At 37.7% G+C, this 72,089-nt stretch overlaps 1 protein-coding gene and 1 long non-coding RNA gene across 3 annotated transcripts in view; both read right to left on the reverse strand.

Moving 5' to 3' along the window:
- Positions 1-28,738: 28,738 nt before the first annotated feature.
- LOC132112011 (uncharacterized) lies at positions 28,739-51,549 on the reverse strand. The gene is made up of 3 exons (XR_009424866.1): positions 51,360-51,549; positions 47,772-47,831; positions 28,739-29,006 (listed from the first exon to the last, which is right to left on the reverse strand). It is a non-coding gene; the product is annotated as an uncharacterized LOC132112011 (long non-coding RNA).
- Positions 51,550-68,045: 16,496 nt separating this feature from the next.
- LOC132111389 (JNK1/MAPK8-associated membrane protein) overlaps positions 68,046-72,089 on the reverse strand; it is a 4,061-nt gene continuing 17 nt past the window's right edge. Inside the window, exons 1-7 of one of the 2 annotated variants that reach the window (XM_059518629.1) lie at positions 71,955-72,089; positions 71,664-71,743; positions 70,951-71,105; positions 70,011-70,217; positions 69,746-69,927; positions 69,173-69,249; positions 68,046-69,072 (exon numbers count right to left, since the gene is read on the reverse strand). The exon at positions 71,955-72,089 is cut by the window's right edge and continues 17 nt beyond it. In XM_059518629.1, the coding sequence (XP_059374612.1) occupies positions 68,854-69,072; positions 69,173-69,249; positions 69,746-69,927; positions 70,011-70,217; positions 70,951-71,105; positions 71,664-71,743; positions 71,955-71,958 (924 nt within the window). In that variant the 5' untranslated portion in view covers positions 71,959-72,089 and the 3' untranslated portion in view covers positions 68,046-68,853. The remainder of the gene's footprint in view (positions 69,073-69,172; positions 69,250-69,745; positions 69,928-70,010; positions 70,218-70,950; positions 71,106-71,663; positions 71,744-71,954) is intronic. The other variant, XM_059518630.1, reaches the window with a different exon arrangement.

A 72,089-nucleotide genomic window follows, 5' to 3' on the forward strand; every position in this document is an offset into this window, starting at 1 on the left:
CCCACACTGCCAAAAGCACCAAAAGTTACTTAAATGACCATGGTGTTGGTGTACTTGTCCGGCCAGCAAACTCACCAGACCTCAACCTCATAGAGAATCTATGGGATATTGTCAAGAGGAAGATGAGAAACAAGAGACCAAACAATGCAGATGAGCTGAAGGCCACTATCAATGAAACCTGGGCTTCCATACCACCTCAGCAGTGCCACAAACTGATCACCTCCATGCCACGCTGAATTGAGGTGGTACTTAAAGCAAAAAGAGCCCCTAGCAAGTATTGAGTACATGTACAGTAAATGAACATAGTTCCAGAAGGCCAACAATTCACCAAAAATGTTCTTTTCGTTGTTGTTTTTTATTTATTTTGGTATTCAAATTTGTTGAGATTTGGTGGGTTTTTGTTAAATGTGAGCCAAAATCATCACAATAAAAAGAACCAAAGACTTAAACTACTTCAGTCTGTGTGCATTGAATTTATTTATATATATGACCAGTTTCACAATTTGAGCTGAATTACTGAAATAAATGAACTTTTCCACAACATTCTAATTTATTGAGATGCACCTGAATATAACACACTACCATTCAAAATATTTAAAACAGTAATATTGTAAAATGCTACCATTTAAAATATTGTTTTCTATTTTAATATATTTTACATTTGATGGCAGTGTTGTCCAGTCCTATAGTGTCACATGATCCTTCAGAAATCACTCTAATTATAATTATTATTATTATTTTAATTTATTATCATTATTAACGCTATTAACAATGTTGAAAAGAGTTGTGATGCTTAATATTTATTTTCAAATAAATAGAAAGTTTAAAACAACAGCAATAATTAAAATAGAAAAAAATTTGGTTACATTATTAATGTCTTAATTGTCAATTCTGATAAATTTAATGTGTTCTTTCTTAATAAAAAGAATTTAATCTCAAGCATTAGAATAGTGTACACATAAAATGTCTTAATGAATTGAGAAAAATTATATTATGGAGTAATGAAATTCCTCTTCCTCTTAGTCTAATTCAGAATCTTGTGGAACAAGCACATATCAACTCAAATTCAAGCCTACGAACTTAAAGAGAGCCAATAGTTTTGAATTTGCCAGAATGCTCCAAATAATACAGTGTGAAAGCACACCCTCAGGACAAGTGAAGAGGGACTGATCTGAACTTTGGTTTCAACCAAGAAATCCAATCAATGTGAAAACAGCCTGAAAACAAATGGTTTTTGTCCTGGCACTAGCCCTAGAGCTTTCAAGAAGCAAACAGACCTGTTAGTGGGGTGTGTGGAGAGCTGCAGCCTGGATGAGCAGGAACTTTGGAACTTTTTAGCAGGAACACTTCCCTTTGAAGTGCATTTGAGCAACATTGACTGTAATATACACTGGTGTGGAGAGAGCAGCTAAAGCCTCTTTCTCTCATTCCCTCAGAACAGGGAACTACACTATCTACACAGTCATATGCGACCTTTTGAAATGCCATTGCCTAATTTTTATGGGGTCGCAAATGTATCACTGATTATTTTTGTACCTACTTATGTGTTATGCTATGATTTAATATGAGCATTTATTACAACAGAAATGTGTATTTAAAGAATACGTTTTATAACGTGCTCTGAGCATTCAACACATCAAGTTGGCTTTCCAATTTAAACATTCAAAAGAGTTAAAAGCATTCAAACACAAGATGCGGGAAAGCTGAACTGAGTAGCTGGTTACTCGCGCGCTGTGCTCGGTGCGCACGAGAGAGCAGCGTCTCACGGACAGCAACACTGAACCGACCTCTCCTTCAGGACGTTCGCGTCCTCCTGCTCCTGAACGAACAAATACAAATCGCAGTTTAAACAAACAGAAAAAAAAGAGCGAAAAGCGAAAGAGCTCAATTCAGCACCGCGGTGTTCTGCACACGCAGAGACGTGTCTCAAAGTCTTCTTGCTTTTGTACCGACAACAGATACATACAAAATGTGTCAAAATACCCGTCTTGGAAAGTGTTCGAAAAAGTCTGTGGTTATGTCTTAAGTGAAAGTAAAGAGCTGAGAAAGATATCGGATGTGTATCATAATGGATGCACTGTCTCTTAAAGTGACCTCGCCTAATTTACTAGCTCTGCTGTCAGTGTCTTTTATGTATGAAAATGAAAGTAAATCACTCACTGCTCTTGAATGAAATACTTTGTATTTTTAACAAGAATTTATCCACAGTCAATCCAAAAATCAGATAGAATTGATTATATTTTTTACTAGTGGGTGCAGGACACTAGTTCATTTATGCAGTAAGTGAGTATAGCAAAATACAGTGATCTGTGAAATATTATACCCCAAAAAAATTGTTTTATTAAATTAAGGACCTGACCATGTTTTGCTATCTTTAATTGCTAATGCAACCTTTTCATGCCACACACTGAACAAAATTAAGTATTGCTTGCTTGGTAATTGTTCAACAAAGTATTGATAGTTGTGTAAATAGTCATACTGACATTTGTCTGAAGTTTTGGTTGATTCCATTACATATCTTTCTATCAAAGTTATCTGACATTATCAAGAGGAATTTGTTCTGACACAGTTTAACACTGAGTTCTTGTCATATTTTATTACCAATTTTTAAACTATAGCAAATAAACTGTGATAATGTGGGAAATGTTGAAGGTGTTTGAATACATTTTGGTTTGACTGTGTATTTTATTTTACAGTGAAGACTATGCAGTGCTATTTTAAATTATTTTCTGGATACCTACAAACTTAAAAACTTAAACATTGTGTAAATAGCACAAGTAAATAAATAGAACAAACATACAGTAAATATTAAGCAATTTCAGACAGGGCCAGCTGCGACTCTGGGTTAAGGTACCAAGACAGAGCATTGCACTGTGTTTACTGTAAGAAATAAAACAAGAAGGCATGTGGTTTAAAAGATGGCAAGTAAAATAAAAAGCATATCTGTATGCAATACAGTTTCATTATTGTTCATTATTATCCAGAGCGGATTACTATAAATAATTTGTGCGACCAAATCATGTTTTGCGCCAGTAACTGAAAAAGTTAGTCGCGCAAGTACACCATTGGAAAAGGTTAGTGTAGTTCCCTGCCTCAGAAGAAGAAAGAAAATAGAGGGATGGAGGGGTTTCTGTAGCAATTGAGGGCAAAAGAAAACACTGCCCTTGGGTTTACCTGCACTCTGGTTTCAGCCTGTGTGTGTTGTGTGTGGGGGGTGGGGGGTGGACTCATGAGGCCCAGGGAGAAGGAAGGGAGGGGCAACACTCAAATCGCCCAATGGGACGTGAGCAGCCTCTGATGAAATACCTCAGCAGTGCCTTTTATCTGTCTACTGCAGATTCTGCTTCCTACCTAGCATAGTTTTATCTCGTTGACATATCGAGTGGACCTTGACAGAGCCTGCACTAGAAAATATATTATACCATTACTCCAGGCCACATACTGGGATCATCTCCTTTCCCTCCACACCCACAAAGAATGTTCGGGAAGCACAACCCGTGGTGAGAAAAACAGGTTTTACAACAAATGCAGAACCAAGAGTAATGAGGTAAAACAATGGCCCCAAAACCAATTTGGGCATTTAAGATTTAATATTTTTATGTGCATATTAAATATAAAACATATCATACCAAGTGGGAATTATTTTAAAGAAAAAAAGAACAAGCCCACCCAAAAAGTTGTATATAGTAGTTTTTTTTTATATTCGGGGTATTTTTTTTTTATATATAATTATATTTAAAATTATTTTCAGAAACTCTTATTATTGCAATTTGAAATAACTGTTGTCTATCTTAATATTTAAAATGTAATTTATTCCTGTGATTTTGTCACACGTGCTGGTTTGTAAATCAAAGTGTACGACGAAGGAGATATCAAAACAGTTCTTTTAATTATCAACAGGAGAGAAAGCACACAACCAAACACAAATCCAAATCTTCAAACATTAATAGCGGACAAAGCAAAAATGGAGAACACAGATTTTTAAATACTGAAAACGTAATCAATGGGAAACAGAAACAGGTGTGGGGCTAATTAATTAACTAAACAAGAAAAGGAACCTGGCCAAATAAGGAAACTCAGTAAGAACAGCAGTCCATAAATGTTACAGATTTATTACTGAGCATCATTATTCCAGTCACATGATCCTTCAGAAATCATTCTAATATGATAGTGTTAAAAATAGTATTCCACTATTTGAACGGCACTGTATATTATATTCATAATAGGGGCGGCAGTGGCTCAGTGGTTCATGTAGGTTGTCTACAAACCGGAAGGTTGGTGGTTCAATCCCCGGCTCCACTTGACCAAGTGTCGAGGTGTCACTCAGTGTGGGGGAAGTCGTGGCCTAATGGTTAGAGAGTCGGACTCCCAATCGAAAGGTTGTGAGTTCGAGTCCCGGGCCGGCAGGAATTGTGGGTGGGGGGAGTGCATGTACAGTTCTCTCTCCACCTTCAATACCACGACTTAGGTGCCCTTGAGCAAGGCATCGAACCCCCAACTGCTCCCCGGGCGCCGCAGCATAAATGGCTGCCCACTGCTCCGAGTGTGTGCTCACAGTGTGTGTGTGTGTGTGTTCACTACTCTGTGTGTGTGCATTTCGGATGGGTTAAATGCAGAGCACAAATTCTGAGTATGGCTGAATGTCACTTCACTTCACATAATAAAAAAAATAGTACCGTATTTTCTAATTGTCAGATTTGTAAAGAACTTAACTGTAGCTTCAGTGTAATTTTTGAGATCTGTAAAGGCCTTAATTACTGTATAGCTTTTCCATTAATGTAACTGATAAGAACACACAATGTTAAAATGCAGGAAGGCAAAGCTCCAGACAGAATCATAAAATAAAATAACCCATAGGGTTAGGGCATTATTGTTATATATTGTTAATATATGGCATTATTACATAGCCAGAGTTATTTTCATTATACTTCAATGTATGGCAGGGCTACAACAACATAAATTGCCAAAACAACAAAACACACAAGTTTAAACGAGTTATTTTTAGAAGAGCATACTAATAACACAAACATTTAAATATTACATATTTTATGTGGAACCTGATTAATATTCAGGAGCTAAGCCACAACATGACACAACCATACAACCTCTGTATGACTGTTCTTTACTCTCTGTAATGAGTGGCCAAAACCACTCACACATCAACTGCCAGAGTCCCTCTTTGAGCTCCATTCGATGCCCCTCCAGATAGCAGATAACCTTCTCAACCCTCTGAAATAAAGATACAGGTCAAAGCAACCTTTAAAGGCCATTTGCCATATAGCAAACTGCAGTGCAACACCACAGCTTCTCTAGCATCCCAATGAGACTGCCTGGTCCCCAACTTCTACTGAATGTCATGAAGAAAAAAAGAACAATAGCTATTGCTGGCAAGCGTATTGCTAGCTTCTGTGGTGCTCTTGCTTAATATGTCAACAGTTTATTTTAATACACAGGATATAATTCATGAGAATATTACGAGTCATTATTCAGATTATAGCTAATAATAATTTTGTGATGATATCTAATATAGTACGTACAGGAAATGATGTTACTGATAGGTTAGAACCATGTAGGGTGTCATCTTCGTTAGTTGATTAATTGAATGAAACAGTTGCAATAAAAACAGAAGTAGTGATAGACATTTTCTTTAATTGTACATGTACATCCATCGAAATGGGAAAAATAAGGATGGTGTGGACTTGGTTCAGTGTATCATTGTTGGTTGTATGAAAGCAGATCTAAATGATAGATTGCAACTGATTGTAATAATGGGTCGTAGTTTAAGCTGACTAAATGAGTGGAGAAAATGACCCAAAAGTTTGACCCAAACTTTAAAAGAGCAGTGTTTAATATTGCTGTAGCGTATATGGTTATTACCCAAAATAATACAAGCAAACTCACTGTTTCAAAGAAAAGCAACAAAATAGGACAAAAAGTGTCATGAGAAACTTTCCAGAGAGCAACAGTAACATTATAGCACTGGACCAGCACATCCAGGTCTGTGTGGGCAAACTGGGTGTTTTTTTCTCCGTGATCATGACTTCATTTAAACGCATCCAAACTGTCTCTCTGCTTCTTTCATTTCCTGACGCCACCCAGACATTTTTTCTCTGTCTCCTAGTTTCATGAGCTTCCAGCTTCCAGAGTGGGTTGGCACTAGTTAAAAAGCATCGGTTTTGTACCAGTTTGGATTGAGGTCCAGGTGGGACTGTTTGCCTGCAGAGTCTGGCACCGATTCTAGGCGTCTCTTTTCACTTCTCTAATCTAGCTTACCACCTCTCCCTTAACCAATCAGTTTTGAACAGCTGAATCAGATGTACCATTGATCACTTTCTCTTTCATTGAATGTTACACTTTGATCTGTAGCTTTGAGAATAAATAGAAATTTCAGTATACTGTCATACATTCAACCTCATTATGAATTATTTATTGTGAATTACCAAACACTCCAAAATTGTCATGGTTGAGCCACATTTGATGCATTTATAAGTATACACCATTTAAATACACACAGACCATACATTTATAACAATATACTCCACATATTCCATAAATGTTATATTAAGGCAAGCTGTAAAATTGTTTTGTAACCATAAACAGCTAAACTCTGCTTTGTCTTGCACCTTACAGTCAAATGCCAGCAAACGGGCTAGCACTAATAAAATCAAAGCAGAAAAATGCAACTGTTTAACAGACAACTCAAAGTTTCCACTGCTTGAGCAAGCCTTGACTGTTGTCATCCCTCACCAGCATGTGTTTGTCTCACAGGTGACCTCCCTTCACCTCAGAGGTCAGAGAGCCAGAGAAGTAAGGATGTCTCAGCTAGAATGCCATTTACCTCATGAGCCTGGACAAATGGAGGCACTGTGATCTCACTGGTCTGCTGGACCCAGCGCCTGATTGCTGCAGCAGTACTCTCTGGGATACTGGGTGTTTGTTGAGCTGACCATTAATCCACACATGGCCTTTCCCTTCCCGGACCTCAACTTATACAAGTTTACCTCCATTCCTGCATTGCTGTGGTACAACTCTATAGGGCTCTCATATACTATATAGAAACATATATAGACACAGTGAGGTGATTTCAATAGAATCAAGTCTCGGGTTGCATGACTGACTTTCTTCTATGGTAGCATAGTGACACCATTAAGATTTTTTCATGTTCACTAAGGCTGCAGTTAATTTATAAACAATACAGTAAACTAGTAATATTTAAAATCTTTTAAATATTAATATTATAAATATTTAAAATAAATGTAATCTATTTGAATTTTTTATGTAATTTATTTCTTCAGAGTCACATTATCCCAGGAAGTCTTTCGAAAAGAGTAGAGGTGTGACCTCGGCATCCTGGCTAAATTCGCCCATTGGCCTCTGACCATCATGGCCTCCTAACAATCCCCATATCTGCTGATTGGCTTCATCACTCTGTCTCCTCTCCACCAGTAAGCTGGTGTGTGGTGGGCGTTCTGGCGCACTATGGCTGCCGTCGCATCATCCAGGTGGATGCTGCACACTGGTGGTGGATGAGGAGAGACCCCCTGACAATGTAAGCGCTTTGAGTGCCTAGAAAAGCGCTATATAAATGTAATGAATTATTATTATTATTATTATTTTCTCACCACTTTAAGTGTCTGTTAAACAGGTGCACAAAGAAAAAATACATTACCTGAATTATTCTATGACAAATTTGTTATTTTCAAGTGGACTTGACACCTAAAATATTCTATGCAACAGTACCTAATATGTTTAAACTCCAGTGATGCATGAAAATAATAGCTTTTTATATACAAAAAAAAATGTGAAGTCAGGTTCAGGCATCTGGTAATAGGCCTTGGAGCCAGTCATAATGCATTGCTGTATTTTCTGTGCAGAATCAATGCGCTCAACCCTAAACCCAGATTAAAGTCAACTCTGATCAGATCCCAGCCTGCGCCAAGAAGGAAATCCAATCTGGTCAAAGAGATTCCTTTCAGCAAATGCTTTGTGTTAATGTGTAACAGTGGGGGCCAAAGATTCAGGGAAATGGTCGAAGAGAGCCAGGAAATGGGATTTTCTCCACTGCCATGTGCTGCATGTGAGCTCTTCCCCTCACTGCCCTGATCTCTACACAGGAAATTGAAATTTTAATTTTATTAAGGCAAAGCTGTGAGGCCAGGTGCATCTGTGCTTGTGACTTATATTGCACTTTAAATGGCATGCCAGCCAGATCTAAACTCAAAATTAAAGCAGATTAGCTAAAAAAAGGTCCCAAACCTACCCCTATCTGTCCCTTCAGTCAATTTCCTTCCTCTTCCTTCTTACACTCTTGATAAAAAAAGCAAAAAAAATCTTTGTAGTAGAAAAACGAGGACTACCTTTCTTTAAACATCAACATTTGATTAAGAGTTGAAAATTATATATTTGCATAAAGGATATACAATATATAAATCATACAAGCATATATGTTTTCATGCATCTATATATCTTTTCAATTATCTAATCATACATCCATCCAATCATTCATCCATCCATCCATCCATTACTTTCCACTAGTATTCACTTTTCTTTTTTCAGTAGATTATTTATGACTCTGTGGTGTGTGAAATGAATTGAAGGACAAATATTCCATATACAGTAGTTAATAAATAGTTTCTCTATTAATATGTATTAATGAATATATGAACTAATAAACAAACACCACTTATTTTACGCTAATTAAATGTGCATATTTTGCCTTAAAAAAAAAACTTTACATTTCCATTTCCTAACTTAAAAGCAAAATCTAAATAATGACTTCCTGTTGAGGTCCTGATTACCACAATTTAAAAGATATTTCACAACAAGATGTAAAAACATGATTTGAAACATGAAGAAACAGAGATTATTTAAATAACTGTCAAGCAGAGACGAGCCAAGTATGTAAACAAGCTGCTCAGACAAACTCTGCATAATTTTCATTTTGTGATCCACTCATTACCTGCTCTTGTAAATGACTTGTCACAGGAACAACAAGGACCATCAGAAGCAATATTCACCCAGCAAACTATCTTACATTAACCAAAAAAAAAGGAAAACAATAACGAAATGAGAAACCGCAGGATCACCAAAATCTTACATTTTAATGACAGCGACAACCAAATTCAGTCAATCACGCCCTCAGCGCTCAGCAGACATAACAATTAATTAGGTAATTTACGCAGCCATTACAACAAGACACTGGGTCGACAACCACAGACACACCTTAGGGAGAAAATGAGAGCTGTTATCTTTTTTCCTCCAAAAGTGTCAAACTTTACATTAGGTGATTGTGTGTTTGTCAAAGCAAACTAAAAATCTATGACAGTCTGAATATCTAAGACAATATTCCAATTTAATAAGGGCTCTGACTTTTGATGAGGAAAAAATAATATGAAGGTGTTCTATGCCCTAGTCAAATATTACACAGAGCAAAATACTTTAAATGTCTCATTAGTTTGAATGTACATGCTCTAACAGTCCCAAATTGATAACCAGTCAACAATGGCACCATGCTGACAGTTCAACTCCATATCAAAACTAAACACTTCTCCCAACAACAACAGTGTAATGAGCTGTCTTTGTTGTAAATCTGATTTTAATGCAGAAAGACTGGAGCGCTGACAGGCTCCAGCTGTGTGCTGTGCAAAAGCAGAGAGGAAATCATATTTCTGCCACAGAAAAGAGAAACTGAGAATAATCTTGTAGTGTTTATCATGCAGCTGATCAGAGGCATGCCACATGACCATTGTGCATCTACAATGACCTTGGTATCATTTACACGTGCAAACAAACCTTGACTATTCTTAAAATAAAGCCTTCTGTAGATTTATGCTCTTTATTTTCTTCCATTGGGGAGTAGCAATTATGTAAAATTAATGATGTGTAAAATTATATAATATTGGTGCATTCGAAAATTCAGTCTCTTATGGGCTATTCACACAAGAGTCTCATATGATGGGCAAAAGTTACATAAAGATGAGCTCATTAGCATAGCATATCTGAACAGAGGATTATGGGTAGGCGTCTGAATCAATTAGAAGTCATGCAGTTCTGGAATGTTGACTGCATAATAGAAGAGGACAATGTTGGTCCAAGGTGAACAATCATGATATGAAAGAGCCTCAAAAGACTCTAGATAATTCTGATGAGTAGGCATTTTTGCAAACAAATATTGTGAAATACTATTGCAATTTAAAATATCTATTTTCTATATTAATATATTCAAATGTAATTTATCCCTGTGATGCAAAGCTGAATTTTCAGCATTATTAAGCCAGTCTGCAGCGTCACATCATCCTTCAGAAATCATTTTAGTTTGCTGATGTAGTGCTCAATAAATATTTCTTCTTAATGTTATCAGTACTGCTTAATTATTCCTCTGTTCATTTCAATTGAATAAAAAAAAGAAAAATATATAAATCTTAATAATGACCACAAGATTTTTAACAGTAGTTTTTGAACAGTAGTGTAGGTTTGATGATGATCATACTTTACCATTTCAGAGTAAAACTTCTGGTTAAGTTCCTTTTAGTTCCTCTTTAATATCAAGAGATAAGAAATAAAAAGCTAATGAGCTGCCCATGTTTGGTTCTCTTAAGTCATAAAGTGCCCTTCCCAAGTTCAGCGGACCTACAACACGGACCTCTGATCTTTTCTGGGCGGAACTGTTCTGCAAGTAACTGTATCGCATAAAAAGTGATCTTTGAAATTCCCAGCTCTCTAAAATGTTCATTAGCATTCAGTTAAATGCAACAGCTACAGATTATTAGACAAGCATGCTAATACAGGGATTTGAGTGGGATCAAATGCAACCTTTGCTGTCATACCCCTAGGACAGGCACACTCGATGCCTCATTAAAAGCTTGCTTTTAAATTTAATTAAGTTAAAGGTGAATGGTGTAATGTTTTGCGGCACAAGCATCACCAAATGGAATGGCAAAAATAATGAAGGATACTTCCTCTGTCTGCTATCGATCAGCCAAACATACAGGTATGCCCCAAAATCACACCACTGGACAAGTCAATGATGCTGCATGTGTTGGGCTGGTTAAGATGCTCAAACAAACAAACAAAACTTTTCATGGTAATCATCCTTCTAATTACAACAAGCAATTAAAAAAATCATTTTAAAATGATAAAAAATATACACTTCAGCTTTACATAAACACAGAATATTAAAGTTCACCCAAAAATTTAAATTTGCTCACTCACAATCAGGCCTTCAAAGATGTAGTTGCATTTGTTTGCTCACTGAAACAAATGTGGAGAAATGTAGCATGACATCACATGCTCACCAGTGCAGTGAATGGGTGCCGTCAGAATGAAAAAAATCAAATTAATCAATGAGTAATCGAGACAAGCTGTATGTTTATAAGCTGTTTGAACTCTCATTTTAAAAAGACCCATTCACTGCAGAGGATCCATTGGTGAACAAGTCGTGAAATTATACATTTCTCCAAATCTGTTCTGATGAAGAAACAAATTCATTTACATCTTGGATGACCTTAGATTACATTTTCAGCAGATTTTCATTTGGGGTGAAAAAAAAAAAAGAATATACCCCTCTCTCTCTCTCTCTCTCTCTCTCTCTCTCTCTCTCTCTATATATATATATATATATATATATATATATATATATATATAATTATTTTTTTTTTTTTCCTGTAGTAAAGGTGAAATCCCGTTATCAAGCCGATTTAAAGCTCTGAGCCAAACTTACCAGTTTTCCACAGAGCTTTTCCTCTATGCTCTTTTTTCACTGGCTGGGTGAAGCTTTAGTATGCAGCTGTTCTCATGCTGAGCTTGTCAAGAAAATGTAGTCTTCTGTTTCCATACACCACATACACTTTCCATGTCACTTCTGATCCCATTATCCCCATGGCTGCACTGAAAAAGACTAAGTGGAATAATGGAGGAGTACAGTCTCCACATGCCATCTGATACATTCAGAGGTTGAAATGAACACTGCGGCTCCCGAGACACGCAAATTTAAATGGAAGAGACAATACAAGGGTTTATACGAATTCTCTTAAAAATTTTCAATGGATAATAAATATTAAATGACTATTAATTATCTAGAAGTATGAATCACTGCAAGATCAATAGTGTGATTCATACAGAAAATTGTGTTCTTTAATAAAATTGTTACTAGAACAAAAATGAAATAATTGGATATCTGTGACGCTAACAATGGAGGACAGGAGGCAGATGCAAGTAAAGGTAGTTTATTGACAGGAGTTGTGATGGATGAATGCTGGTGAGTGACGCAGGAACCACGATGGCAGCACAGACAGGTGGGTAGGTGATTTGAGTGCGTTGGTAGAGATGACGGTGGTGGTAGATCGGTGATCCGTGGTGATAATCCGTGAGTGACTGTGATAATCCAAAGTAGACCGAACAGGAAACAGGGCAAGGACAGGAACACAGGAGCACGAACAGACATCAACACATGGACCTCAAACAACGATCTGACAAACAGGAGACGAAAGACAGGGCGTTATATAGGCGGTTGGAATGAGATGCACCTGCCGCTGATCAGGCGATCAGTGGCCACACCCACATGAACCAATCAACATGACATAACATGACTACAGCTGGAGACGGTGCGTTCACGAACCGTGACAGTACCCCTCCTCCTAAGGACGCCTCCTGGCGTCCCCAGAATCTCTTACCTGTCGATTGTAATCATCGATAAGGGAGTGATCCAGGATGTCCCTGGCAGGTACCCAACTTCTCTCCTCCGGACCGTAACCCTCCCAGTCCACCAAGTACTGAAATCCGCGTCCCCTCCTTCTAGAGTCCAGAATACGATTTACCAAATAGGTGGTCTCCCCATCTACGAGACGCGGCGGGGGAGAGACCGGGGTAGGCGGATTAATGGGAGAATGAAATACGGGCTTAATTTTGGACACATGAAAGGCGGGATGAATTCTCCTGTACGTAGGAGGGAGTTTAAGGCGGACTGCCACCGGACTAATGATTTTGGTGACAGTAAACGGGCCAATAAATTTGGGAGCCAATTTATTAGATACGGACCGGAGAGGAATATTCTTGGTTGAAAGCCACACCTTTTGACCCACGACGTATACGGGAGGCCTAGACCGGTGGCGATCGGCCTTGGCCTTGGTGCGCGCCCCCGCTTGGAGTAGAGTCTCACGGGCTCTGGTCCAAGTGCGGTGGCACCTCTGGACGAAGGCGTGAGCGGAGGGGACCGCAACTTCGGATTCCATACTGGGAAAAATAGGTGGCTGGTAACCTACACTACACTCAAAAGGAGATAGGCCCGTAGCTGATACTGGTAAGGTATTGTGGGCGTACTCCACCATAGACAATTGTTGGCTCCAGGAGGAAGGATTCTTGGAGACCAAACATCGCAACACCCTTTCCAAATCTTGGTTGGCTCTCTCGGTTTGACCATTGCTCTGGGGGTGAAACCCTGAGGACAGACTTACAGTCGCTCCCAGTAGTCTACAGAATTCTTGCCAAAATTTAGCCACAAATTGGGGTCCCCTGTCGGAAACCACGTCTATCGGGAGGCCATGTAAACGAAAGACGTGGTCTACGACGGTCAACGCTGTCTCCTTGGCTGAGGGTAATTTGGGCAAGGGAATAAAGTGGGCCGCCTTCGAGAACCGGTCCACCACGGTTAAAACTACCGTGTTTCCCTGGGAGGGTGGGAGGGCGGTAATAAAATCTAGAGCGATGTGGGACCAGGGTCTCGAAGGAACCGGCAGCGGTTGGAGTAACCCATCAGGGGGCCGATTGGAAGTCTTACCAGTGGCACAAACCGAGCAAGCCAAAACAAAACTGTGAATGTCGCGAGCCATAAGTGGCCACCAGAATCGTTGCTTGACTAAAAATCTAGTACGGTTAACCCCTGGATGGCAAGCTACATTCGAGCAATGTCCCCACTGGATAACGTTGGACCTTAATCCCTCCGGCACAAATAAATGGTTCGGTGGGCACCCGGGCGGAGGCGTTACCCCTTCTAAGGCCGTTCTGACCTTCGATTCGATCTCCCATGTGAGAGTGGAGACCACTAATGTCTCAGGAAAAATACACTCGGGAGTGGACGGGCGTTCGGAATGGTCAAAAATACGCGACAAAGAATCGGGTTTGATATTTTTGGAACCCGGGCGGTACGAGATAGTAAAGTCAAAACGTCCGAAAAAAAGTGCCCACCGAGCCTGCCTGGAGTTCAACCTCTTGGCGGTGCTAATGTACTCTAAATTCTTGTGGTCAGTCCATACTATAAAAGGAACCCCCGATCCCTCTAACCAGTGTCGCCATTCCTCTAATGCCATCTTAACTGCCAACAATTCTCGGTTACCAATATCATAATTTCGTTCTGCCGGAGATAAACGATATGAAAAATACACGCAAGGGTGGACCTTGTCGTCTAAGGGAGAACGTTGAGATAACACCGCTCCTACCCCCACCTCTGATGCGTCGACCTCCACCACGAACTGACGTGTAGGGTCAGGGGTAATCAGAATAGGGGCTGAAATGAAACGGCTCTTCAGTTTGGCAAACACAGCCTCAGCTGTGTCCGACCACCTGAACGCAGTCTTGGCGGAGGTCAAGGCGGTCAGAGGTGCGGCTAGTTGGCTGAAGTTGCGAAAAAAACGCCGGTAGAAGTTAGCGAACCCCAGAAACCTCTGTAGGGCCTTACGGGAATCTGGGCTTGGCCATTCTACCACAGCCTTAACCTTCTCGGGATCCATGCGTATTCCCTCAGTCGACACGATATACCCCAAAAATGGAATTGACTGTGCATGAAATTCGCATTTCTCCGCCTTGACAAAAAGCCCATTCTCTAGCAACCTCTGAAGCACTCGTTGGACGTGCTGCACATGTTCCTGGAGAGAAGAAGAAAAAATCAATATGTCGTCCAGGTAGACATAAATGAACTGATCGATCATATCTCGCAGCACGTCGTTGACAAGTGCCTGGAAGACCGCTGGGGAGTTGGAGAGCCCAAAGGGCATAACCAAGTATTCAAAGTGCCCTCTGGGGGTGTTAAAAGCGGTCTTCCATTCATCCCCCTCCCTGATCCGAACCAAATGATACGCATTGCGTAAGTCCAGTTTTGTGAAAATTGACGCTCCCTGCAACCTCTCGAAGGCCGAAGACATCAACGGCAAAGGATAAGTATTCTTTACCGTGATGTTGTTCAGTCCCCGGTAATCAATACAAGGTCGCAGAGATCCGTCCCTCTTTCCCACAAAAAAGAACCCCGCCCCCGCAGGAGAAGAGGAAGGGCGGATGAATTTAGAAGCTAGAGAATCAGAAATATATTTCTCCATAGCCTCCCTCTCTGGAACAGAAAGTGAATAGAGTTTGCCCTTAGGCGGAGACTTACCTGATAGTAAATCTATGGCACAGTCGTAAGGACGATGCGGAGGAAGAGAAGCAGCCCGAGACTTACTGAACACTTCCTTCAGATGGAGGTACTCAGCGGGCACGTTAGACAAATCCACCGCCTCCTCCTGCAACACAGACACAGACACAGACAGACACTAGACAAGACTCATGACATCTTTTACACCAAGACAAAACGGAGTTAGAGAGCCAGTCAATGCTAGGGTTGTGGAGGAGGAGCCAAGGGTGTCCGAGGACAATGGGTGCCAGGGGAGAGTCAAGGATGTGAAAAGAGATGGTTTCGGAGTGATTGCCAGAGGTGATGAGTGTAATGTCTTCAGTGATGTATGATATGGTGGGAAGTTGCTGACCCGTGAGGGCGTGAACCGTGATGTGGTGCGGAAGAGGTCTGAGGGGGATGTGGAGCTTGTGGGCTAATGTGCTGTCCATGAAGTTACCTTCTGCCCCGGAATCCAGTAGTGCCTGACAGTGATGTGTCTGTGCTGACCACCGCAGCCATACCGGGAGGAGCGTAGAAGATGATGGTGATGATGATGATGATGATGAGGTCTTCTCGGCGGAGATCCCACCCGATAGTAGCCTCATACGTACTACCGGGCCTGGCCTTTTACCGGACAGGCGTGGGCTTGATGTCCGGCTCCCCCGCAGTAAAGGCATAGGCCCAGGGACCTCCGCCTCTCCTTCTCCTCCCGGGAAAGCCGAGCTCGCCCTACCTGCATGGGCTCGTGATCGTAGACGGGGCTGGCCACGTCCCCGCCGCTGAACCGCACGTCTGCCGGTCCCCTGGATGGGGTGTTGAGTAGCCCCCTCCTCTCCATCCGTGCCAGACGTGCGTCGACCCGAAGGGCCAGCTCAATGAGTCCATTGAACGACGGGGGAAGGTCCAGGGCGTAGATCTCCCTCTGGACGCGGTCAGCCAGCCCATGCAGGAACATGTCCCACTGCGCCTCCTCGTTCCAATGGCACTCCGCCGCCAGGGTCCGGAACTCGATGGAGTAGTCCGAGACGGATCTCTCGTGCTGGCGCAACTCCGCCAGCCTCCTGGCCGCCTCCCGTCCTGCGGCGGCCCGATCAAAGACCCGTCTCATCTCGGCGGAGAGGGCCTGGAACGAGGCGCAGCATGGGTCCTGGTTCTCCCACACCGCTGTTCCCCACAATGCCGCCCTCCCAGAGAGCAGGGTCAGGACGAACGCCACCTTGGCCCTCTCAGTGGCGAACGTTCTAGGCTGGAGGGCAAAATGCATATCACAACGGTTAAGGAAAGCTCTACAATAATCGGGTTCACCTGAGTAAGCCTCAGGAATCGGGAGGCGTGGTTCCGGCTGGGAGGGGGCCTCCGATGGTGCTGGTGGAACAGGCGGTGTGAGTGGCGCAGTGGGAGCTCGTAATAGCTGGAACTGTTGGGTGAGCTCGGACACCTGCGTCACTAAAGCCTGAACCGCGCGACCAGTGTCGTTAAGAGTCCGCTCCTGGGAGTCCATCCTCCGAACACTGGCGCTGAGGAAAGCTTCGAGAGAGGAGGGTTGATTACTCGCTGCCTCCATGTTGGTCAGATCGTTCTGTGACGCTAACAATGGAGGACAGGAGGCAGATGCAAGTAAAGGTAGTTTATTGACAGGAGTTGTGATGGATGAATGCTGGTGAGTGACGCAGGAACCACGATGGCAGCACAGACAGGTGGGTAGGTGATTTGAGTGCGTTGGTAGAGATGACGGTGGTGGTAGATCGGTGATCCGTGGTGATAATCCGTGAGTGACTGTGATAATCCAAAGTAGACCGAACAGGAAACAGGGCAAGGACAGGAACACAGGAGCACGAACAGACATCAACACATGGACCTCAAACAACGATCTGACAAACAGGAGACGAAAGACAGGGCGTTATATAGGCGGTTGGAATGAGATGCACCTGCCGCTGATCAGGCGATCAGTGGCCACACCCACATGAACCAATCAACATGACATAACATGACTACAGCTGGAGACGGTGTGTTCACGAACCGTGACAATATCTAATGGATTTAGTCACAGACAAATGAACTCCAGACAAGAATTACTAAAGAGTGTACAGAATGTCTTTTAGTGGTTTATATTACTTAACTTAATATAATTTAAATAAATAAAATATATTAATCATATATCATCATTATCAGTACAATATAATCTATAATACAAGTCAATATCTATATTTACATAGTTTATAAGCTAGATAGATAGATAGATAGATAGATAGATAGATAGATAGATAGATAGATAGATAGATAGATAGATAGATAGATGTAAAACATATAGTTTAACTTATTGGTTTTATTTAATACAAAATTAAATGTATTTTTTCATGATTTTGATTTGATTTGTAAATGTAATATAGAATAATAATACATGACTATAAATATATAATAATCAAATGTAATATATAAATGCTGTAATATATAATAAAATATATAATAATAATCAGTATACTTTTCAGTTTAATTGACTGTATATACACTTTATATTAAAATACTGTGTGTATATATATATATATATATATATATATATATATACATACAGTACATTATTTTGTAATGACTACTCAACGAACTCAACAACACAACCTTGCTCACATAAAATAAATACATAACTATATTCAAATATACGGTTTCATTTAATTTAGATTAAATGATTAAATTCTATTAATTATAGACTTTTCTGATTTCAAGTCTTTTCAAATCTTTTCCAGAGGAAACGTGAGTTTGGCTGCAAAAAAAACAAGAGAACCTTTACATCTGAGCTCTTAATCATGAGAATCTTTACAGCGGGTGTTTGATGTGAAGGGAAAAAAAGGGATGACTGTGCTCAACACCTTTATGTTTTGAAAATGAAAAATGACACAGATGGACCGCTCTCTCACCCAAGCTGCTGGATCTAAGACAGGGCCCTGGGGTAAAGAAAGGGCATTCAGCAATAACGATAATGTTAGTCTTCACTCCCCACATTTCAGTTCTCCAGTGAGTTCAGCTCTGATGTGTTATTTTGTTCTGTTTCTGATCCTGTGAAATCATGTGATGCTGGCAGTAAAAGCAGTGCCTTTGAGAAGTCATCATCAGAATGCATGGTGAACAGCAGTCAGGCTGCAAATGGCAAATGCAAAAGTGCCTTTCTTTTACAAATTACCAAAGCAGAAAGCAGAGAGAACTCTGCCACACCCGTCCTCTCGCTCAAGTCCCCTTGATCTTTTGCAAGCTCATTCTTACTTTAATAAAAAATTATCCGGACTTCTGAGTCATTCCATCTGTGGAGAGAAGGAAAAGACACAGATCTTGTGTCAGCAGTTTGCTGAAATTAAACAACTTTCTGTGCATCTTTTTCGAAATTCACAACCACAAAGATTTAGTACCTTCACGCCTTGTTTTGTTTAAAGCATTCGACCCAAAAGCCTAATTATGATAAATGAGAATGAAATGTCTAGAGAAATGCCACAAGATGAGGAAGCAGAGACTGGGGTAAACACAATTCAGAATAAAAAGGGCATTTTATTCTAAATAAAGATAGATAGGGTAGAACTTTTTAAAAGATTCAAAGTTGGCTTAAAACAAAACTGCACACAAATCCTGTGTGCAGTATTTTGTAATTGATGAAATGCAATCCAGTTGCGTTTCTTATCTCTCAAGAAAACAAAACAGACATGGTTGTTATTGTTAACTTAAGTGTTGTTATTGTCAAAAAAAAAACATTAATTGAATAAAAAATACAATACAAATATTAGATTAAAAAAAGAAAATGAAATGTTGCTGACAACTAATAAAAAAAAACTGAAATAAAAATAATTTTGTGAAATAAACAATATTGTGAACCCAATTTTGAAATAATTAAATGTGTATAGCTAGCTAGATAGATAGATAGATAGATAGATAGATAGATAGATAGATAGATAGATAGATAGATAGATAGATAGATAGATAGATAGACTATCACTGCACACTGGTGGTGGATGTAAAGTGCTTTGAGTGCCTAAAAAGCGCTATATAAATGTAAGGAGCTATTATAATTATTATAAATTGAAAAAAAAAAAACTCAGCCTGCTATTCGTTACACAAACAAGCAATCGCACCCCCAAACTCACACCACTGGGTATTTTGGGGGAAAACTTATAGTTGTCTCTGCATAAAGTATTTGAGCATAAAAAAGAAGATCAAATGCTTATTTTTGACAAGATTCTTTTAAATAACAAATATCTATTATCTATTAATATCTATTGCAAGAAATAATTTACTGATATTTTAATACAATATTAAATAGGCAAAAGCAGCCATTCTTGGAAATTTCAACTTACCTTATACCTGTATTAGTAACACTTTCTGTCAGGTAGGATAGTGGTATCCCACTTTTTCTGTTCATGCACAGTCAAGGAAATATATCCATGGGCAGACAAAGAAAAATCCCTGACTATAAATGAATATGCATCAAGTGAATATCTGAAGGAAGGAGGAGGGAGGCGGAATGATGTTGTACAATCATGGCAGATATATGGAATATGACATTCCACACATGGCTAACACTTCAGTGTAATTTGCTCATGAGGATTCACCTCTCCTGCTAGCCTGTTTTCATTTCCCTCATATACTTACGTGTTTGCAAAATTAGAGCATGCAATTTCTTGAGGAAATCTCATACAAAGGATTTTTCTAGCTAAGAAAAGCTTGCCAAATACACAATGTGCTTGACATTGTGTATCATTCTTTTGGTTGATAGGTGGCTAATGCTAATATTAAATATCTTAAAAGTTATGCTATTGGTATTTAAAGAGAAAAGAGATTAATTAAAGTACAGGTAAGTAATTCATCGGTAATGTACTGGGTGTATTATGTCATTTAGTTGAATTTTATCATTGGTTTAGTTTCATATATTTTACAATCATGGTGTTTTGTCTTTGTGTGACCCTGTGCACTGTCTATATATAGGTAATGGAAACCCATATTTGTAGGGTTTATTAGTACATTTTAAGGAAATAAACCGATAATGGTAGTTATCTGACTGATATGCCTAAATTGGTATAATCACCTAATAAAATATACCACAGCTGCCATTTTTTTTTTTACCATAAGCCATTGCATTGATTAGCATAACCATTTCAAGACAATTAAAATCATAGTTCTTCCAAAAAGTAATACAGTTCACTAGCTTAACTGCAGACTGTTTACAGCAAGAGTTATTTTAATATCACTGATATAATATTACAGCTTTTGTTAATATTTGAAATTCTTTATTTATATTTACACCATGGTCTGTCTGAATAGTCTATTCTGATTGCTGGCATGTAGGTATTTAAACCGTTTAATGCACAGGAAGTTCCAAGTCAGTTTCATCACTGTTCTATTATATTAATGCACTGCTCTTACTGACGCGCGCACACACACACACACACACACACACACACACACACACACACACACACATATATATTACTTGCACACACACAGAGAGAGAGCGAGCGAGAGAGAGCACACACACACAGATATTCAAATTATATTAAAATTATTGTTTTAGTAAATTGTTTTAAATATGTCCATATATTTTTTTTTATTAAGTTTTAGTTTATTTAATTGTAGTTTAGTACTGCAATTTAAACTAAATAAAAATTAGAAATGCTGCTTTAGCAACTAGCTGAAAAAATGTGTTTTTTATATTTTATTTTATTTTATATCAGTTCTTTTTTTTAAGTAATACATTTTTTTCTACAGTTTAGTTTTTGTTAAGGATAATAACCCTGGTTTATAGTTGCTTAGTGTATCAGATTTTAGAATTGGAATTAGAATTATACATAACCATAAAATCTAACTATACAAATGTTAGTAACCATACAAAAGTGTAAAATTGTACCTTGTGTGTAGAGTAAGGATCAAATGCAACTTTCAGGGGTAGAAAAAGTATATTAGTACACTTTAGTGCACTTGTGTGTCCAAAACTTCCTCAGTGACAAACTCAAGGCGTAATTTTTGCACTTTTTTCTAACAGTGTACACCAGTCTTACAGCAAACGAAAGGAACAGAATCAAGAACCATCAACGCCTCCTGCTCCGGCTCAGACTGGATGCATAAAGACATATCTGATATATCCGAGCGTGGGCCAGAGATCGAATGTTCATTTATCACTGCACGGCAGAAACTTCCACTCACTATGGAACTGAATTCTAACACAAACTTGCCAATCAAAGTCACCTCTTTCTAAACTGTTCAGAGAAGCCTCTCTGAATAACATGCGGCTGTAACACTGCTGTCTGATCACGGAAACATTCTGACTGAGGAGCATCAAGATGTCAGCTGCTTTTAAGTGATGGGTTTTGGAAACTGCAACACTAGAAACGTTCCTTGCAGTGGAAAGCTTGCTTGTTCTTGCTTTAATGTAAATATAGTCAACATGTTCAGCTAGTTCCGTCCTAGCCGAATTAGCACATGTATTCAGATGACTCCCTAGCTTGTTTCGTCTACGTTTCTTGTAGATACATATACAACATGTGAAATCCAGTGAGGAATATATAAATGCTAATATGTTAGGTGAAAGCTTTGCAAAGTGATTTTCAGTAAACATAAAATATTGATGCAGTCCAGAGGGAAGACACCGTTGGACCATTTTCTGGTCCTTTCCTAATCTGTTTGAAATTCCACACCTTCCTTCACAGAGAGAAATAAACATGCATAACCTGCCATAAAAATATCCTATGGGAGGAGAATCACATTTCTACCTCTTTTTGGACATACATGCATGTTAAACTGCCAGGGACCACTGTAGACCTCTTTTTTTCCCTGCTTAAAATGCTATGTTTGGTTTAGTCCTGCAGAAAGAAGAAAACAGAAATAAATGATATCCGTGCCCTATAGGCATGTAATGATGGTAATTTTGTCTGTCTGGAGCAAAAGCATAGAAAGTGGTGGCACACTCTATATGGGTTATTAAAACACTGTGACTGGGGCGAGTTGTCACAATTTTTATTCAAAAAGGAGTGAAAAAGAGAAAAACATTCAGCTTTATAGTTTACATCTACCTACACCTGAATCCCAGTGTTTAGAATTTCACATAAAATACAATAGGATACAACAAATTTTAGACCCTTACTGATGATAAAATTGATTCATAAATTTAGTCTGTCTGTCCATCCATCCACATACATAAAAAACATTTTATATATATATTTTTTATTATTATTTAAATTTTCTCCCCAATAAAACCATGTGACATCTAACCTTGGCCTCCCCTAGCCATAGTATTAAAATCACTTTATGCAACTTTTCCCCCTTTTAATAACGTATTTGTGTTGCAACCTATAAAGATGCATTAAACGTAACAAAAATGTTTTTCATCAGGTCTAAAGAGACTAAAAGGTCCTATTACAAAAATAAAATTTTAATTACATATTAAATTCATCCACATCAATGCGATAGAAATAATTTCAGAGTAAATTGCTGTTTACAATTCTTTGAAAGGTTTGGAAACAGCATACCATCTCAAAGGTTCTTTTCTCACATGGAAAAGAACTTTCATATGCCCAAGCAGCTGTTCCATAAAAAACCTTGCTTGTTTTACAGCATCTGTTTGTTTTAGTGCAACATTTCTAGGGCATTATTTTGAGGTCTATTGAGTTGGCAGCACTGCGCTCTTATATCAGGCTTGGATTGCAGGCTCCCTATAAAACTCATTTGAATACTGCAGCGTTTTCCCATTCAGAGCTTAATTTATCACTGTGTGCCTGCCCAGTGCCCAGCACCAAATGTTTGCGATCTGACCCTTTTTAAATAACCAAGAAACTTCTATCAAAACACAACTGTTAAGTGTGAAATGTAGCTTATTAATTAATTAATTAATTAATGAGCTTGCTGAATTTGTTGTTTACAAACACACAGCTTTTCACTTGACAAGACATTAATTGATGTCTCACATTCTAACGGCACCCATACACTGCAGAGGATCCACTAGTAACTAATGGATCCTCTGCAGTGTATGGGTGCCGTTAAAATGTCTTGTCAAGTGGAAAGCTGTGTATTTGTAAAAAACTAACTCATCATTAAGCTCATTAATGCTGACCATTGCTTCCGGGTAAAATATAAGTCTTCTGTCCATAATTTCTCCAGTAAGAGTCAACTCGTCTCAGTCAGGAGAGAAATATGCACAGATCAATTACCGTTTACCATCGAAAATTCTAAAAACATTCTAAAAAAAATAAGTCTGTGGATTTTGATGTGAGAGACAGCAGGGTATGAACTTTTTCACTGGAGGAAACATTAGTAAAGATTATGGACTTAAGAGACAGTTTAAAGTAAAAATGCCTTGATGGATTTGTTTCTTACAAACATGCTGATCAACCAAAGTCATGTGGATTACTTGTGGATTATTGTGATGTTTTTATGAGCTGCCTGGACTCTCATTCTGACGGCACCCATTCACTGCAGAGGATCCATTGGTGAACAAGTGATGTAATGCTGAATTTCTCCAAATCCGTTCTAATGAAGAAACTCAAATGTACATCTTGGTTAGCCTGAGAGTGTGTTCATTTTCAGGGAATTTTCATTTTTGGGCCAACTATTCCTTTAAACCTTAATCTTTTAGATTTTAATTATTATAATTTTTTTGTTAATGTCAAGGGTAAATGATGTGCAGGACCTTTTAATAGCTATGCATTTTCATGCTTAAAGACCAACTGTGATATAAAAGGAAACATGCTTTTTCTAAAATTAAATAATTGGTTACTGTTTGTCATTGTATAGTAAAAAAAAGATCAAATTTAAATATGATCGGCAAATTACTTTGTTTCAAGTAACAGATTTTTTTTTCTATGAATTATATTTCATACCCAATATTAGAATACTAATATATTAACAGTTTAAATAAACTGAAACTATTAAAACACAATCAGGATTTTTTTTGTTTGTTTGTTTGTTTGCAGACCCATTGCACTTTTTTAGCCTCGTATCCATGGACCCCAGTTTGAAAATCCTTTTAACAATGCATATGCATAGCTGAATTCACAAATGGGATAGGATTTCCATCTTGAATAACTCATTAATGCCATCCAGAGCAGTCATATTTTCACTAGTCTGATTTGCAGTCCACAAGCCTTAAATATCTAATGCTACTGATGAGGAGACATACAAAGGAAACCCTCAAGGGAACCAAAGAGAGTTCAAAGTATTTTGAGGAAATTCTAATGTTTTCTTCTGTATCCTCGCTGCCAATTACTGGCTCTCCATTGCTGTGTGTAATTTCTTCAAAGGCATTACTGGAAAAATCACAATGAGACCTTTTGAAATTTGCCTTTGTTTATTCGCAGTGGACTCATTTATAATCTATTATTCTTCCCAGTTTCTCTGTCCTCTACTCTCCGTGTCTTCAATGTCACTAGCAGGCTTGACCAACCAAAAGACAAACATCATTAAAAGACCCAGTATCTCTGTATAAAATGAATATTTCAAACCAAAGCCTTCAAATTAGGGCCAAGTCATCAGAGTTTTGACATCAAAAAGTGGCACTGAACACTGTGGACAGAAGCCTCATCCTGGAGAGCAAATGCTTTTAGTATTTTTTATTTAATTTTATTAATAAATTAACCGCATGCAGACTGTTGGCTGTTCGTAATTTTACAAAAGTCCTGGGGGTCTTTCTAAAGAGCAAATCTAATCAGAGCAATATGTTGTCATATTTATGTATGTGTATATTTATATTATAATATATATCTGTGTGTGTGTGTGTGTGTGTGTGTGTGTGTGTGTGTGTGTGTGTGAGTATATTTGCAAGATAAGCTCAGAATTGTGAGAAAGTCATAATTCTGAAGTTTATATCTCACAATCTTTTTTTCTCATAATTGCAAGAAAAAAGTCAAATTTGTGTGATAGAAATTAATTGCACAATTACTTTTTTTTTTTTTTTTTTGGAAACAAAAAAAAAGGAATTGTGATATATAAACTCAGAATAAAGGGACGGGGAAATTATGAGATATAAACTCAAATTGCCAAATATAAACTCAGAATTGTGAGAAAGTCAGAATTCAGAATTTAAAATGGCAAGTTTATATTTTGCAAATATGCAGTTATATCTCACAATCTTTTTTTCATAATTGCAAGGAAAAAGTCAAAATTGTGTGATGGAAATTTCACAATTACAATTTTTTTTATTTAATTCTGTGAAACTATATACTGTAGCTGATTTAATTCCAATGTAAAACGTAATGCAATTTAAATGGCATTAAATTTGATTACACAAAAATGCATATTTAGATTCGAAACAGAGAAAGTAAAAAGCAAAATGAAACTTTAAAAAGAAAAATGACAAAAATCACTTTTTTAGACATCTGGATTATTTTGAGCATTGTGCTATTAGAAAAACCATCAGAGAATCAGATTACAGAAATCTATGTAGTGTATATACAACTTTTTAAACAGCAAGAAGACATCAAAGCAGTTTTTAAAAAACACTATACTCTTGCCGAGTCATTTTTTTATTGAATCAATTTATGTTTCCATTAAACTCATGAATAATGCAAAGAAACTAGATGTAGTGTAAATATTGTTTCATTGCAGTCGGAAGCGATAGCGTTCTTTAATCTTAATTAGACTTGAAGTGATCTATATCTGATTCATGAAGAAACTTTTGCCTTTTCTTGGCACATTAGCCCAGACCTGCAGTGAGAAACAGCAGAAGAATGACCTTAATTTATAAGAAATATCATCCTTTTGAAAAGCACAACATGAGGTGTCGTCATAAAGTATACAGACACCACATAATAAATTGTCTGTCTGTTCGTCCACTACATAACGGGATAGTTAATTAGAGAACATCCTTGCCTGAGTAAGTACTGTATATAGTACGCTGCTATAAATTGTGTTTAGTGCACTTTTCTCATATTATACTACTGGAAATGGTGGCATTTGAGTACTCAAAGTCTAACTGAAAGTGCTGGCCTCTAAACTTTATACTTCCTCCACATATATATATATATATATATATATATATATATATATATATACACACACACACACATACACAGGAAAAACATTTTGTAGATTTTGTATATTATGCATTTTGATTATAATTAATATATATAATTAAACAATTAATTACAAACACACACACACACACACACACACATATATATATATATATATATATATATAGTTTTTCTTTTACACAATATCATACTACTACTGTATATATGAGCAGAAAATGTCAAATATATATTGTAAACATTATATCAGGTCCATCAAAAAGGGATCATAATAATTGGGGGTCCTTGGCAAAAGCTTACAAATTCCTGACTTATGCTGGGTACACACCAAAAGATAATCGGTCTGATTTTGGGTCGATTTCCCCCTTTCCGACAATCCTAGCTATGTCCCGATTATCTTGATGGTTCTACAGATTATTTTATCCGATTTTTCCTTGGTGTGAGGTGTGTTAAGAGTGTCCAAACCTGATCGGAAGAACATCGGAGCCGCCCCGATCGCGAATCGTAAATATTCAACATGTTTAATATTTACAATCAGAAATCCTGATGTGTGGGGTGAACCCCGAGGACAAACGCGCGCACGCTCTGGAGATTATCACGTGAAACGAAACAATATCCAATCAGAAGGTGCAAGATGATGGAAGACGGAAGCAGTCATGGCGCAGCACAAATTGAAATTGATGTGGACAGCAGAGATGGAGGATGAGCTTGTTGATTTGTGGCAAGAGCACAAATATTTACACAACGTTTCGTGTATAAAATCATTCCAAACACTATCATTGCAATTTCTTCCTGCATATCGTCTGCCATGCTTATTCTGAAGTCTCGCGAGATTTTGCAAGATTTCCTGTGTTCACAGTCGAGGCTGGTTGAAAATCTGTTCGTGTGTGGTGTGCCGTCTTTGTCACATCATGGCACACCACACACTAAAGGAGCAAAACGGTTAAATTTAGGATTTTTTATCCTCATTTTTGTGGTCTATCACATTTTGAAAATCTTATAAGATGTAAAAAATCTATTTGTGTGTACCCAGCATAAGATCATAGTCCACAAAAGTCTTCAGTATTTTAACGACTCAATACTTCCCATGAAGATGAATATAATAACCCAGTCTTTGATTTCATGCTTATGCTGCTGAGCAGCTCTTACATTGCAGCGGTACAAAGAAAACTCATATCTCAGCCATTCTGCTCACAATCGATACACAAGTGTTGAGTGGAGACACAGACAGATCAATGCAGCAACTGCAGCTGTCCATTTCTTGAAGAGAATCCAGTAGGCCCAGTTCTGATGGATTAAGCCACAGTTTTGGGGGGGGGGCTTTCTTCCACTTCAAGAAGTCTGTCATTCGTCATGTTGAACCTCAAGGGGTAACGAGGATGGAGTTATTTTGCAGTTCATTTAAAAAGCAATCAGAACCCATCTCGGCCAATTAAGCTGTAAAGCAATCAGTAGATGAAGGATGTAGTGTGTTGGTACCGACAGACCTGAGCAATGCACTAAATAACAGATATAGAATAGATTTTAGACAACACCATACTGCGATGCGTTCATGCCATGTCCGACCTTGATTTTTAGCAGTGTAATCATAAGTACACAAGAATGAAGATGCACTGTCCAAGATGCTGACCGAGGTTCTTCCAGGGTGCAGTGGCATCTGGCCATAGAGGTGAGCAGTTGGGCTTGGGTTTGTGCTGGCTGAGCAATTTTCCATTGCAACACAGAGGCCCCAAAGGAACACGGGGGTAAGCTCATACAATGCAGCACAATGTCCAGTTGCAGCACAGGCATCATTACTCATTTGGAAAAACTAGACTTAAAATAGAGACAGGCTAGTTAAGGGCACTTACATTGCTCATCTGAGGACATAATCACATCAGCAACTTTTTACTAATTAAATGTGTTTTGTTTCGGTGGCATTATAACCTCATGATGGCTGTAATTCAGACAGACAGACAAATTTCATTTTATGGCATTTAGCAAATCAGTTTTTCATATTTGTTTAGTTGCTTTGTAGTCTCAGCAGCAAATAAAGAAAACCAATTTTTACAGAAAATCAGATTTCTGAAAATGCTAAAATGTTCAGGGCACCATTTAATGTCATACACAATGAAGCCAAAACAGTAATGCCTCTGTCACTAATTTTGTTCATTTCATGGGCTTAGCCTCACAGCTATGTTCAGAACAGCAAACTACCATATTGTAGCTATACAACAGCATGGTATACTTCACTGTGCAACAGCACCCTAGGCTTATTAACATTTCCCACAATGCAACGCATTGAGCTTTACCTTATAGTTTGTAATGTTGTGCTTTCCCTCATAGTTAGTTGGTTTGGTTCACAGCTCCTTATCGGTGACTATTTTAAATCCATATATATATTTATTATGAACAAAATTTTAAATGCATATAAAAATATATTAATTTCTGATATATATCTAGACATTTTTTTTTACTAAAGTGCCTTCAAATGTCACTGACATGTTTTGGAAAATTGCTCCTCTCCACCTTTTCATGCCAAAAGATATCCATCAAAAGCCAGGTTGGCTTATCTCTTCCCAACACCCTTCATTCCAGAGTGATCCGTCTCTTTAGTGTGAGGAAAATCCTCCCTATCAGAGGCTTTAAAAGCTTCTCCTCCATTCACGTTCCTTAAGAAGAGAGACAGTTTTATCACAGCAATTCATCTTAGTTTCCCTCTCTCTATCTCACGGGGCCGCTGGAACCCACATATCCAACATACGACATCCAACCCTTGCTAAAATGGGTCATCAGCCTTTCCGCCCTTATTCTTTCAGAATCAGCTTTTGTTTTGTAGCTTTTTTGTCTTTAACAGAAAGATGCACTCTTCTGCAGCAATAAAAGCATACATTTTTCAAACCTGTAAACCGCTTTCATGAAGAAAAATAGGCTGAATTCAGTAATGGAGTTGGTTCTCAAGGCATCACAGGACCCTTTTTCCCTGTTAAGGGTCTGGGTATAGAATTGATAAGCGTTTGAGAGTTCTTGTAATGAGAGGTGAGTGAGTGGCTAGCCTGTGTCAAAGTGCACTTTGTCTGTCTATACCATTAGAATTTCAGTAGTATTTGAATTCCCAGGCAGACTGCGAGGAAAACACAACTCATCTGTCAGCGTGACCAGTATTCATACACGGCACAGGGAAGGACCGGAGCAAACAAGAATATGATAAAAAAAATTCTGTCTGTTAATGGTGGTTTCAAAATGTGGCTGAATGCAAACTTAATTGTAATGCTTCCTTCAATTCTATGTGATATTAATAATAAAAATACAAATATTTTGCTGAGGCCCATTAAATGAGGGACTGGGGCTAGTTGTCACACAGGAAGTTGCCACAAGGGCTGTGCGTCAGTAACTATATTGTTTCAAATCTACAGTCCAGTTACAAAACTGTGTTTTCTTTAGCGGTAACTTTACTGGTTTCAAATATCTAGTTCAAAACTTAAATTTCATTTGAATATTTTTAATAGATTTTGTCCTTCAAGCCTATGGTAGCCAATTTCCACTGAATAAAAGGAAGAAAAAAGGTAATTGCGGCCTTTTATCTCACAATTCTGACTTTTGTCTTGTAATTCCAAGTTTACATCTAGCAATTGGCTGTTTTCTTTTCTCAAAATGGCATGATTTAAACTCGCAAACCCTGACTTTTTTCTCTGAACTGAAAGAGAGACAACTCGCAATTGCAACTTAGAAAGTCAGAATTGCAAGACAACAGCACTTATTTGTATGGAAGCTCGTTTTGCCACCGAATAAAAAGTAAAAAAAGACAAATATGACTTTCTATCTCACAATTCTTATTTTATTTCTCACAATTGCGAGTTAAATCACTAATTATAGCTAATTACAATTATTTAAAAAATAAATTTTAATTAAAATTTTTGGTATTGAAATAAAATATTAAATGAAAACAAACTAGAAATGCTGTCTTGGCAACTAATTAAACTAAATATTTTGAAGTTGAAGTACTAAAATTAACAGCGAAATAAAAATAATTTAATAATGAATTACTTTTTATTCATATATATATTGAACCCTAAAAGATTTTTGTTAATACCTCCTGGAAACTCAAACAAAAAACACACTGGGAAAAATTACATTAATTATTATTAATAATAATATCATTTACTGCTTACATTTTACTGAAAAGCCATTGAATATCATGTAGCAGCATATGGGTCCCACTGTGACAAAAGGCCCAGACAGCTGGGCAGAAAAGGTCAACATGAGTTAAATTACTTTTTGTCTTGAGCAAAAACTGTGGAAATGTTCCATGAAATCCCAACAAAAATAAGAGTGGAATAATAGAATAGGCTTTGGCTGTACAATAACACTTTTGAAGCTTGACATGTAAAAAACAACTGCCTCGGTTTCTTTGTGCCATATGATTCACCCATGAATGACTCTTCTATGAATTGAGTCTAAATAAGAGAGTTTTACCATACAGTGCAGAGCACTTCAGAGACATGGCCTTTAGCATTCACATGTCCTCAAACATGGCAGTCTGGACATCAAACTCATCTATCACACTTTAGAGAAGCTATTAAACCTTCTACTACAGCATAAATGTCAACTGTGTCTTTGTGTTTCCCTGCTGTAGTACTGACCACATTATCTTGACTTTCAGCAATGAAGTGATGTTTATCAGATGTCCAGAAGTCAACAAACTGAATTGGGCACCTATTTAAATGAATCCCCTACCTTATATGCCTTAGAAAGGAATTTTTGCTATCAACGTTATTTATTCACATTCATTTACATTAATGCAATATTTATGATTGGGAAGTGCACCTGTTATACACTATTATCTACATTACAAGTGCATTCCTGGGGTTCGCAAATGGATCTCTCAGCGGGGTTGGAGACGGGGCCGAGGGCTCTTTCTCCTCCCTTACCTGGGAGATCCATAGCTCAAACTCTGGTGTCGGAAGCCCGCCCCGCGGCTTCTTCCGCCCTGGGGGAGAGCTCATTGCTTCGTTGCTCTAGCTCCGAGGAGTTAGATGTAACGGGCAGTGAAGGTGACACAATCAGGGGGGAAGAGGATTCGCCATCTCTTTCCCCAGCATATGAGGAGTTGGTTGATGTATTAACACGAGCTGTAGATAAGTTACACATATCTTGGCCATCTGATAAACAGAGCACTCATCCTAAAAGCAAATTAGACGAGCGTTTTCTGTTTTCTGTTCTAAAACATCTCCTACATCACGGGGTCTCCCTTTTTTCCCTGATCTTCACAGTGAGCTGTCTAGATCGTGGAATAAGCCATATTCATCACGTCTTTTCAGCCCTCAAGTGCGCATTTATTCTGATATAAGAGGGCTAAAAAAAATGGTTATGAAGTGATGCCCCGGGGGGAACAGACGCTCGCGAGCTATCTTTCCCCTGGTTCAGCGTCATCTATTAAGAACCCGACTTTGCCCACGAAGCCTTTAAAGATCACATCTAATTTAGTGGGTAAAGCTTACACAGCAGCAGGTCAGGCTGGAGCTTGCCTTCACTCGATGGCTTTGCTTCAGGCTTATCAGGCTGAGCTGCTGGGGGAGTTAGATAACAGTGAGGGAGTCAGCCGTGACGAAATTCACGAACTTCGTCGGGCTACGGATTTATCTCTCAGGGTGACTAAAGAAACAGCACGTGCTATTGGTAGATCTATGGCTGCTTTGGTTTCTACAGAAAGACACCTTTGGCTTAATCATTCAGATATTAAAGATAAAGATAGATCTTTTCTTTTAGACGCTGCCATTTCTCATGAAGGTCTGTTTGGTGATGCTGTGAATGAAGTGGTTGAAAGATTTCAAGAAAATAAAAAGCAATCTGAAGCTTTTAAAAGTTTTCTCCCTTGCCGATCTAATTCTGATGCTGCTGGGTGTGCAAGGCAGCCCCAGCCTTCATGCTCCTCATATCGTGTTTTTCAAAAAGAGAGTGTTGCGTCTCGCGCTCCTCCTCAAAAATCACGGGGACTGAGCTAGCACTCACAGCCAAAGTAATCTAAGCAGAAGCCGGATCGGAGGACCGTTCTTCTCGCTAAGAAAGCTTTGGCTCAGAAGAAAAGGTCCTGACGCCAAATGGGTCAGACCTGTGAGGGCAGCCCCAACCGAGACGGTGCGGTGTACACCTCAGTATACGGTGCCCGTCTGGTCTCGGTGCTCTCACGGGGCCGTCCTGCCAACCCCGCCACCCTTGGTGCCTCGGGGCGCAGCGGTCTCCAGCGGGTCTCTGGCGCTGTGTCTCTCAGACGCTGCGTCGGGCTCGCTCCCTCTGAGGGGGGTTTAAGAGCAGTTAGCTCCGGTGGTTCCTGCGTTTCGGCTTCAGGTCCCCGCACTAGCTGTTCAAATTACACCAGAGGCCAGCCTCGAGAGGCTGGTTCCCTTAGTAGAATGTCTGACAGAATGGAAAAGTCTGCCGAATATATCTCAATGGGTCCTGCAGATAGTAGAGAAGGGTTACAGAATCCAGTTCGGTTCTCGTCCCCCTCGCTACAACGGGGTGTTGCTCACAGTAGCGCATCCCGAGCAGGCTCTGGTCATGGAGCAAGAAGTGAAATCTCTTTTAGCGAAAAATGCTATAGAGCAGGTGTATCCTCCCGACAGGGCATCGGGTTTTTACAGCCGTTATTTCATTGTTCCAAAAAAGGATGGAGGGCTGCGTCCTATTTTAGATCTTCGTCTGTTGAATCGTACAGTTCAGAGATTAAAATTCAAGATGCTGACACTCAAACAGATCGTGACTCAAATCAGATCCGAGGACTGGTTCGTCACGATAGACCTAAAAGATGCGTACTTCCATATCTCCATCCTCCCTCAGCACAGGAAGTTCCTAAGGTTTTCTTTCGGGGGCAAAGAATACCAGTATCGGGTACTTCCCTTCGGTCTAGCTCTCTCACCCCGCACATTCACGAAATGCGTAGATGCAGCTCTGGCCCCGCTCAGGCTGCAGGGCATACGTATTCTGAATTACTTGGACGACTGGTTGATTTTAGCGGAATCAGAACAGTTGGCGGTTCGGCATCGAGATGTCGTCCTCGCTCATATGCAGAAGTTGGGTTTGAGGCTAAATACCAAGAAGAGTGTGCTATCTCCATTACAGAGGACCACTTTTCTTGGGGTGGTATGGGATTCGGTCACGATGCGAGCCGCTCTTTCGCCCGCTCGTGTAGCCAACATCCTCACAGCCACATCAGAGCTAAAGCTAGGCCAGTCACGCACTGTAAAAGAGTTTGAGAGATTGTTGGGTCTCATGGCAGCAGCGTCTAATGTGATCCCCTTTGGCCTGCTGGGCATGAGACCTTTACAGTGGTGGCTCAGGACCAGAGGGTTCTCCCCGAGGGGAAACCCACTTCGTACGATCAAGATCACGCGACGGTGTCTCCGCGCCTTGGTCATATGGAGAGAACACTGGTTCCTGTCCCAGGGTCCGGTATTGGGAGCTCTTTGTCATCGGGTTGCCATCTCGACAGATGCTTCCCTAACCGGCTGGGGAGCGGTAATGGAAGGCCGCTCAACTCAGGGTCTGTGGGAGAGCCATCATCACTCTTGGCACATCAACTGCCTGGAGATGATGGCGGTCTTCAAAGCTTTGGGGCACTTCCTGCCAGACCTGAGGGACCATCATGTGCTGGTCCGCACAGACAATACATCGGTGGTCTCTTACATCAACCGTCAGGGGGGTCTGCGCTCGCGCCCACTCTGCAAATGATATGGTCCCTGGGGAAATTACGCTCTCTGAGGGCAATGTATATACCAGGGACTCAGAATATTTGAGCAGACACCCTGTCGAGGCAGGTGCTGAGGTCAGGGGAATGGAGGCTTCACCCCGAGGTGGTGGAGATCATATGGGAATCTTATGGCCAAGCAGAAGTGGATCTGTTTGCGTCTCAGTACACGACGCACTGTCCACTATGGTTCTCCCTTACTCATCCAGCCCCCCTGGGGTTGGACGCTATGGTACAGACGTGGCCAAGGCTACGTCTGTACGCCTTTCCCCCTGTTGCTCTGCTCCCAGGAGTTCTGGAGAGAGTCCGCCAGGACGGAGTAAGTCTACTTCTCGTAGCTCCACACTGGCCGAGTCGAATCTGGTTTGCGGACCTGATTCATCTCCTCGACGGTCCTCCCTTGGAGATCCCGATCAGGAAAGACCTTCTATCTAAGGCCGGGGGCACTATATTTCACCCCCGGCCAGAGATTTGGAAGCTTTGGGTGTGGCCTCTGAGGGGGCGCAACTCATAGAGAGTGGTCTCTCAACTGAGGTTGTGGAGACCATTCTTAGCTCCAGAGCTCCAGCTACGAGGAAACTTTATAGACTCAAATGGAATGTTTTTTCTTCTTGGTGTTACCAACATCAGTGTGACCCTGTCCACTGCTCTGTTGGCTCAGTTCTTGAGTTTTTACAGGACCGCTTCACTTCTGGTCTATGTCTATCCACCTTAAAAGTTTACATGGCGGCCATTTCGGCTTTCCACGCCCCAGTGGGTGGTGCATCTCTGGGTCGTGACCCTCTTATCTCTCGTTTCCTTCGTTGCACCTTGAGGCTGAGACCTGCAACTCGTACTAGAGTGCCGGCCTGGGACCTGGCTATAGTTTTAGAAGGCCTTTCTAGGGCTCCTTTTGAACCCCTAGATTCTGTCTCTGAGAAGTTTCTTTCGTTTAAGATTACCTTTCTCCTTGCTATTTCATCCCTAAAAAGAGTCGGAGACCTTCAGGCTCTCTCGGTTTCTCCCACCTGCCTTGAATTTGCACCTGGGATGGTCAAAGCATTTCTCTACCCTAAGCAGGGATACGTCCCTAAGGTACCGACCATTGTTCCGAGACCTATTGTTCTGCAGGCTTTCTGTCCTCCCCCGTTCGCATCATCGGACCAGGAAAAGTCTAACCTCTTGTGCCGGGTGCGAGCATTGGACACTTATGTTCATCGGACTTCTTCTTTTCGGAAATCCGATCAGCTGTTTGTTTGTTTCGGGTCACCTAAGATAGGTCTTCCTGCCACTGAACAGACATTTAGTAAGTGGATAGTTGGGGCTATCCTTCTTGCCTATGAGTCTTCTGACCTACCGTGCCCTTTGGGGGTCATAGCTCATTCTACTAGGAGTATGGCGGCCTCTAGAGCCTATTATCTGGGGCCTCTCTTCAGGATGTTTGCGATGCGGCAGGCTGGTCCTCGCCACTCACATTCGTCAGGTTTTATAGCCTAGACCTGGACGCTACTCCCGGGTCTCAGGTTTTTAATTCTTGAGCCGTTGGTTTTTTCTGGCTGACACTCAGGCACTTGTTATATGGCGGTTTGGGTATTCTCGTTCCCAAAGCGTTATCGACGCATCGTCTCTCCCTCGATGGGGAACGTCTCGGTTACGTCTCTAACCTCGGTTCCCCGAGAAGGGAACGAGACGATGCGTCTCCCTGCCATACTTCCTTCGTTCCTGTGATCGACTTGCTTCAGCACTGTCGAAGCTAACACCGGTTGCTCCGGTTGGGGTTTTTATCAATTCCTGGTCGTGACGTCACTCCTGACGCTCACTCTCGCCATTGGACTAGTTGACATGGATGCTTCAGACGCACTCACGCAGAATGCGTTCCCAAAGCGTTATCGACGCATCGTCTCGTTCCCTTCTCGGGGAACCGAGGTTAGAGACATAACCGAGACGTTTTGTTGCATCCCGTCACACTGAATACTTGCACTGTCGAATGGGTGCACTTGTTCCAGGACCTCATAAATTACAATTAAAGCACTGGTGTCTAGTAACATCGTCTGATTTGAGCACTTATAAATGCTTGATCCTACTTTCTGGAAAATGTCCCAATCTCAAATGCACAAGAACAGCAATCTCTTAAATAAATGTTGCTGTAAGTAGAAATGATGGGGCTAAAGGAATTGTGGAATTGTTGTGGAGGGAGCTGGGAAAAATTGAATGTGAATCAGTGTTATTTTATTATTATAGTTACTAGTATTTGATTATAATAATAAATAAGATATTCATCTCGTTTTTTAATTTGTTAAGCATTTTTTTATTCATTTTTATTAGTTTTTAAATGTTTATATATTTTTTATTCAATTTTAATTCAGTTTTAGTTAGTTTAGTACATCAAGTTAAACTAAATAAAAATAAGATATGTCATCTTGGCAGCTAGTAGTAGTAATTTTTTTATTTAAAATATAAAGTTTTTTATTTATTTATTTATATTATTTTTAACTAATCAAAATCGAGAAGAACATTTTGGGTGCTTGGGCCCTAATTATCAAATCATAAATGACTGATATGCTCATAAAGAATTTACCAATACCCACTTTATGCTTAGGCAGTTCCTCATGGCAAGCTAAAAATGAACTAATGCATCAGTTAAAAATGTCTTTTGTCGGAAGCCACCACCTATCTGCTTGCTTTCTTATCTGTCCACAGGAGAGGAAGAAGGATTTTTTAAAAATGTATTCTCCAACAATACTCCAGGGAAAACAACAGAGTTCGACTCATATGCCACAACACTTAGCTTTCGTTACATCCTGTTGCTGGGCCAGGTGTAAACATGGGTGTTAAGCGTCAGAAGGAAGACTGTTATTGGGAGTTGGCATTTCTGTTCCATCCTGTTAACAGCTGGGTGATTTAATGCTTCTTTCCTTTCTCGCTTGCTATTGGTGATCTCAGAGCATCCTCTCCCTTCGCAGAATTTACCTTGATCTCCCGCTCTTCCAAGGGTCTGACTTCCAGATCAAAGATCATGTACCTGTCATTAAAATTTCAATTACACTAAAACTGTGCTCTTTCCCAACTTCAATAGGAATGCCCATCTGTCAGTTGCCAATTTCCGCTTACAACATGAAAAGCATAAAATGTATTTTCTCTTTGCAGATCAAATCCACCAACCCTTTTATCTTTTAATTGGCAGAGGTGGAAAGAGTACAAAAATATTCTACTCAAGTAAAAGTACCATTACATTAATGAAATTTTACTTAAGTACAAGTAAAAGTACCAGTCTAAAAATCAACTCAAGTAAAAGTAAAAAGTAGCTCATTTAAAATTTACTCAGAGTAAAAATTACTTAGTTACATTTTAACAGTGGGAGGGAGTCAAAAATGGGACAGGCCAAGGGTGTCAAACTCAGTTCCTGGAGGGCCACAGTCCTGCACAGTTTAGATATAACCCTAATTAAACACACCTGATCCAGCTAATCTAATCATTTAGGTTTATTTGAAAACTACATGATATGTGTGCTGGAGCAGGGTTAGAACTAAACTCTGCAGGGCTACGGCCCTCCAGGAACTGAGTTTGACACCCCTGGTATAGGTCTATTAATCTCAAACTAGTTGTTTTTAATTAAAGGAATCAGTTATTTAGAATAATAAAACATTTGGGCTGTTACCAGGCAAATCAGTATCAACAAACTCATCTTTTAATGCAGAGGAAATGCAGAAGATTCATCGGAAGTGGCATTTAGATGTATTACACTAGTGCAGGACAAGAATGCATTTAACCTGCAGTTACAAATGCATGAATAATGTTTTGATATACAAAACATAAAATGTTGAATACTCATTTGAAATTATAAGAAATTAATTATTTAAAAAAATCAAAATATACTTTAAATGTGATATTAAAATGGCCAGTATGTGTCAGCAAGTCACTGTTAATAAGTGAGTCATTGCGATTGAACCGAATCATTTAAACGGTTGATTCATTCAGGAACGAAACACTGTCACGTTGCTCAGAGACGCAAAACTGTGCTTTGGTGGCTGTGTTTGGAATTATTTTCTGTTTTAGAAATAGAGCTAAAAAAGGCAATATGGTGTCTAAAACGCAAGTCTCTTAATTAACTTGTTTACTGAACTGTTATATATATATATGTATGTATGTATATATTCATGATGATTTTTGGAGGAAAAGACGGCATTCTTTGTGTGATTTTGATTTAATGTATGAAATTATATAAATATGTGAATTTTCTGCCCCTATATCTTCAATTTTGTGATCATTCTAAACATAGGCGCCGATTTATGTTTTTCTCCGTGGGTGCTCAAGGGCGCAAGCCATTTAAAAAATAAAAAAATAGACTAGGCTATTAAAAAAATATTGCATTTCAGAACCTTAGGCTAATGGACAGCGGCCGATACAAACACACACAACAGCGTCACTTCTCAAAAATACAAACAGGATTGGAGATGAAAAGTTTAACTGACACGTAACCGCTAATGCGTTCAGCTTCTTGGGAAATTAATGTTTTGTAAATATTGATTAAAAGACTATTGCGAAAGGACAGCGTTTCCATTAACCGATTGTTGCGACTAAAATAATGAGTTTCTGGGAATGTCTACCTCATTTATGTTTCGAGGTTTCTTTTGATAGTGGCATGGCTTTTCTTTGAGGTTTCGAATCCATTATTCATATAGGCTAAAAAAATATTTTTTTATTTTATGTATTGAACAAAGAACTTGTATTCTGTCCAAAAGTAGGCTACTTTTGTGTCTATTAGTTTTTCCTCTTTTAAACCGTATATAGGCCTATACTTGAGCAGAAAAATGTTCCCATTTAAACCCTGTTACGAACTTTAAGGAGTCTAGGGAATGTACCGTAACATTTACATATTAACGTACTGCTGGGTATGAAATGAGGTGGAAGAACATGACAGACAAAACTTTGAAAGAGAAAAAATACTGGACGTTTATTCACAAAAAGCCAAAGCCACTAGATCCAGTAAAATAATGTCGATATATCAATATTAATAGGTTTGGCTTTTTTTATAACAAATCTGTCCATTTTAGTCTGATTAATGATTAGTGATTACGGAAAGCATTAAATGATTACATACTCGCACGGCACTGTATAGTGGGGGATGGGACGTTTTCAGAAACGCTGTGATTGGTGGATAGGATATGGAACATGCATGCGACTGGTTATGTCACTGTCACTGACAACAACATAACCAATCACAGTGTGGCAGACGCTTCATAGCGCCAACTGCAATGTTTAATTTTAAATAAATGTAGCTTACTGGCACACGTGGGTGCTCATTTTCCGTGGGTGCTCGGTATTTTCCGTGGGTGCTCCACGGTATCGGCGCCTATGATTCTAAATGCATTTTAGGAGAGTGAATCACACAGTGAAAGAACGCACTATAAGCGCGCACATCATTAAAACAAAAAATATGATATTATCGTAGATGATATATATAGCACACTCCTCACCACTGTCTTTTTGGCTAATTTGTGCAAAACCTCTTGCTAAAATGTCAAAGCTTCATTTTAACCACCAATGCAACGATGCAATTATTTAGCTTACCTCTACATTCTTGCGAAGGGTTGATGTCTTGTCGAGATTTTATAAGCTGCTAGTTTGGTCTTCCTAAGCAAGTACAGCTTACACTGCATAATAGAGCATACATATGGCCAGGGGTTCACTTCATTTCCTTCGAGTTCAACTTCAGAATATGACGGGGTTTCGTTTTCAGCGGTGTTTGCACCACTAACGCCTGTTTTGACCGTCTGCATCTTTCTTGTGATTTTAGCGCCAGTTTGCCCTCCTGCCCATTATTTACTGACGTAGTTTCCAGGGAGCGATTTTTTTTTTTTGTTTTTTTGTTTTTACTCAGTAATTAATGTGTTTTAAAATGTAGCGAAGTACAATACTTTAAACAAAATATACTTAAGTAAAAGTAAAATTACAGATTTAAAAAAATACTTTAAAAAGTATTAGTACACAAAAAAGCTACTCAATTACAGTAACGCGAGTAAATGTAATTCGTTACTTTCCACCTCTGTTAATTGGACATTTCTAATGTAAACCTCTTTTTCTGCCAACTTCTGCCCAGTACCGAAGGTAGGCTACTAAATTTTCTACCTCTGTGTTCCCTTGTAGTGTTAAATATAATACTTATAACACAATCTTGTCTTCATAAAATAATCACTAGTCATTTCAGTGGCAGTCTAGACTCATTTGGCACCCCAGGTTAAGAAATGTAAGATGTTTGATCTAGTGGCATAAGTTTCATTTAGCAAGGAGACCCTGGGTAAAAAAATAAAAAAATAAATAATATTTTAATATGTTAAAATATATAAATATTTGTAAAAATTATTTAAAGGGTCTTTGTTTTACAGTATTTTTGTACATTTCCCAAACGGTATATACATTTGTCAGGCAACTGCATCTAACCATCCAGTTATGGCAGACCTCCAATAATAAATGTCAAAATTATAATAATAAATGTGTTTATTTTATATCACTATTTAATGTGCTCTATTAAAAATAAGTGTGCCAATCTTATTTTAAGGTATGTTGCTGTATGGCATATTTAGGACAATGTAATTCTTCCAGCTACAGAATAATTAAACTGTCTGTGATCATTTGCTCACCACCCTCTAGTGAGCTTCAACCGCTGGACTGCTGGAGTCATAGAAGTCAGTGAATTGGACTTGAGAACCAGATCAGTTTGTATTTCAGATAAATCAATGAAACAGATCTTGTTAACTAATTAATTGGTTAAAAGATCTGACTCAAAAGAACAAGACATTCATTGCAAATAAGGAAAGTTGAGGTAGATCTCAGCATTTTGAGGAAATAACATCTTGTATTTTGATGTTCATCACACAAAGCTATCATATGACCGACTACTTTTATATTACTATAGCATCTTTTTTGAAGCTCCAAAATATGCTAAATAAATATCATTGCATTCCATTTATTAAGTCTCCGGGTTTCTTTCTATGATCCATGGACAAATGTCATGCAAAACAACATGAAGGTGAATAAATGATAAGAGAATGTATAGGTGAATTATCCTGATGACTAAGCAAAAACTATAGCGTGTGTAGAAATGTTAAACATGCTTCTATCGGTAATTGTCTTATCATGGTGTTCTATGCAGAGCGCTCAATTTAGAAGACACCTTGGCCTCTAGAGACAGTCCTCTTGATCATATCGTAAGTCTGGGTGACATTTCCAAACTCGGACTGGTGATTTCTCTGTCTCAAGGCCCTCCTTTCATTATGTCTGCCTAGCTGCCAGAGTCGAGCTGGTTTTATGAGTTTCATAATTCCCAGGCCTAAAAGTGGCCTGGGGGTCCATAAATGTCTGGCTCTCCATCAGCTATGCAACGGGACAAGTGCACACCCTCTCAATGAGCCTCTTTTGCCATGGCAAAACTAAAAAGCAACCTGATGGGGAGCAAAAATAACAATATAGATGCTACTCTGACATTTTTCTCCTCACTCCTGCCAACCATATTTGGTGTTTTATCCCGGCTGCATAAATTTGTAGTAATAATGTAACTGATCCCTCTTGAGAATAGTCTTGAAAGGTGAAGTCGAGAGAGGTCAGTCCATCAGCAACAACTTGAAACAGCTACTTTAGCTAACTGGCTGATATCGCTAAACACGATCTGGATTGCTCTGAAAACCGGCATTGTTAGAGCACGTTTGCTATTACATTTTAGATTTTTTCAGTCAGCAGGATAAATTGACAGCCACTAAACTAAAGGTCATCCACAAAATTGTCTCCACAATATAGGCGCTTTGCATTCCTTCATACCTCCCATAAAAATCCAAGACAGGTTGTTTATGCCGACACAAATCCTAAATGATGGCTTTACGACAAGCTTCATAAAGAGAACCGGAGCCTGAGCTCATCGATTTACGCATTTGCTTATTCATCTTCGACATTATGCGACCATCCCTCTGCTTCTCGCTGCCACACACTGTACCAAACATAAACCATATTTTAGACATAAGACATATTTTTTTTTTTTTGAGAATTCAGTGTTGTCATCAACATAACATTGCAAGCTTCTACAAAGTGCAAAATTTAGACAGCATTTTCTCCTTTATTTGCTATACTAAATGCAATTACAAACCATTTTTTGGAGAACAATCAAATATTATTGGAGTAGGTTTTACAAGAAAAGACCATTGAAGTTTTTCCAACATCAAAATTGTACATTTAATTCCATGCATTATTTAAGAGTTCTCTGTAATTGTTTGTATAAAATAAATTTTAAAAAAATCTGAGTAGATTCTATGCATTTGTGTGTGTGTGTGTGTGTGTGTGTGGTTCATTGCATTTTATTACATTACATTTTCCACACCTCCACAAAAATTATTCTCATGATAGTCAAAGTACTCAAATTACATGGCTTGGTTGATTGGATCAAGTCAGGTCTAGAGCAAATATGACAATCACACTTTGTACTAATGCTGGATTTATGAAACTGAAATGACTGTTTATGCGTTATTCTAGACTTCCTTGATTCTCCCAGCTCTCTTATAGGCCTATAAACGAAGACTTTTGGCAATATCCTGAAAGGGAAGATTGTAGCTTCTGTTCTCATTTCTAAATGTGTCATAGTCGTAGATTTGTTTACTATAGTCAACCCCAGACATTTTCTGCGCAAACACTGTGAAAAATGAGCCAGTTTCTTATAGTGTCTCCAGCAGCTATTCCTGCCTGCTATCACAATTAGATTAACACCATCGTCATTATATGTTTGTCCCTCCTACTCATCCACTATTGTTTAGAGAATTCACTGAGGTGTAAAGCTGCTTTTGCCAACTAGTGCACTAATATTACAGTAACAGTATCATGTAATCACATTCATAAAGTACACTTGGTGGGGACTACAGCTGAAGAAAATGATTAAAATCAGTGCAGTCAAAGTCATTAGATGTAAAACGTAGAAAATGTAAGGCTATAATTAGCAGTGCTGTCCAGTTTATGCACTGAACTGCAATCATGACAATTTCCTTTCAGCCCAGAGCTGTGAAAAATGCTATAGCAAATCCAATGCCATGTGTTTGATTACAAAGGAAATCTAAATATATTTGCAAATATAAATGCAGTTGAAATCACTTGATAACAGTGTCTGCCAAATGCATCGATGCAAAATGCCACCAATAAGAACGAAGGAATTTTATTGAACAATTCTGCATGACATCGCCACTACAAAGTGGCAAAAATAGGCATTATTGCTATGAATATGTAATACATAAAAAGCTGAATTACCAAAAGCTAAAATAACTATAGCCCGATACATACAGTAACATTACCAATGATATAAAATTACTCATACTTTGACATAATATTTTGACCAGTATGCCCACTCTTTGCATACAGATTTTTCTTTAAATTCAAAATAAATTAAGGAATCAGCCTCCGATTTGTGATCTCCTCATGATGATGGGTGCATGTGAGTCTTTGCAAGCTTTAGGTGTGAGGATCTAAACCTGCAATGCAACATGTGGGTGGCTCATAACTGGCATTATAACAGTGTGAATCATAAAATGAATCACTCAAAGAATTTAATCTTTAACAAGCACACATCTGTGCCTGGCCCATAAAATGTTAGTCATTCATTTTAAACAGAAAAAGATACATTTAACCTTAATTGCACAGAATTTGTGATTCACTTTATTCATTAACCCTTGTGCCGTCCATAATTACAAAATTTAAATTTTAAGATAAAACAAAGGAAATTAAGACCAAAAAAATGACTTGTCGTCTTTTGCGTAACATAAAAGTTGAAATTTAATAAAATATCCTTTCTTGTTTTATTATAATGGAAGCGAAACAGAATAAAGCATGTCAAGCCAGATATGTCAGAAAACACCATACAAGTATCATAAATGCATTAAGTCAGATCTTTAAAAATAAATTTCTTTTAAATTAATTTAAACTTTTAATTTAAATATGTTAATTTGGTTCACTGAACCATTTATGAATGAATAATTCAGACTGATCTGATTCTCGAATTCAACTTACTAATACAAATATCTCTATTGAATGCAACTGGATGAAACAACAGAGAAATGTTATTCAATATTTTTCCTTTTGTATTCCACAGAGGAAACAAAATCTAAAAGAATCCTTTCCAGGTCAAAATGAGCATAACACAACATGAGGGGTAATCTTTTTTACACACTTGCATTTCTTAGAATGATATTTTCTCTCTGGTCAGTGACTGGCTGTCCACAGTCCAGCAGCAATAAGCTACAGTGCGATACGTGGACTAACCAGCTCCTACATTATGTTCTCAACTCCCCTGAGGATTTTGCTAGAAAAAGTCATCCATCAAGAGGCGATCAGATAGGGGTCTCAATGACTGTATGGTCAAGAACTGCTCTGCATTGTTCCTCAAACACAAAGCCAACGAGTAAGGCAAGGACTCCTGGATCTCAGGAGAGCTCATTATGTCATTAAGAAGAGGACACAGTTCATATCATGCAGCACTACTGGTGATATTTTTCATTAATAGAGTTACAAATACAAAGGAAAAGGTTTGGAGTTGGTTATCCTTCAGAGACTATTATAAGCAGTTTAAGCACAGTACACTTCAGCAATCAATATGTCAGAATAAATGTACATGGTTGGGAACATTACATGTACATTCATTTCTGAGGTGTGTCCTTAATGTGTCTCTTTGTGGTTCACCTCATTTCTAAGCATGTTATATATCCACATTGTACACAGAAAAAAGGTTGTTTGTGAAAGAAGTCTATTATTTTTTTGATCACAAAACTATAATATTGTGAAATATTATATTTATTCCTGTGATGCAAAGCTTAATTTGCAGCATCACTACTCTAGTCTTCAGTGTCACATGATCCTTCAGAAATCATTCTAATATGCTGATTTGCTGCTTGAGAAACATTTCTTAATATCATCAATCTTGACATCAGTGGTGCTGCTTCATATTTTTTTGAAAACTGTGATACTTCTTTTTCAGGATTCTTTGTTCAACAGAAATGTCAAAAGAACAGCATCTATTTGAAACAGAAATCTTTTTGACTTTACTGTCACTTCAGATCAATTCATTGCTTACTCAATAAAAATTTTAATTTCTTTCAAAAACGTGCCAAAAAGTATTTCATATCATTCAGAAATACTTTCATAAGTTATTTAAGACACATTTTCTGAAAACAAGTCTTAATACCTTTTTGGTAGATTTATCTTGTTTTTATGGAAGTTCAGTATCTTCGTCTAGTTTTTCATGAAAAATATCTGATCAGGAATTTTAGATTAAAAAGATTAAAAGATAAAAATAATTGCACAAGCAAGCAGCATAATATACTGCACCTGAAATACATTAAACACAATCCGAAATGAGTCATTTGTGTACAGCAGTTTTTTATATTAATGGATATTGTGAACCTGCATTAAAATGAGTTTTAAGCTTTAATGTTTGAAAAAAATAACTGAGGGCTATTGTTTGCAAGGGTTTGTTACTGCTGTACTACTAATGGCCTACCAATTGCCACATTTACAGATAGACTTTTTTGAAGTCCGTCCAAAATTTGAGTCATCAACGTAAATGAGATTCAAAATTCCTCTCACTTCCCACAGATAAATAGATGACTACAGATCATGTAGGTCGTTTTTCCTCACGGGAGGCTTGACAAATCAAATAGAAGTCACAAACATTTGCTTTGGATCTGCCAGGATTTACGTCTTTTCTGTAATGTGTCATACTGCCTGTGGATTCTGATTTTACTGTCCCTGAACCCTGAGGATTTCAAAGTGATGCTCTTCTGCATGTGGTATGATTAAAAGGCTGCAACAGGTTTCGTATAAACAATTTAAATCCTGACAGCCATACATCTCTTCTCACATGAGAGCAATGGCTTCCAGTTGAAACCAGTTGAAAAAAAAAAACGGTTCACCAGTTCTTTTGCACTCAATGTAATGTCATTGGCGATTATTCAAGTCTTCGAAACGGTTCTCAGTTCAGTGTACGAATAAATGTCGAAATAATTATTATTTATTATTGTTCTGCGTAGTTTGAAGAGAAACATTTTTGGATCTTTATCCCGGATATATGGAGTCCATTTTAACGACTTATATATACACAAAAAATTTACATTTTGCAAAAGAAAATAAAGGGGGGCGTGTACAACATGCCTCCCTGGAAGTGAAGTCATCGCCCCGAGACACAGCTCACTGATCCAGGTCCTGTCATGATGAACAGAGACTTTTGAGTGGATCATTTCTTTTTATTCAATAGCATTAAAACATTCATGTTTTCGTTTTATTTGCTTTATTGATCGACAATGACACAGAAGCGATTGACTGCACTCTAGCTTGCTCTCCCTGTTTACCATTGAAGTTAAAGTTAAAACATTACCGTCTACAGCCTCCAGAGGGCGCTCTATGCTGCTCAGTGCTCCTGTAGTCTACACTGAAGACATAGAGTGCCCTTTCGCGGCTGTAGACGGTAATGTTTTCTCTTGGTTCTTGGTTCGAAATAAATGCGACTCATAGTCCAATGTGACTTATATATGTTTTTTTCCTTGTGAGGACGTATTTTTGGACTGATGCGACTTAAACTTAGGTGTGACTTATAGGCCGAAAAATATGGTAGTTGGACAAGTTAATAAATTACATTTGATTTGAGAAATCACCTTAATTATGTCGGGGGGGGGGGGGGGGGCTGTCATTTGAGGTACCTCTGCCTCTGCGCACCAACCATTTCAAACCCAGCCTCCAGTATTTGGGCCACGCCTCCTTATTTGCATACACTCCCCAATCCTCAATCCTCAAATGCCCAATCCTAAATCCCCAAATCCCCAATCCTCAATCCTAAATGGCTAAATGATTAAATGCCCAATCCTAAATACCCAAATTCCCAATCCTAAATCCCCAAATGCCCAATCCTAAATGGCTAAATGACCAAATGCCCAACCCTAAATAGAAAATGGCAAATCCTAAATACAAAATGCCCTATCCTACATACCAAATGCCCAATCCTAAATACCAAATTAATTTTCGAATTGGACTTTAAGTTTAAAATTTAGATTTTTAGATTTGGTTTAAGACTTTTAGTTTTAGACTTTTAGTTTATAATCTGACACAATAATTCCTCCATAGTCGGCAAGGCAAGCACTTCTTCCTTGTTTCATGGTGGGTACGTACTATGCTTCAAAACATAGGTGCCGATTGGCTACTCTGCACAAATGAACGCTATCTATCGATCTGTGCTCGATTGCTCTTCCTTCATCCTCCAACTACCCGGATGTCTGTCTCAGTAGCCTAACTTGAAATTGAATTTGAGAACTGAATCTGAATTGTGAGAAGTGAATGTGAAGATATATAGAGTTTAATTTTAAGTGAGGATCAAATTTTATTGGACAAATTTTATTCGACTACAATTCAAATTCAGTTTTTGATTAAATACAATTTCAAATTATACAATTCAGATTCAGTTTTTCAATGCAGTGATTCAAATTAAACAATAAACTTTCAAATTATGTTATTCAAATTCAGTTATTCAATACGATTATTCAAGTTTAGCAATTCAAATTCAGTTTCTGGTGGCACATATTTCAGCCCATAGAACACTTACTTGAGCGCTTCAGAGTTCTCTCTCCATCAAGCGATCTGTATTTGTAAATAGTGTATTTGACGCTCTGTAAACTCTGTGTGAAGGCACACGACTCACCGTCGCTTTGGTGATAGCGCTGTTTTTCCCATATGCAAAGAGAGAGAGTGAGAGTCTTACCTATGGGCAGAAATATGTGCCACTAGAAACTGAATTTGAATTGCTAAACTTGAATAATTGCTTTGAATAACTTAATTTGAATAACATAATTTGAAAGTGTATTATTTAATTTGAATCATTGCATTGAAAAACTGAATCTGAATTGTATAATTTGAAATTGTATTTATTCAAAAACTGAATCTGAATTGTAGTCTAATAAAATTTGTCCAATAAAATTTGATCCTCACTTAAAATTAAACTCTCTATATATCTTCACATTCACTTCTCACAATTCAGATTCAGTTCTCAAATTCAATTTCAAGTTACTGAGACAGACATCCGGGTAGTTGGAGGATGAAGGAAGAGCAATCGAGCACAGATCGATAGATAGCGTTCATTGGCGCACAGGAGCCAATCAGCACCTACGTTTTGAAGCATAGTACGTACCCACCATGAAACAACGAAGAAGTGCTTGCCTTGCCGACTGACTTGACCACCATGGATCCGCCTGGGACAAATATGGTTATGACAATTTTTTTTTTTTCACGATCTAACTATCTTTAGTTTAATGTTGTAGCTGTTTTGTAGAAACGGGGGAAATTACATCTTTCTCGAGATGTTGCAAACACAGTAGCTATTATCCCACGTTTTTGTGGTTATGTAGCTCTGGTAACAACATCTTTGCTTGGGATTTATTATTTCTAAGCATTTGCCTCTTCCTCCGGTGAAAATGTTGTTGCCGCCAAGTAGACTGGTCATGTCTTCAGCGTGATTATTTACGAACTACTCCTCGTGATTGTCATTGTCAAGGTACTGCTTACTAAGAGGAAGAGAGAGAGTAGTAAGCTTGTATGTCTCACTATGTTTTTACAAGGAGACAACTCAGAAATAGTAAATTCAACATATTTGCTCACAGATGCAATACCTTCCCATGGTCCTGTTGGGCCCAGTGCCCAACATCAAACTTTAGTATATTTTTTTAGTCAATAAAAAAATGTCAATATATTGTCGCATTTTAGTTAGATATATCCCTCCAACCATCTGTCTCCCCACCAATGGATTAATGCATTGACCAGTTGGATTTAATACTTTTTAAATTGACTGAGCTGTTACCATAAAGGCTGACTGTGCTGTGTGATATACATTTATTTTCAACAGTACAAAGGTTTTTTTTTTTTTGGTTGTCACTGTTCCCATATGATTATTATTGATCAGTTAGTCCTGACCATAGCAAAATTGCTTTCTCTCAAAAGTCCACTTTTTAACTTTATTGTACACATTTTTACATTTTAATTTTATATTATATTTCATACTTGTGTTTTGTCATTTCAGCAAAGCTGACTTCATTCCTTCAACTTCAAAACAAAAGTGAGCATTTCTAGGTTTGTACGCTTCTATAGTCTCCTTCAAATGTAAATAACCTAAGCCTCTCAAACTTTTGGGGCCAAGTACCTCATATCATGTCAAAGAATCCAGGGATCACCTGTAAGCTATGATCCTACAGAAGCAACAAAAAAGTAAATGGCACAAATTTGCAAACACACAATAGAGAAAGAATAATTCACGTACATACACCACAGTTTCTGAGAAACAAGAGGCAGGTGAAAGAATTTAAAGCAATGTTTGAATGCAAAATAGACTGAGTTGAACAGATTACATTTATGTCTGTTTAATTGTTTTTATAACAACATATAAACATAAATCATAACTTGATTTTGAAAGATTTGTAAACCGATGCTCTACGGTTAACAATGATTTTTGATGTTTCCTGCTTCTGATGTCTTCTGACCCCGTTCTGCATGATGTCAAGAAAGTCTTCCAGCATACTGTACTGTATATTACACCGGCAGAGAGGAAATAATTATTGTTATTATATTACAGTTCCTAAACATTTTTATATTTTTATTTACCACAGAAACTCTGTCCCGAGACACTCTCGAGTTACGTTGAGACTGATGATTCCCCAATCTTACAATATGGACTTCACATACTGTAGGATGAACTGTTTCCAGTTTCAGCAAAACAGCAAGGATTCATTAATGGATGACTGCACCTTAGAACTCTTCACTAACACTGCCTGCATCACCTGGGCCACAGAGAAAACAATGTTACTGCCTGTACATGGCACAATTAACCTTTAACCTTACAGCTGAATCAATGCAGTAACACTGTTAACTATTATTGACATTGTACCAAATGTTCAGACTGAATATACAGAGGAGAACTGGTCCCCAGTGTTTTTGGTTAGTCTGGTTTCTCCAAAGGTTTTTTACTCCATTATCAACATCTTGCAGATTTTTCTTTATTAACCACTGTTGCCTATGGCTTGCTTGCTGTCTGTATGACGACTAATGCATTTAGCACCAACTATTAAAATAGTGAGGGTGTTTTTGACCATATAGACACAACAGTATGTCTTTCTGTAAAGATTCTTTGAAATGTTATGTATTTCGAAAAATGTATAAATGGATTACATTGATAGTGTGCATATTGCTTGACAATTTATGTGTAAAAAAAAATCAGTAGAATTATTATTATAATGTACTATTTTATGTACTGTGTTATGAGTTAAGGTCAATTACAATTGTAATTTCTGTCATCATAATTTAAATAGTGTGATAATTACTGTATGATTTTCTTTGAAAACAATAGTTTCTTAAATAATAGACAATCAGTAATTACAGTACATTAACTGCCTGTAAGCAAAACCATATATAACAACATAATTAATTATTACACTTATTACGACCACTGGCACGGCACCAACAAACCAAAACTCAATGGTAAAATCTCATGTGCCCTCCAGAAGTTTGCGCTCTGCAAGTGAACGACACCTCGTGGTGCCATCCCAAAAAAGTTCTAAATCACTCTCACTGACCTTTTGCTGGACTGTGCCCAGCTGGTGGAATGACCTCCTGATCTCTATTCGTACAGCTGTGTCTTTACTCATTTTCAAGAAACATCTAAAGACTCATCTTTTTCGCCAGCACTTAACCAACTAATACTAGCACTTTCCTTTTCTTGTCTTTCATATTTAAAAATAAAAATTCTTATCACACCGGATCCATGGTGGTCAAGTCAGTCGGCAAGGCAAGCACTTCTTCCTTGTTTCATGGTGGGTACATACTATGCTTCAAAACGTAGGTGCTGATTGGCTCCTGTGCGCCAATGAACGCTATCTATCGATCTGTGCTCGATTGCTCTTCCTTCATCCTCCAACTACCCGGATGTCTGTCTCAGTAACTTGAAATTGAATTTGAGAACTGAATCTGAATTGTGTGAAGTGAATGTGAAGATATATAGAGAGTTTAATTTTAAGTGAGGATCAAATTTTATTGGACAAATTTTATTGGACTACAATTCAGATTCAGTTTTTGAATAAATACAATTTCAAATTATACAATTCAGATTCAGTTTTTCAATGCAATGATTCAAATTAAACATAGAACTTTCAAATTATGTTATTCAAATTCAGTTATTCAATGCAATTATTCAAGTTTAGCAATTCAAATTCAGTTTCTGGTGGCACACATTTCAGCCCATACTTACCACGCTGAATCGACACGCTACATGTGAACTATATTCTTTGTTGTTCATTTAGAATTATTCAACTTTTTCGAACAAGCAGAAGATAAGCCGGTTTCCCCGGTAGTGGGCGGAGCTAATGAGCAAATGGCAATTTCATTGGCGGGCGCTCATCTATTACCATCCCTGTTTTGATTTCAGCAAATCAGTTCGACCGAACCCAGCAGCTCATCAATCCGTAGTGCATTGTATATTGTTAGTATGGTAGTAGAATTAGTTGTAGTATTATCTTTTAATAATTAATATTATCTATTACTTTTTTTTTTACAGAAACCCTCAATGACCAAAATATCTTAAGCATCACCACCAGTCTTAAGTTAATTTTAAATGACAAATATGCGTTCATACACGGTTATCAAGTTTTATTTCTAATCACTAAAGTTCTATCATTAAATAGTGCTTAATACCATAATATAATGCCTGACTGACTGATTAAGAAGCTAAGATTTGGAGATTTAAGATCACTGGAGGGGAAGTAAAATGAACAGTAAATAGACATGATGAGATGGAGAACCATTTGCCACATGTTCAGCCAGCAGGAGGTTGGCAGTTATGGTCAAAAGTTTGTGTCCTCCTCACACACATCCTACAGCCATGGTAAGAGTAAATCGTACTGGCCAGCACAGATATTCCTCAGTGACAGGGTGACATTACCCAGGCTCAACACAGGTGTTCGCTGACATGAAGCTCACTGTATTACCTATTCATTATTCAGCACTGGCAGGCCAGGCTTTTAACCATGGGCCTCCGTCAGCACAGCTGGAGGCCAAGATGAAGCTGAGGGACCCAGATGACATAAAAAGTCAGCTACTGGAGTCACCTCAGCATCAGTACAGCTAGAGCATCAGTAGACACCAGCATGAAATCCATTTAACCCAAAGTGAAAGACAAAACTTTCATGGAGACACTAAGATCTGAACTATAGTATTGTAATATAACTAATTCACAATATGACTGTATTCCCTGCTATCAAAATCAGTGGGAGCCTATATGATTGACTTGTACTGGTTGCCGGATTCTCATTCAAGAACATTGACAGCCTTTACATCCCTGACTCACACTCTGTAAATGGACCGTGACACCTTTCTGCTTGCATCATGTCATGCGGCCTGATGGATCATCTCCCTGTCAGCAATTCTTATAAATGGTAACACATCACTTTACATACGTATAAAACACATGTGGTGCATGACAACAGGACATGAGCAGAAATTGTAGCTGCTGTCAACTTCACACATAGACAAACATCTTCTTAGCAGATGCTAACACTGTTTGTTCCTATATGTTTGATACAAAAATCACAAATTTAAAATTGTTATATTGTACCTCATTAAGCCCCAAAACAGATACTGCCAGATTTATTTTGCTCACATTGTCATTTGTTCTCAGGCATATATAAACTGTTTATTATGCAAAAGAAAAATATGTAATAATATGTAAATTAACTGATTCAAGAAAATATACAAAATTATATAGATGTTTAGATTCATACACATAAATAAACAGAGTGGCAATGTAACTTTTGAAATAAAACTGCAACATTTTAGGGCCAGTATATTCCAAAAACTATTTCCTGCTAAGTTAAATATGCAAAATTGCTTATATTTCCTGAAATTAATGATGATCATTGTACGATCCCATAACACTGTGCTGCAGATAAACATGGAGGGTTCCCTTCTTTACTGCTTCTCCTGAAAGAAAGAAAAAAAGTCATCCCTAAAGCTTTCTACAATCATCACACACATAAACTATCACACACATAAACTATTAATTAATGTTCTTCTGCCCCCATGTGGTAGAATTAACACTAAACTGAATCATCTCACATACATATGAATAAAAGTATTCTAAATCAATGTAGGAAACTACACCCTGAAGAACTCAATGGATGAGGGTCGTTACAGACTGCACTGGCAGTGATGATGAATATGCTTTCATATGTAACCATCAAAAAATATTTAACTTGAGTAATAGATTATTTTATCAGTCAGAGTATGTGCAAGTGGCCATTAACAAAAAGAAACTAACAAATGGTGGCATCTCAGAAGATGATACAAAGGTATGTTGAAATATGCATGGTTCTGAATAATTACCACATTCTTAAATGATACATCAAAAGACTACCATGGAATGACCAAGCACCAGAAGTACATAGCATTGCCATAATCAGAACCTTTTTTTTTTTTTGAGAACACAAAGTCTAGTCTTGCTTCAGTCAAACACTCAAACAGCCGAGATGTTTTAAATCCAATAGAGAACCAGAGTACTGGCTCACTATTACCCTGGGCACCTTTGTAAATAGAATTGTTATCGTTGGGTAAACAGAGAGGCCAGTGTTTCTCCAGGTTAACCAGAGCTCCATGGAGTGCATGACTCTGTTCTTGCTGGGAGAAGGATGATTTAACCCAGCAAGGTTGAACAAAAGGCAAAAAAAGGGGGATACACAGATTGAAGTTTCTGATCCTCTCTTTTTTTATAATGGGATATAAAGCCAACATCAGATTCATTAGTCTACAGAGTTCTGCATTTGTAAGCTATTGAATTGCTTATGAAGAAAATATCAGGGAATAAGAATTATTTTAATGAGAATGAGAACAAATATAAGATTTGTGTGGAAAAACAATAGTGAAATTGTTACTGCATGTAAAAGTGTTTTGTGACATCAGTTGAGCTCAAAAATCTAAAATGTAAAAATCTAAAAAATTCTTAAAAATTGCTAGCAATTTCACAAACAATTACAAAGAAACAGCAAGCACAACGTTAACTTAAATTCTTGCAAAACATAATCATTGTTTTATTTACAACTTTGAAAAATCAGTGGAACATAGATTCAGAATATTACTGAAACATTATCATGACAAACTGTTTTATAGATTTCAGTCTTTCTCTATACAAGTTTATGGGAGTTGTACTTGTACAATCAAACTTACACAGGAAACATTTGCCCGGAGGTGTTACCAATCTAACCACAGAGTGAACTGACCTGTCAGAGGGACTTTGAATACACTGCCAAAAAGACTGTAAGAGTGCATTCTTTATTTTGGGAGCAGAGGCAGCACTGAGCATTTCCTCCGACGCATTCTCCTCCGGTTGGGTCTTTGGAGAGATTCAGAGAAAGGTTTTAAATCTAACACTGCACTGGTGAGGACCCTATGAGGGAAAAATCTAATAAAACCCTTCGCCATAAACAAGAGAGGAAACAGCAGCCAACACAAACTCAGTTAAGCAGGTTTGAGAAATGTTTCAGAAAGCGCTATCTGAAAATGTAAAGGCCCAATCCCACCAGCATTACTCTATGCAATATCAAAAAAATCACCTACTTAAACAAGAATCCCCGCACTTAAAGAGACCATGTGAGAATTCAAATTATGGTGCACAATAAAATCATACAGTCACATACAATGACTATGATTTTGAGATTCATCTATTCTCACTGGGGACAACTGAGGGACTCATAAGCATCTATTAAATAAAGTTCAATCACATGCTCCAGAAGGGAAAACACACAAACATTCAAGAGCTTGAATGATAAGTCCAATTTGGTGAAACATATATTTAATAACAAATTATGGATTATGCATAGTAAGTGGATCATGGTTTATCAACATATAAAGATGTATAAAAGATTGTTTGCACATCATTGCCTGAATTTGGGTGCTTTAGTAGCAAAATTAAATGTAAGAAATTATCCAAGATGATGATGATGATGATGATGATGATGTTTTAAACTGATTGAAGTTATGATTACTGACTTAATATCTGAATGTGTTTTTCATCCTGCAGGATTATAGAAGGGCGTAAAAGAACGGGTGAACCATTTTTTTGATCTGATTCATGGAAACGAACTGTCCGAAACAAATTGTTCTTCAAAAAGAACTGGACTTTCCATCACTAGTGCAAAAGCAGATTGAATTTTCCACTCATTCCATTCATGTATATGTAATGTAATGTAATGTCATGTAATATGTATTTGTAATGTATATTGTGTCTATGTATTTGAAAAATTTTAGTGGACTGACTGTAAAGTATTTTTGTTGATCTACAATGTCTATTTGACCATAATAATATATACCAAATCTAACTCATATAAATATTACAGTATATAGAACAGTACTATACACACATTTACAGGTGAAGTCGAACTCGGTGACACCAAACAGCTTCTCTGTGCAAAAGGAAATCCTTCAATCCGAAAAGCCCTTTGAAGTGTCCAGTTTTCAGCACTTCAGTTTGCAATGACTCTTTAATATGGAGGCCATGATATATCCTGTTTGGAACGCACCCTTGGTAGTTGATCATGTGATGCGTAGAGTGTGATCATACATGTCAAAGGGTTAAACTGATCGAAAGTGGCAGAGTATATATATATATATATATATATATATAAAACTGTTCTTATTACCTTAAAATCTCATGGGATAATTCAAGTAAATATATTAGGTGAAAGAAGTTCACATGACAAAAAAAATTTAGAATCCCTGCATTACATGTCAAAAATTAGCTTGAAAGACAAAAATACATTGTTAAATAACCTAATAATTCAAATAAAAATGAATGTGTTCATCAGTAGTGGATCCAGTGCTGAAATGATGTTTTTGTAAATCCAGTAGTCAAATGCTGTGTGGCCTGTCAGTTTTCGTATTTGTGTGAATGTCCACAAAACTGGAAGGCTATATTAACAGTAGGCTATTTTTAGGAAGGGACATTTAAAAGAAAAAAAATGTAAATTATGAATATATATTCATATGGGGAGGCATATCAAGGCCATTAGTTTCAGTTAAACCTTTATTTTCAAGCACATCGTGGTCGAAACTCCCACAGAAACCCCTTGTATATGTGAACAATTATTTTCTTCATCTCTTTTCAACACAAAATGGCAGCTCTGAGAATGACAAAAAGAATTCATTTTAGGCGGATTTGTAGGGCAGGAATCAGGTAGACGATCGATTTTTAACAGCGCACGGTGGACAGAAAGTAAGAACGTGTGTGGAGGCTTTAAAAGAACAGGATTTGATCTGCTTTCTCTTCCTCCCTCTAAACCCTCTCCCTCGAACACAATCACTCTCTCATTCTCCTTCGGTCTCTCAGGCTACGAAGTCATTCTGGGAGGCTATTAGCACAATCAGACAGCAGCTGCACACTTGGCTGTATAACAGGTAAACACAAACAGGATTAGACTTGGCAGAAATGTTATGGGTTACGCTCCTGAGGACAACTAGCTTGACAGTTCACTTTTGACGGCCCAAGCGTTTCCCTCAGAGCACGATTGTTTGCTTGTAACAGGCTTTCACTTGTGCAGACACAGAAGTGTAAGACATTGATTATGGTCCGTGCGTCTCTCATTCAACCATTGTTAGTTGAGCTCCGACAACCAGGTATATTCAAGGTCTGCTATCAGACGGAAAGAAAATCGATCAGGGCTGATTTTGCTTAACCTGCAAACCGACATCAAAATGCTACTGACACAAGGCAGTGGTAAAAGACTCCCTTGGTTTGTAGTGTTTTCCAGCACGGGAAGTATAAGGACCTCAGGACAGTCCGTTTGCAAACTCATACAAGAGAGCATCTGCAAAGTGATGAATGTGCATCTGGGGCCACTGAAGAGTCCAACATCAGCAAATCAGACCTACGCAGTATGTGGTCAAGGTAAGGTGAGCACATAAAAGGTGCTTAAACAGGAAGACAACTTTGTTACTTCCTTTCCAGTCATTTACTGTGCCTCCAGGTGACAGGGTGTTCTGATAGAAAAAGTCTTAAAACATGTCTGATTTAGCTGCTGTACTAACACTAGTATACAAAACCACAGTGTCAGCAACTTCCATACTTAAAAAAACGTTTCATAAATCTCAACCATGCACCGTGACGAAAATCACCGCAAACTTGTTAAGAGTGAAATTGTGAGTTGTGATTTTGTGGTATACGTCAAATTTCTGTGATCGTGTCCAGGAGGGTGAAGCCGGACTTGAGTGAGTGCAGGTTTGGCCAAAGGGACGGATCTAGCTCTGGTCAAATGGAACGTCGGACTAAATGCTCTTACACGCATAAGCTCTGCCACTCAAGCGAGAGACATGATGATGTATTACCTCTGGTGCTCGGGTTCCACTGGCAGCGAGCTCACTGAGACTTTAAACACCCCCTCCAGCACCAATTACAATTTAGGAGCACCTCTCGCAAGCAGGGGGCTTTTCTTTTCAAGCTTCTGCCATTGTGAAATGCACGCAAAGCTTTTTGTCAATCCCTCACTCCCCAATCTGTCTACTCATTCAGGTGCTGTCTCACTCCACCTTTAACAATCACTCTTTCCCCAATCGTCGCCTCTCGTTCCCTTTCACCAAACAGACAAAATGACTCTCCGTTGCCTACAGTCTAGAGTGTCTGTTCAGCAAGGGAACTGCAGTTTATGTGAAGCGGGGTATTTTATACTACATCATACATTATTCAAACCCCATTTCTAGAAAGTGTATCAAGTGAGCAGCATATCTGGTAGCATACGGCACAGTCTGCGTAGCCATTCCCGGTGAATGTGGTTTGGAAAGCAGAGCTTGTGAGTATTATAGTGTCTGATGTCATAAAGACGTCCTTGTGTATATATAACTTTCCCAGAATCACATTTGCCCATGGCATGCATCTGAAACAGAGGCAGATAAACAAGTCTAAAAGGGTTACTTCTCTCTCCTGATAGAAAAATGCTAATCAAGATTGAAGCAAACTGTGCAATGGTTTCACATAAAGTAGTTATTGAGTAGAGTAGACAAATGAGCAATTTGACATGTTAACGGATGCATGCCACACACTGTCTGAGACACATAAGACCTCTCATTGTTCTATACTACGGCTGCAAGTGACACTTATTATAATTGCTCATACTAAGTTGCAATGAAAAGGAAGTAGCTATAGATCCTTTCTTACGTATTGTGACGTGCATCTGAGTGAAATGCATTACCTAAAAAATAAGAAGTGTATGGTGTTGATTGGACGAAGGTAGATGACTGAGAGAAATCTTGCATGTCACCGTGCAGAAGTCTCCCATTTCACTGGAAGATCAAGTTGATATCATTTTGATTCTGGATTACAAGGTCAAAAAAATTATAGAATGAAATGTGGATTATGTATGAGTCATTCATAGATCAGGTGAATTTTCTTTTCATGCTGACGAATTTTAAGGAATTTGAACAAAACAGAATTCAATAAAACTTGCAGCTATAATTAGCTAATGATGCTTTTGGGAAATGTACCCTAACCCAGGCCTATTTCCAGCAACAAGCAATCATTCCACACTGAATGCAAAACTTCTGCTTAAAAAGACACAAATCATAGTGAATCAGAAGTTATTTAAAGCACAATTATGAAAAACACAATTTTGGACCAATGGGATTTTACAGAAAAAGAAACCAACAGATTGACAAATGGCCCCATTGCTTGTTGCAGTCATGACAGTTTGGGACAAAAACGTAACATTTATTATTAGCATTTATTACTTGTCGCTTTATAGTGGTTTCACACTGTTTGTGCTAAATAGTACCTGCAGCTTTATAGTAGAGAGTTGCACTATTACTATTCAAAGTGATAAGACTTTCATATGGCAGGCTAGAGCTGTATATAGAGACTAAAATACTACCATCATCCAAATCATTTTAATAGCCTCTACGCTGTAGCAACAACCCTAATCATGCTAGCAACCAGCTACACCCTGATGCAAAGCATTGTCACACTGTTGTAGATAATTCTAACATTTTTAGCTTTGTTGATGAAAAATGCTGATGGATACAGGTGCACAATTAAAGGTAAAATTTGTAAGATATTTGCAGTAAAATATCCAAAACCACTAGGCTAGTGTTATATATTTTGTCCAGCTGATTATTAACAATATCTCTAATGTTTTCAACTACTTGTAAATCATGAGAAAACAGTGTAAACAGTGACACAGGGCAGTGTAGTCACCTGTCAATGACGTTAGTTACCCTTTGTTACCGCCTTTACTGACATAGAAACCACATGACAACAGTGTCGTGGACAAATGCGGAAGTAGCTTCGCGACAAACTAGAAAGAAATGCCGATTTCACTTGTGTTTTACTCGACAGGTGAGTTGTTTTGATTCATATCTTTAAAGAAAATGTATGCTATTATAACGATCAACAAGATTAGTATTATGGGGCACACATGCCAAACGCGGGGCATTGCATCTCTAGACCCGCGCGAGGACGTATCTGATCCATAGTCTGATCCCGTCTTTGCATTGACTTTGTATGTAATCTACTCGCGCAAATCATTGAACTCGCATTTGCTATGTATGCCCAATTATTGTGTTTGAATGTACATGAGTGTATATATTTCTTGAACAATTTGTAATCCATGATTTATCTTTCCGTCTGATTGATGGCCGTCAGCGATTGGGTAGAAGACAACAAATCCCATCATTCCACGCTCCTTCTTAGCATCATCAAACCACGCGATTGTTATTGTTTTGGTAGTGCGCCCTCTAGTGGCAGGTCCTACAACCTTTACCTTTAATTAAGGAACTTGATCTGTTAGACATGCACTATTAAAACATCAACATTCAAGCATATGGCCAGTAGGCCTACTCATGCTGCATCAGTAAGTGTACTGTGTTCTTGATTAAAATAAATAATTAAAAAAGAAGCGTTTCAAGTGTCTAATGTAAATGGTTTAAAAACCACAACAACAACATACAGCAGCTTTTAAAACACTTAAGAATAATCTGCCATCGGAGAGCTGTACAGAACCATAGGTGGTCTTAAACACACAGCACAGTGACAAAAACACCTGCTCACCTGCTGCACTGACATTTATGCTAATTGTTTGATTCCATCTGTGAAGCAATAGAAATTGCTGAAGCAAACAGTTTACTGGCAAAAAAAAAAATCAGTGTTCCCAACACATCTTTGCAAGTCATGCATGTTAAACATCCTATAGCTGTGTGTAATTATTCCCGTAGTAATGATTTCATAATTAGTATACATAACCTCTCCACACATCCTTTCACCCAGAGTCTGATTTCAACAACCAACCCTTTCTTACAGTCTCATTAAGTATCTCATTTGGATAGCTGTATAGAAAATCTATACAGAGAGGTAAGGGTTTTCCAATTTGCCTGCGGCGCCCTGGCACAGCAGATGGGAAACTATGACTCAAGATCCCTGCACAGTCTGTGCTCTCTGTACTGTCTGCACTAGAGACGTGGTCATATGGTAATCTTTTATTCACATCAGTCACAAATAATAGAGTGTCAGCTACAATCCAATGCACACTGGAGATAATAGGGCTGGGCAAAATTCTGAATTTAAGAATTGGATTTGTTCCAATCCATGAGTATGAATTTGAATTGAATGCCCCACTGGATGTTGGAATTGGAATATGAGTATGAATGACTCAAAGAGAAGGGAATTGCAACTCAAAGACATAACAATCTTGAGTGTTCCATTTCAGTTTTTAATTTTTATTTATTTCTTTATTTATAAATATTAGCACATTTCTGCCCTCAGCCAGTTTTACGTTGTCTGCCATTTTCTCCATGCTCGAGCAGCTGTAGCCACAACAATGTCTCATAAGCAATGCGAGTGTTTTGTAGTTGATTGTAAAAGTGATCCCAGTAATAACTTTCTCCCGATATTAGAGCCACTGAGGATGCATCGGATGTCTTCTTTAATTTAGAACATATTAAATCATTCAAAAGTGACAGTTAACCATATAAAAGAATTATATATCAAATAAATGCTGTTCTTTTAAACTTTATATTTATAGAATCATGGACAAAATGCATCACTGCATTTTGTTTTTCAACAAAAATAATACGCGTCACAAGAAATGTTTCAGTATATTAGAACAATTTCTTAAGGATCATGTAACAATGAAGACCAGAGTAATAACCAATCAAGCACAGTAATATCATGGTTAGCAAGCAAACCATTTCCAAATGAAATGCTAAATTTACTTTCATCTGAAAATAGGACTGTGGACCACTGAGCAACAGTCCAGTTATTTACCCCAGGTGAAATTATTCTGACGTTTTTTCTGGATTTTTTCTGGATTTTTTCTGGATTTTTGTAGGAGTGGCTTGGATCCAGGAATGTGACAGCTGTAGCCCTTTTCCTGAAGACGTCTGAATGTGGTGACTCTTGATCAGGGCCGGCTCTAGGTTATTTGGTGCCCAAGGCGAGAGTCCATTTTGCCACTGTTTGCAGCTGTCAGAAATTATAGGCTGGGGCCCTTTAGAGGCTTTTTCATGGCCCCTGAGGTCAGAATCAAAAAGCAAGAGTTGATGTGTTCCACCAGATAGGCTTTGTTATGAGTCTGTGTTTTAAAGAGCTTTACTCAAAACTCAGTGATCCCTGTTAAAGTTCTCCTAAGAGGCTACTAGCTGCAAAGAGGCAGCAGACAGTTATCAGCTCCCATCACAACCGAAACTATGAGCCTCTGCCCTCTTCTTTTACTCTGCTGCCCACATCAGCTAGTATGTCCAATTAAAATCACTCAGCTTGGACCACTTCCCAGTTCAACTACATTGGCAAAGAGCGCTAACGTTCAGGCTGAGAAAGATGAAAATGAGAGCAAACTCATTCAGCCAGACTAGCATTATAGAAGTTTCTTCTTTTTTTAGGTTTGAAAGGTGAAGATCAGTACAAATCACTCGTCTTATTAGAAACAAATGATTTCAAGCGTTTTGTACGACTCAGAGGAGAAATATCACCCTTTCCTTAGAGACGATGGTAGCAGCTTGTGGATTGTTATAACAGCACTATTACAACTTTATCTGGTAAAAAAAAAAAAAAAAGATTATAATGCTAAATGCACGATTAATCGATTTTTGCTGATAGCATTCTGGCCTAACTGTACGAACACATTCACTCAAATTGCAAAATCCACAACCACAGAGACACACAGAGACAGAAACTCTATATTGTGAAAAGAAAATAAAAATCCACACAATATTTTCTAGATGCTGTGGTAAGGATATCAATAGCAAAACTGCAGTTCCAGCCAATTCTAATTGCATTTCATGTCAGGGATTCTGGGCTACTGTCTACTGTTTTACGAGGACCAACAGCGCTCTCTAATGGACATTTATAAAAGGACACCCTCTCCGAGAATTGGTGAATTACATTAAACTATACCTCCTCTCTTTTCACTGTCTCTGAAGACTACAAAAGGGTTTCGGGTTCAAACAGGCCCTGCTCCAGCTGCTTCTGTGATCCATCAAAGCACGTCCTGTCTTCAGTGCTGTTATACAAGCTATTAGCAGCAATCATATCAATGATAGCACCTTGCCTGATAGCCTGACCAGCTACCACATCCATATCACTGCCCAAAAAAAATTTAAAATGACAAAACTTTATGATTTAACCATAGTTAGAGCAACATTAATACTTACTATGTCCTTCATGTAACTGTGTCCTTAACATATTGTAAAAAAATATTAAATTCATACTTTTTACAGATTAAAATCATATTACATGATTTCTTTTGTCACAATTAAATCAACACTAGGGTGAATTCAAATAATTTCACAACTTTAGTTTGAGAGGATGTTGCCATTTTGAGAGCAATCCACCACCTCCTAACATAAAATAGACGGGAAGTAAATTTTAGACGTTTCCTTTTATCTTCCTTTAATTAAAATGCTTAAAAAAAAAAACAATTTTCTTTTCTTGGAAATATTGTCTTAACAGATAAACACTCAAACCTCAATATCACTTTCTATCCCACTAAAGGTACACGTTACAGAATTCAAATGATACTGCATGACAGGAATGACTCGTGTATGTGTCCACTTCACTGTGACAATCATATTTAGGAATTATCTAGAAAAACAGCAGGTGAGAGGAGTGAACCTAGAGGATGACATCAGGAGTGAAATATCAGTTCGTCCACAAATTCTTGGAAACCTGTTTGTATCCATAAAATAAATATTTTAATATTTGAGCTGAAAACTGTAGAAGATGACATACAATCCATGGAGGAGAAGCAACAACAGGAAAATGCTGTTCTGATGTGAGTATTCAAACATGTTGACTCAAGGGGGTCATGGGAAATGTAGTTCACATTGTTATTTGCTATTTGTGCCATTTACTCCCACCATTCTCATTAAAGCTGAAGTGCATGCATTTTTCAGTGCAATCATGGTAAGAATTTAAGGCGGGGCTATCTTTTGTTCTGACCAATGGCAGAATTCTGCCAATAAGGTCATTATTTTGTTTGGTACCACAGAAATTACACAGAAATATGATGAAAAACATGATTACTTCTTCCTTTGTAATTATATTTCAGTCGGGAGACAGAAAACATTTAAGGAAACAATTAAAATTTTGATGAGTCACAAAGGATGCTGTTAACAGAAAAACATTATGAGATTCAGTCATTGAAGGACAAAATTGTCCAGGTGGAAACAGCCCGACAGGACCTAAAAGAAAACATGAATCATGAGAGTAAAACATATGCTGAAAGCAAACATGCTGTGGAAAACAAGGTAGTCAGAGCTTCTTCTTTTTTTTAAAACAGGATATGCTTTCACAAAAAAAGCTGTTATTCAATTCATATTTTCCCTCTTTAGATAGACGAAATTGTTCCTAAGACTAAAGAACAAAGAAAAATCAATACAGAAACATGCAAGAAGCTGGATATCATTACATCAGAACTCAAGACAAGGAGGAGACAATCACACTGTGTGAAAAAGTAAGCATCTACAAATTTTGTACGTCAAAACAATATTACAACAATTTTGCTATGAGACTTTTTCTTATGGTTTGCTTTATTCATTCATCTGGTTTCAGCATATTTCCCAGTTGGAGAAAAACATTGCAAGAATGACTGATCTAAAATGATGTGCAGAAAATGGCTTCATGAGGAGAAAGGAAAGAAAGAGGAGCTTGATCGACAAAAGTGACTGATTTTAACATAAAGCATTTCTGTTTCATTCACCTCTGATCAACAGAAATCAGCTTTTGTTATTCATAATCAACAGGGATCTCATGAGCATGAACTTCTTGAATTGGCAGAAGCATGTGAGCAGAACGTTCAGGCCCTCCAGGAGCAGACGGTGGAGGTAGAGGGAGAAATCTTTGTGAAACTCCTGACACTAAACAAATGGCTGCTCCACAATACAGTCTTTTCGGATAGGATCAAACCCCTCAAATCTCTTTCTTTAGATGTCAGATCTGAAGCATCGATTTCCTGCCTCTGGACGGTCCCGCTGAGGAGCCATCACATTGAGCTTTTAAAATGCTTCCCTTCAAAGACACAATGTGCATAGATGACCTTTAATACAGCTGCGTGCTGGACTGCCCTTAGATGTGAGATAGTTCAAGCAGTCAATAGATGTGCACCTGGTCTGGAAACTTGAACATATATCTATCTATATCTCTCTCTAGGCTAGCGATGGTATAAGGAGGTGATTACCTGTTAATATTGTTAGCTAAAACCAAACCTGTTAAAAAAAAATTTCATTATTTAAAATAAAGCTAAAATGAAACATAAACATTAGATGAAAAACTATAATAGTATAGAAACAATACTAAAACAACACTGTTACCTGTGCAAAATTACATATTGGATAAAAGGGAAAACTATTATGAATGAAACTTACTGAATAAAAACAGTTCCTACATCAATAACATAAAAAAATTACCCAAGCAAAGCACACACACTGACAGATGATGTTACCGAATTACTGTACAAGGGGCAACATAAAGGCAGTGGGTTATACAACATACATCTGAAAAAGTTTTAATACAATAAATAAAACGCCAGTAATATTTCAGTAATCAGAATTACTGAACTTCGATTCACTACAAAATAAATATATAAATAAAAGTGACCTCTATAGCTTCAATATTCTGTCTGTCTTTTTAAACTTCAGGGTAAAATTAATTGTACTGAATTTAATTTATTCTGATTTTTATAAAACAATCTGGGCAGGGTGGTTTTCAGTACTGTATCAGTAATGAATATAAGAATTTTCATTACTATAACCTTAATAAGAATCACATTTGTGAAAGGGTGCTTCATTCCCATGCAATCCAATCTAAGTAGTTTAATATTATTTTAAATACGTATGTTATCTTAATATATATTGAAATGGCTTTAAATTTAAATTAAATTTATGCATTTAGCAGACGCTTTTATCCAAAGCGACTTACAGTGCATTCAGGCTATCAATTTTTACCTATCATGTGTTCCTGGGGGAATTGAACCCCCAACCTTGCGCTTGATAGCACAATCTCTATCAATTGAGCTACAGGAACACTAATATATACTAATATATAACACTTCAATATATTGTAATGCTTAATATATTGATTTTAATATATGATATAATATGTATTATAACAGATCTTAAAGAACAGATTTTGGATTGTCTTTCTAAGCCAGGGTGAAATTTAATCTGGGTCTAAGACTGTTACCTAAGACTGTTACCTAGGGAGCTGTGATATCTTCTCAGATTGAAAATGAGATAGAGGAAGAACAGAAAGTGAAAAGTGCCCTATCAGAGCCCCTCGCTAAACTGTCAGACATCTTCAGCACTCAGAGGATAGAGGAAGATGACATGATTGCTGAACAACACAATCTGTCAAAACGGTACATTTGTCTCTTTAGTGCTCTTTCTTCTTTGCTTTATCAAACAGAACATGAGCAAGTCTTATTTTATTCTTACTGTAAAGATATATCTTCTATTGGGAACTAAACTACAAAATGTACTTGACAAACAAATTGTGCACAATAATAAAATAAATAAATAAAAAAAGAATACATTTATATGCCCCAGATAAATTTGTAAATGTAATAAGATAATTAGCAAATTCCATAATAAAGAAACAAGATATATTCAAGATATATTCACTGAAAGTAATTGGAATAAATTTTATGAATTAGTTAGTATTTATTATTATTATTATTATTATTATTATATGCATAAATTTGCTTCTTAAGTAAATTGATCTTGTGATTGTTTAGATATTTTAACTGAATAACAAGACAGTAATACAGTTCATTTTTTGTTGTTGTCTTTTTTTTTGTAATGTAGGAGAAAATCAATTAATTAAAAAAACTAAAATAATAGAACGCATAGAATAGATATATCACTTTGTAAATTAACAAATAATATTTTTACTGGTTTAATTCATGTTTAAGTGTGGTTAAATGTAAAGATAAATTAACAACTTTTAAAATAAGTTTAACTTGATCTGCAAATTTAATTGGACCGTTAACCGTGAGAATTTGTTAGTCCTCCTCAAATCATTGTTAATACAGTCATGCTCACATTAACATTTGTGTACACAGGTCAGCAGTTGTAGCTGAGAGAGTGCACAAAGTCAATCTCACAAAACTCTTAAAGAGGTACACGAGGAGTATGCAAGGGAGATCAATGCAGGTCCGGGTCTGTTGTGAGCGCGTTCTCAACACTGCGGTGACGCTGCTGATGTGTTATCTTTGTTATTGGGCGCACCACAAAACACGTCAGCAGCATCATACATCAGCAGCGTCATGAACATGCTCACAACAGACCCGGAAGAGAAGGCAATGCTTAATAATTTTTGTTTCATTTTTGTTATTTTTGGATAAAAATGTATTTTCGATGCTTCATCAAATTCTAACTGACCCTCTGATGTCACATGGACTGCTTTGATGATGTTTGTTTTGTTTGATGATGTTTGTTTTTCTTACCTTTCTGGACATGGACAGTATACATTTACGTTTACATTTATTCGTTTAGCAGACGCTTTTATCCAAAGCGACTTACAAACGAGGACAGTGGAAGCAATCAAAAACAACAAAAAGAGCAATGATATATAAGTGCTATAACAAGTCTCAGTTAGCTTAACACAGTACACGTAGCAAGGGCTTTTAAATAATATAATAAATAAAAAGAAAATAGATAGAATAGAAAAAGAATAGAGCAAGCTAGTGTTAGAGGTCTTTATTTATATATATATATATATATATATATATATATATATATATATATATAAAATTGTGTAATACATGAAAAGAAATTAGAATACAAAAATATTATTAAGGTAGTTAGATTTTTTTAAAGAATAGGATAAGAATAGTTAGTGCTAAAGTTAGAGGGTCAAATAAAGATGGAAGAGATGTGTTTTCAGCCGATTCTTGAAGATGGCTAAGGACTCAGCTGCTCGGATTGAGTTGGGCAGGTCATTTCACCAGGAGGGAACATTTAATTTAAAAGTGACTTTGTGCTTCTTTAGGGATGGCACAATCAAGCGACGTTCACTTGCAGAACGCAAGCTTCTAGAGGGCACATAAGTCTGAAGTAATAAATTTAGGTAAATGGGTGCAGAGCCAGTGGTGTTTTTGTAGGCAAACATCAAAGCCTTGAATTTTATGAGAGCAGCTATTGGTAGCCTGTATACCGAACATACATTTTTAATGGAGGGACAGAAAGCTCTCGGACTAAATCTAAAATATCTTAAACTGTGTTCCGAAGATGATCTCATGGGTTAGTAAAGTCATGAGGTTGAGTCATTAATGACATAATTTTCCTTTTTGGCTGAATTAACCCTTTAAGGGCAACTTTTGGGTGGTTTTAAATATTTTATTAAATTTAAAATGGATTACGACTATAGAAAGTATGGTAACAAGGTTTCAAAAATTAATGCATTAGGAAACATGAACAATGAGCACAATAATTTATTCATCAAGTCAAACACAGTTGACAAACATTCATTTTCATAGATCTGATGGCCATGGATGTAACACACCACTATGTAAAACATCACGTTGAATAAAACTCTAAAACGTTAATATCTCTAATCAGTTTATATTCCACACATCAATGTTGAACTTATACATAATAAATATACATGCTTAAAAGAAATCATTGGTCAAGCTGCATGTAGAATTACATCGCAGCAAAACAATTGTCATTTCACATGCAAATTTTTCATTGCCAGCATACCTTTTATAGTGTTAAGCTTTTATCATTTAACATGCATGGGAATAAATACATACATATTATTATATTTGGCACAAAAAAGTTTGTCATATGAAAATGGTTAACATTATTTCAGGGCTCTCAGGAAATTCACAGGCCAGCTGTCTCATATATAACACAAAAAATACATTGTACATTAAGACCGATTGTTGATTTGTTTCTATTCTTGACAACAGATAAAAATCACAAAAAGTATCAAAACCTAAATGAATAATATATCTAAGTTAGCATAAATTTACAGAGACATTGACTACTACTTCGCTTTCAGGATTTAAAGAAAAACAGTAAGTAAAAGAACATTCTTTACAAAGTATGTCATTTGATCTCTGTTCAATTCAAGCAAACAAATAGACATAAAGGAAACTTGATGGCATCATACTATATCACAAGCAACATGACTAAATGTTCTGTTTATAGCTCTTTGGTGTCTGTCCCAAAGGTGTCATTACATTGAAAGTCTCTAACGTGAGTTTGAGGGAGGTGATTCATTAGTGTCCATTTCCACCCTCTGACAGAATTCGGTTTGGCTCTGTGAACCTGGCCGTCAGCAGGTAGAAGAGAGCAGGTCCAGGCACCAGAGCCAACAACGGCAAATCCTGCCCCAGTTTATCCAGTCGGGATATGGAAATGATACCGTATGCATGAAGGAGCCAATGGCTGAGGAGAACCACGAGGCGTTTCTTCTTCGCCACAAGGTTTTTGAAAGACTGTGGGAGGTAAGTCACAAACAGTTTTTACACTTGTCTTCAAAAATGAAATAAAAGGCATTATGACATTTAAAAAAAACACAATACATGATGTATTTACCTGTATCTCCGAAGCTGACATGTAAACTGCCAACGTGACCAACGATAAGACCAAAATAATATATGGAAATGCATAATCTGATTAAATAAGAAAAGGAAATGTAAAAACACAAAAGTCATTTAGGATTATTAGTTAGCTAAAACTACAACCATTAAATTTTTTTGTTTTTTTTACTTTTAAACTGAAATAAAATAAAAAACATTTTCATTTTAGCTAATTGCCAAGGCAACATATCTAATTTTTCATTAGTTTAACTTATATTAATATAACTAAAACTTAATTAAAAATTAACAGAACAATATAGACGTTTAAAAAATCATAATACAAATAGCAAAAACAACAAAAGTACAAAAACTGTAACTAAACTAAGAAAATTCAAATAATTAAAAAATAATTTATATTTTATTTAAGCCGGTTGCCGATGCAATTTCATTTTTACTTTTTGTATAAAATAACTAAGCTGAAATACAAATAAAAACTACATATACATTTAAAAAATAAATAATAATAATAATACGAAAAAAATAAACATTTCTAAAAGTTCAACTAAAACATCATAATATAATCACTCACAAAGAAGTCCTCCTCCGACCGCCTGCAGGACCGTGAGGATGGGGAAGAAGTACAGCGCTGCATAGATGCTCTTGAAACGATCGGTCTTGCCTAAACCGCACGCAATCTTTTTAACCAGAAGTGGTCGCAGAAGCATCATAAAAACCAGACAGAAGGCATAGTAGATCAACACGATGGTGTACCTAAAAGAAGAGGTCATCAGAAACCAACAGAAGTATATGGTGTCTCAAATCAAATAAAATGTCATTTTGAAAATGCCACTCACAGAGGGAACACAGCCTCCTGCGTGCAGTGCAGAGTGGTGACATAGTCAGGACTGGGGTTATATAGCATGGTGTACCAATCAGAAAGCATCTTAACCTCGCAGGAACGAATATACAGGGAGCCGACAGGATCGTTGAGAAGCAGAGTCACTATGGCAGCAGCCGTGCACTCAATCAGGGCGGTAATATGCTGGAAAAGGGCACTAGAACTGGAGATGATATTAAGAGAACAAAGGTTAGTTTGAAGCTCACTTTAAAAATGCATTCAAGTTTAAGGGGATAGTCCACCAAAAAAAAAAATTAATTCTGGCATCATTTACCCATCCATTTACTGGCATCATTTACACAGTTTTGCTTCCCATTGACTTCAATTGTATGGACAAAAAAATATAATGGAAATCAATAGGAATCAAAACTGTTTGACCGAAATCATTCTTCATACCATGCTTCTCATCTACCCCAGTCTTAATTACCACAAATGAACGCCTAAAAGGTCTTAAATTACAACAGAAAAATTAATAAAGCTATGGCATAAATGTTGCATGTGCTGAAAAAAAAAATTATATATATATTTTTTTTTTCCTATTTTCCAATACAAAAATCTAAAAATACATTTACTTGAGATGCAAAGTCTTGTTTTCTGAGAAATTGGAACAAAATTAAGTTTGTTAAACATTTTATGTTTATGATATTTAAAAGTTTATGAGGTAAAACAAGAACAAACATCTGTCATTGGTGTATGAAAACTTGTTTCCCCTGTGATTTAAGTTGTCTATACAGGTTGTGGAATGTCTTGAAAGTGAGTAAATGAGTTTTCATTTTTGGGTGAACTATCATTTGAAAAATAGTATTGGAAAACAATACACTAAATAATCGCATCCACACAATAATATTGCCTCATCTATCGTACTATTGTTTAGCACAAGAAATACTGCTGACTACCTTTTCTTCCCAGAATACCACTCAATGAAAAACCAGTGTAAGACCAGAGGCAGCATCGCCATGAAGCCCAGGTACAGCCAGTCATACAGCTCAGGAGATCCAGTGCATTTCACACATATCTTTTCAAAGTTTGTTCTCTGGCCACGAGGACAAACCTTGATAAAAAAAGAGTGGTAACTGTTATTAAAGCCCAAAATTACTTATATTATATATATGCTTAAAATAGAAGTTTACAACAAAGGGGTTTTTCCAACTATGCTACTGAAGAACCTTACATTCAACGGTTTTTAAAGAACTATCTCTTTAGTGCAAGAAGAGACCTTTTCCACTAGGTAAAGAACCTTTTTAGCAAAGGACAATTTACGTGGAAGTTAAAGCTTCTTCATGGAACAACGTGCCAATAAAGAACCTTTATTTTAAAAGGTTTCATTGACAGTGGTTCTTTTAGATGTACAAATGAACTAAGATTAATAAATGCTCTAGAGGTATTGTTCTTTTTAAGTTAATTTTAACGCATTTAGCCAACTAATTTTAACAAATAAAACCTAAATGTGAAGTGAAATAAACAATTTTCAAACAAGTAAAATGCACATAAGAGCATATGTACACAATCGTGCTGTTATAGATATAACCTCTTCCATTAGTAAACAGTCAAACAATCTATGTGTGTTTTATATGGACCGATGAATGTAAAATGAGGCACTTAACGTTACCCCACATTCTCCTTCAAGAGAGTTATTTATGGAGGTCCTCCCGCAGTACAGCCCTGGACAGGTGGAGCTCATTGCTACAGCTGCATTACACCGAGAGAGAGAGAGAGAGAGAGAGAGAGAGAGAGAGAGAGAGAGAGAAAACCCTTCATTAAAATAATAACATCCTTTAATTCAATACAAAGTTTGACTTGTGTTGCCATGGCAGTAAACTAAAGATTCTATAAACAGCAAGAAACCACGTATTAGATAGTCATTAGACGACTGCATTTAATCTTCAACGTTTTAACATACCCATGTCGTACGCAGCATTAAAAGACGATCAAACGCTCAGTTTATTGGATTAACGTTAACTGACTTTAAGATGTGTGACCAAAACAACGTAACAGAAACCGGAAGAATAAACGCCTCCTTCTTCTTCGTGTGACG

This window comes from Carassius carassius, chromosome 31, assembly GCF_963082965.1.
Source record: "Carassius carassius chromosome 31, fCarCar2.1, whole genome shotgun sequence".
Classification (NCBI taxonomy): Eukaryota; Metazoa; Chordata; class Actinopteri; order Cypriniformes; family Cyprinidae; genus Carassius; species Carassius carassius.